This window comes from Dendrobates tinctorius, unplaced genomic scaffold, assembly GCF_039654945.1.
Source record: "Dendrobates tinctorius isolate UK_male_01 unplaced genomic scaffold, ASM3965494v1 ptg000120l, whole genome shotgun sequence".
Taxonomy (NCBI): domain Eukaryota; kingdom Metazoa; phylum Chordata; class Amphibia; order Anura; family Dendrobatidae; genus Dendrobates; species Dendrobates tinctorius.
In genome coordinates this window covers 25531847-25603935 of record NW_027361788.1, presented here as the reverse complement: position 1 = coordinate 25603935, position 72089 = coordinate 25531847, and the positions used below count along the sequence as shown (strand labels likewise).

Below are 72089 nucleotides of genomic sequence, written 5' to 3'. Positions count from 1 at the left end.
GGTCAGGTATATATTATTGTAGATATAGACTCTATGGCTCCTGTCAGGTGTATATTATTGTAGATATAGACTGTACGGGCTCCTGTCAGGTATATATTATTGTAGATATAGACTGTATGGCTCCTGTCAGGTATATATTATTGTAGATACAGACTGTACGGGCTCCTGTCAGGTATATATTATTGTAGATACAGACTGTACGTGCTCCGGTCAGGTATATATTATTGTAGATATAGACTGTATGGGCTCCTGTCAGGTATATATTATTGTAGATACAGACTGTATGGACTCCTGTCAGGTATATATTATTGTAGATATAGACTGTATGGCTCCTGTCAGGTATATATTATTGTAGATATAGACTGTACGGGCTCCTGTCAGGTATATATTATTCTAGATATAGACTGTATGGCTCCTGTCAGGTATATATTATTGTAGATATAGACAGTACTGGCTCTTGTCAGGTATATATTATTGTAGATATAGACTGTACGGGCTCCTGTCAGGTATATATTATTGTAGATATAGACTGTACGGGCTCCTGTCAGGTATATATTATTCTAGATATAGACTGTACGGGCTCCTGTCAGGTATATATTATTCTAGATATAGACTGTATGGCTCCTGTCAGGTATATATTATTGTAGATATAGACAGTACGGGCTCTTGTCAGGTATATATTATTGTAGATATAGACTGTACGGGCTCCTGTCAGGTATATATTATTGTAGATATGGACTGTACGGGCTCCTGTCAGGTATATATTATTGTAGATATAGACTGTACGGGCTCCCGTCAGGCATATATTATTGTAGATATAGACTGTGTGGGCTCCTGTCAGGAATATGTTATTGTAGATACAGACTGTATGGCTCCTGTCAGGTATATATTAGATACAGACTGTATGGGCTCCTGTCAGGTATATATTATTGTAGATATAGACTGTATGGGCTCCTGTCAGGTATATATTATTGTAGATATAGACTGTATGGGCTCCTGTCAGGTATATATTATTGTAGATATAGACTGTATGGGCTCCTGTCAGGTAAATATTATTGTAGATATAGACTGTACAGGCTCATGTCAGGTATATATTATTGTAGATACAGACAGTACGGGCTCCTGTCAGGTATATATTATTGTAGATATAGACTGTACGGGCTCCTGTCAGGTATATATTATTGTAGATATAGACTGTACGGGCTCCTGTCAGGTATATATTATTGTAGATACAGACAGTACGGGCTCCTGTCAGGTATATATTATTGTAGATATAGACTGTACGGGCTCCTGTCAGGTAAATATTGTAGATATAGACTGTACGGGCTCCTGTCAGGTAAATATTATTGTAGATATAGACTGTACGGGCCCCTGTCAGGTATATATTATTGTAGATACAGACTGTACGGGCTCCTGTCAGGTATATATTATTGTAGATATAGACTGTACGGGCTCCTGTCAGGTATATATTATTGTAGATATAGACTGTACGGGCTCCTGTCAGTTATATATTATTGTAGATATAGACTGTACGTGCTCCTGTCAGGTATATATTATTGTAGATAGACTGTACGTGCTCCTGTCAGGTATATATTATTGTAGATACAGACAGTACGGGCTCCTGTCAGGTATATATTATTGTAGATATAGACTGTACGTTCTCCTGTCAGGTATATATTATTGTAGATATAGACTGTATGGGCTCCTGTCAGGTATATATAATTGTAGATATAGACTGTACGGGCTCCTGTCAGGTATATATTATAGTAGATATAGATTGTACGGGCTCCTGTCAGGTATATATTATTGTAGATACAGACTGTGGGCTCCTGTCAGGTATATATTATTGTAGATACAGACTGTACGGGCTCCTGTCAGGTAAATATTATTCTAGATATAGACTGTATGGCTCCTGTCAGGTATATATTATTGTAGATATAGACAGTACGGGCTCCTCTCAGGTAAATATTATTGTAGATACAGAGAGTACAGGCTCCTGTCAGGTATATATTATTGTAGATATAGACTGTACGGGCTCCTGTCAGGTATATATTATTGTAGATATAGACTGTATGGCTCCTGTCAGGTATATATTATTGTAGATATAGACTGTATGGGCTCCGGTCAGGTATATATTATTCTAGATATAGACTGTATGGCTCCTGTCAGGTATATATTATTGTAGATATAGACAGTACGGGCTCTTGTCAGGTATATATTATTGTAGATATAGACTGTACGGGCTCCTGTCAGGTACATATTATTGTAGATATAGACTGTACGGGCTCCTGTCAGGTATATATTATTGTAGACACAGACAGTACGGGCTCCTGTCAGGTATATATTATTATAGATATAGACTGTATGGGCTCCTGTCAGGTAAATATTAATGTAGATATAGACTGTACGGGCTCCTGTCAGGTAAATATTATTGTAGATATAGACTGTACGGGCCCCTGTCAGGTATATGTTATTGTAGATACAGACTGTACGGGCTCCTGTCAGGTATATATTATTGTAGATATAGACTGTACGGGCTCCTGTCAGTTATATATTATTGTAGATATAGACTGTACGTGCTCCTGTCAGGTATATATTATTGTAGATAGACTGTACGGTCTCCTGTCAGGTATATATTATTGTAGATACAGACAGTACGGGCTCCTGTCAGGTATATATTATTGTAGATATAGACTGTACGTGCTCCTGTCAGGTATATATTATTGTAGATATAGACTGTATGGGCTCCTGTCAGGTATATATTATAGTGGATATAGACTGTACGGGCTCCTGTCAGGTATATATTATTGTAGATACAGACTGTACGGGCTCCTGTCAGGTATATATTATTGTAGATATAGACTGTACGGGCTCCTGTCAGGTAAATATTATTCTAGATATAGACTGTATGGCTCCTGTCAGGTATATATTATTGTAGATATAGACAGTACGGGCTCCTGTCAGGTAAATATTATTGTAGATACAGAGAGTACAGGCTCCTGTCAGGTATATATTATTGTAGATATAGACTGTACGGGCTCCTGTCAGGTATATATTATTGTAGATATAGACTGTATGGCTCCTGTCAGGTATATATTATTGTAGATATAGACTGTATGGGCTCCGGTCAGGTATATATTATTCTAGATATAGACTGTATGGCTCCTGTCAGGTATATATTATTGTAGATATAGACAGTACGGGCTCTTGTCAGGTATATATTATTGTAGATATAGACTGTACAGGCTCCTGTCAGGTATATATTATTGTAGATATAGACTGTACGGGCTCCTGTCAGGTACATATTATTGTAGATATAGACTGTACGGGCTCCTGTCAGGTATATATTATTGTAGACACAGACAGTACGGGCTCCTGTCAGGTATATATTATTATAGATATAGACTGTACGGGCTCCTGTCAGGTAAATATTAATGTAGATATAGACTGTACGGGCTCCTGTCAGGTATATATTATAGTAGATATAGACTGTACGGGCTCCTGTCAGGTATATATTATTGTAGATACAGACAGTACGGGCTCCTGTCAGGTATATATTATTGTAGATATAGACTGTATGGGCTCCTGTCAGGTATATATTATTGTAGATACAGACTGTGGGCTCCTGTCAGGTATATATTATTGTAGATACAGACTGTACGGGCTCCTGTCAGGTATATATTATTGTAGATATAGACTGTACGGGCTCCTGTCAGGTAAATATTATTCTAGATATAGACTGTATGGCTCCTGTCAGGTATATATTAATGTAGATATAGACAGTACGGGCTCCTGTCAGGTAAATATTATTGTAGATACAGAGAGTACAGACTCCTGTCAGGTATATATTATTGTAGATATAGACTGTACGGGCTCCTGTCTGGTATATATTATTGTAGATATAGACTGTATGGCTCCTGTCAGGTATATATTATTGTAGATATAGACTGTACGGGCTCCTGTCAGGTATATATTATTCTAGATATAGACTGTATGGCTCCTGTCAGGTATATATTATTGTAGATATAGACAGTACGGGCTCTTGTCAGGTATATATTATTGTAGATATAGACTGTACGGGCTCCTGTCAGGTATATATTATTGTAGATATAGACTGTACGGGCTCCTGTCAGGTATATATTATTGGAGATATAGACTGTACGGGCTCCTGTCAGTTATATATTATTCTAGCTATAGACTGTATGGCTCCTGTCAGGTATATATTATTGTAGATATAGACAGTACGGGCTCTTGTCAGGTATATATTATTGTAGATATGGACTGTACGGGCTCCTGTCAGGTATATATTATTGTAGATATAGACTGTACGGGCTCCCGTCAGGCATATATTATTGTAGATATAGACTGTGTGGACTCCTGTCAGGTATATGTTATTGTAGATACAGACTGTATGGCTCCTGTCAGGTATATATTAGATACAGACTGTACGGGCTCCTGTCAGGTATATATTATTGTAGATAAAGACTGTATGGGCTCCTGTCAGGTATATATTATTGTAGATATAGACTGTATGGGCTCCTGTCAGGTCTATATTATTGTAGATATAGACTGTACGGGCTCCTGTCAGGTAAATATTATTGTAGATATAGACTGTACGGGCTCATGTCAGGTATATTTTATTGTAGATACATACAGTACGGGCTCCTGTCAGGTATATATTATTGTAGATATAGACTGTATGGGCTCCTGTCAGGTATATATTATTGTAGATACAGACTGTGTGGGCTCCTGTCAGGTATATATTATTGTAGATACAGACTGTACGGGCTCCTGTCAGGTATATATTAATGTAGATATAGACTGTACGGGCTCCTGTCAGGTATATATTATTGTAGATACAGACAGTACAGGCTCCTGTCAGGTATATATTATTGTAGATATAGACTGTATGGGCTCCTGTCAGGTATATATTATTGTAGATATAGAGTGTACGGGCTCCTGTCAGGTATATATTATTGTAGATACAGACAGTACAGGCTCCTGTTAGGTATATATTATTGTAGATATAGACTGTACGGGCTCCTGTCAGGTATATATTATTGTAGATATAGACTGTACGGGCTCCTGTCAGTTATATATTATTGTAGATATAGACTGTACGGGCTCCTGTCAGGTATATATTATTGTAGATATAGACTGTACGGGCTCCTGTCAGGTATATATTATTGTAGATATAGACTGTACGGGCTCCTGTCAGGTATATATTATTGTAGATACAGACAGTACGGGCTCCTCTCAGGTATATATTATTGTAGATATAGACTGTACAGGCTCCTGTCAGGTAAATATTTTTGTAGATATAGACTGTAAGGGCTCCTGTCAGGTAAATATTATTGTAGATACAGACTGTACGGGCTCCTGTCAGGTATATATTATTGTAGATATAGACTGTACGGGCTCCTGTCAGGTATATATTATTGTAGATATAGACTGTACGGGCTCCTGTCAGTTATATATTATTGTAGATATAGACTGTACATGCTCCTGTCAGGTATATATTATTGTAGATAGACTGTACGGGCTCCTGTCAGGTATATATTATTGTAGATACAGACTGTACGGGCTCCTGTCAGGTATATATTATTGTAGATATAGACTGTACGGGCTCCTGTCAGGTATATATTATTGTAGATACAGACAGTACAGGCTCCTGTCAGGTATATATTATTGTAGATATAGACTGTACGGGCTCCTGTCAGGTATATATTATTGTATAGAAGGAAAGTTCTGCTCCAGCTGCTATTAAAATCTTCTTTGATGAAAAACCATTAAAACATACAATGGTGAAGACTCTCCATGTAACCACACCACAACAGAGATGACAGGCTACGCGTTTCGACCAGACGGTCTTTGTCAAAGCCAAATATTATTGTAGATATAGATTGTACGGGCTCCTGTCAGGTATATATTATTGTAGATACAGACAGTACGGGCTCCTGTCAGGTATATATTATTTTAGATATAGACTGTACGGGCTCCTGTCAGGTATATATTATTGTAGAAACAGACAGTACAGGCTCCTGTCAGGTATATATTATTGTAGATATAGACTGTACGGGCTCCTGTCAGGTATATATTATTGTAGATATAGACTGTACGGGCTCCTGTCAGGTATATATTATTGTAGATACAGACAGTACGGGCTCCTGTCAGGTATATACTATTGTAGATACAGACAGTACGGGCTCCTGTCAGGTATATATTATTGTAGATATAGACTGTACGGGCTCCTGTCAGGTAAATATTATTGTAGATATAGACTGTACGGGCTCCTGTCAGGTAAATATTATTGTAGATATAGACTGTACGGGCTCCTGTCAGGTATATATTATTGTAGATACAGACTGTACGGGCTCCTGTCAGGTATATATTATTGTAGATATAGACTGTACGGGCTCCTGTCAGTTATATATTATTGTAGATACAGACTGTACGGGCTCCTGTCAGGTATATATTATTGTAGATATAGACTGTACGGGCTCCTGTCAGGTATATATTATTGTAGAAACAGACAGTACAGGCTCCTGTCAGGTATATATTATTGTAGATATAGTCTGTACGGGCTCCTGTCAGGTATATATTATTGTAGATACAGACAGTACGGGCTCCTGTCAGGTATATACTATTGTAGATACAGACAGTACGGGCTCCTGTCAGGTATATATTATTGTAGATATAGACTGTACGGGCTCCTGTCAGGTAAATATTATTGTAGATATAGACTGTACGGGCTCCTGTCAGGTAAATATTATTGTAGATATAGACTGTACGGGCTCCTGTCAGGTATATATTATTGTAGATACAGACTGTACGGGCTCCTGTCAGGTATATATTATTGTAGATATAGACTGTACGGGCTCCTGTCAGGTATATATTATTGTAGATATAGACTGTACGGGCTCCTGTCAGTTATATATTATTGTAGATATAGACTGTACGTGCTCCTGTCAGGTATATATTATTGTAGATATAGACTGTACGTGCTCCGGTCAGGTATATATTATTGTAGATATAGACTCTATGGCTCCTGTCAGGTGTATATTATTGTAGATATAGACTGTACGGGCTCCTGTCAGGTATATATTATTGTAGATATAGACTGTATGGCTCCTGTCAGGTATATATTATTGTAGATACAGACTGTACGGGCTCCTGTCAGGTATATATTATTGTAGATACAGACTGTACGTGCTCCGGTCAGGTATATATTATTGTAGATATAGACTGTATGGGCTCCTGTCAGGTATATATTATTGTAGATACAGACTGTATGGACTCCTGTCAGGTATATATTATTGTGGATATAGACTGTATGGCTCCTGTCAGGTATATATTATTGTAGATATAGACTGTACGGGCTCCTGTCAGGTATATATTATTCTAGATATAGACTGTATGGCTCCTGTCAGGTATATATTATTGTAGATATAGACAGTACGGGCTCTTGTCAGGTATATATTATTGTAGATATAGACTGTACGGGCTCCTGTCAGGTATATATTATTGTAGATATAGACTGTACGGGCTCCTGTCAGGTATATATTATTGTAGATATAGACTGTACGGGCTCCTGTCAGGTATATATTATTCTAGATGTAGACTGTATGGCTCCTGTCAGGTATATATTATTGTAGATATAGACAGTACGGGCTCTTGTCAGGTATATATTATTGTAGATATAGACTGTACGGGCTCCTGTCAGGTATATATTATTGTAGATATGGACTGTACGGGCTCCTGTCAGGTATATATTATTGTAGATATAGACTGTACGGGCTCCCGTCAGGCATATATTATTGTAGATATAGACTGTGTGGGCTCCTGTCAGGTATATGTTATTGTAGATACAGACTGTATGGCTCCTGTCAGGTATATATTAGATACAGACTGTATGGGCTCCTGTCAGGTATATATTATTGTAGATATAGACTGTATGGGCTCCTGTCAGGTATATATTATTGTAGATATAGACTGTATGGGCTCCTGTCAGGTCTATATTATTGTAGATATAGACTGTATGGGCTCCTGTCAGGTAAATATTATTGTAGATATAGACTGTACAGGCTCATGTCAGGTATATATTATTGTAGATACAGACAGTACGGGCTCCTGTCAGGTATATATTATTGTAGATATAGACTGTATGGGCTCCTGTCAGGTATATATTATTGTAGATGTAGACTGTACGGGCTTCTGTCAGGTATATATTATTGTAGATACAGACAGTTCAGACTCCTGTCAGGTATATATTATTGTAGATATAGACTGTACGGGCTCCTGTCAGGTATATATTATTGTAGATATAGACTGTACGGGCTCCTGTCAGGTATATATTATTGTAGATACAGACAGTACGGGCTCCTGTCAGGTATATATTATTGTAGATATAGACTGTACGGGCTCCTGTCAGGTAAATATTATTGTAGATATAGACTGTACGGGCTCCTGTCAGGTAAATATTATTGTAGATATAGAATGTACGGGTCCCTGTCAGGTATATATTATTGTAGATACAGACTGTACGGGCTCCTGTCAGGTATATATTATTGTAGATATAGACTGTACGGGCTCCTGTCAGGTATATATTATTGTAGATATAGACTGTACGGGCTCCTGTCAGTTATATATTATTGTAGCTATAGACTGTACATGCTCCTGTCAGGTATATATTATTGTAGATAGACTGTACGGGCTCCTGTCAGGTATATATTATTGTAGATACAGACAGTACGGGCTCCTGTCAGGTATATATTATTGTAGATATAGACTGTACGTGCTCCTGTCAGGTATATATTATTGTAGATATAGACTGTATGGGCTCCTGTCAGGTATATATAATTGTAGATATAGACTGTACGGGCTCCTGTCAGGTATATATTATAGTAGATATAGACTGTACGGGCTCCTGTCAGGTATATATTATTGTAGATACAGACTGTACGGGCTCCTGTCAGGTATATATTATAGTAGATATAAACTGTACGGGCTCCTGTCAGGTATATATTATTGTAGATACAGACTGTGGGCTCCTGTCAGGTATATATTATTGTAGATACAGACTGTACGGGCTCCTGTCAGGTATATATTAATGTAGATATAGACTGTACGGGCTCCTGTCAGGTAAATATTATTCTAGATATAGACTGTATGGCTCCTGTCAGGTATATATTATTGTAGATACAGACTGTATGGCTCCTGTCAGGTATTTATTATTGTAGATATAGACTGTATGGGCTCCTGTCAGGTATGTATAATTGTAGATACAGACTGTACGGGCTCCTGTCAGGTATATATTATTGTAGATATAGACTGTATGGGCTCCTTTCAGGTGTATATTATTGTAGATATAGACTGTATGGGATCCTGTCAGGTATATATTATTGTAGATATAGACTGTATGGGCTCCTGTCAGGTATATATTATTGTAGAAACAGACTGTACGGGCTCCTGTCAGGTATATAATATTGTAGATATAGACTGTATGGGCTCCTGTCAGGTGTATATTATTGTAGATATAGACTGTATGGGCTCCTGTCAGGTATATATTATTGTAGATACAGACTGTACGGGCTCCTATCAGGTATATATTATTGTAGATATAGACTGTATGGCTCCTGTCAGGTATATATTATTGTAGATACAGACTGTATGGCTCCTGTCAGGTATTTATTATTGTAGATATAGACTGTATGGGCTCCTGTCAGGTATATATAATTGTAGATACAGACTGTACGGGCTCCTGTCAGGTATATATTATTGTAGGTATAGACTGTATGGTTCCTGTCAGGTATATATTATTGTAGATATAGACTGTATGGGCTCCCGTCAGGTATATATTACTGTAGATACAGACTATATGGCTTCTGTCAGGTATATATTATTGTAGATACAGACTGTATGGGCTCCTGTCAGGTATATATTATTGTAGATATAGACTGTATGGGCTCCTGTCAGGTATATATTATTGTAGATACAGACTGTATGGGCTCCCGTAAGGTATATATTATTGTAGATACAGACTGTATGGGCTCCTGTCAGGTATATATTATTGTAGATATAGACTGTACGGGCTCCTGTCAGGTATATATTATTGTAGATACAGACTGTACGAGCTCCTGTCAGGTATATATTATTGTAGATATAGACTGTACGGGCTCCTGTCAGGTATATATTATTGTAGATACAGACTGTATGGGCTCCTGTCAGGTATATATTATTGTAGATATAGACTGTAAGGGCTCCTGTCAGGTATATATTATTGTAGGTATAGACTGTATGGTTCCTGTCCGGTATATATTATTGTAGATATAGACTGTACCGGAGTCTACAGAGAGACTACAGACTGGCCCCATACCTGGAGAAACTCCCGCACCCCAAAGACCGCAAGATCCTGAGCCGGTATAGACTCAGTGCCCACTGTCTGGCCATCGAATCCGGCCGACACAGGCAGAGCTACAAGCCCAGGGAGGAAAGACTGTGCCAACACTGTGACCAGGAGGCCCTGGAGGATGAGACCCACTTCCTGCTACACTGCTCCAAGTACTCAGCAGTGAGGGACACTCACTTTAGGAGACTCTCACATCTCTTCCCGGATTTCACCACCATGAAGGAGGAAGAGAAAACATATATCCTGCTGGGGGAAGAAGAGAGAGCAGTGGAGATAGCAGCGCAATATGTGAGCGAATGCCATAGACTGCGAGAAAGAGAACTATGATATGCCATGGACTTCTATGGCACCCACCCTGGATATGCCCCAATCCACCTTCCTTATGCCATGGACTTCTATAGCCTCATCCTGGATCTGCCCCCATCCACCTTCCCTATGCCATGGACTTTTATAGCCCCATCCTGGATCTGCCCCATCCACCTTTCCTACAGCCCCTTCCCAACATCCCTACAGTCCCTATCCCAATTCCCTTCTGTACACCTGCTTTGGCAAAACTAATGTGTATTTAGTCCTGCCAATAAAGCTTCTTTGAATCTTGACTGTACGGGCTCCTGTCAGGTATATATTATTGTAGATACAGACTGTACGGGCTCCTGTCAGGTATATATTATTGTAGATATAGACTGTACGGGCTCCTGTCAGGTATATATTATTGTAGATATAGACTGTACGGCCTCCTGTCAGGTATATATTATTGTAGATATAGACTGTATGGTCTCCTGTCAGGTATATATTATTGTAGATACGGACTGTATGGGCTCCTGTCAGGTATATATTATTGTAGATATAGACTGTACGGCCTCCTGTCAGGTATATATTATTGTAGATATAGACTGTACGGGCTCCTGTCAGGTATATATTATTGTAGATATAGACTGTACGGCCTCCTGTCAGGTATATATTATTGTAGATACAGACTGTACGGCCTCCTGTCAGGTATATATTATTGTAGGTATAGACTGTACGGCCTCCTGTCAGGTATATATTATTGTAGATATAGACTGTACAGGCTCCTGTCAGGTATATATTATTGTAGATATAGACTGTATGGGCTTCTGTCAGGTATATATTATTGTAGATATGGAGTGTATGGCTCCTGTCAGGTATATATAACATAGTAACATAGTTATTAAGGTTGAAGGGAGACTTTAAGTCCATCTAGTTCAACCCATATCCTATCCTAACCTGCCCTAACATGTTGATCCAGAGAAAGGCAAAAAAAAAAAAACCCATGTGGCAAACAGTAAGCTTCACATTGGGGAAATAATTCCTTCCCGACTCCACATATGGCAATCAGACTAGCTCCCTGGATCAACGCAATATTAACCCCTTACCTACAATGGACGTAATATTCCGTCCATGTGACCCTGGACCTAATTACCATGGACGGAATATTACGTCCCAGCGATCAGCGGCGCCCACGTGGTGAGCGCCGCTGATCGCGGCCGGGTGTCAGCTGATTATCACAGCTGACACCCGGCACAATGTGTCAGGGGCGGTCACGGACCGCCCCCGACACGTTAACCCCTTGCACACCGCGATCAAAGGCGATCGCGGTGTACTGGGGGTTAAAGGGAAGCATCGGCAGGGAGGGGGCTCCCTCCTTGCTTCCCTGAGCCCCCCACAGCAGCGCAATGTGCAGCGCTGCTGCGGGGGTCTCTTTCCCTACAGCCCCCCGGATCCAAGATGGCGACGGGGGCCTTCGGGGGCCTGTAGGGAGCTGACTTCCTCACTGCAGTGCTGATCTGTCACAGTGATCTGTGATGTGACAGATCAGCGATCTGTCACAGGACAGTGATGTCCCACCTGGGACAAGGTAATAAAGTAAAAAAAAAAAAGTGTTAAAAATAATTTTAAAAAAATCGCTAATTAAATTAGTAGCAAAAAAAATAATAGTCCCCAATAAATCAATTTTTTAAAAATAAAAAAAAAGCAAAACAATAAAAGTACACATATTTGGTATCGCCGCGTCCGTAGCGACCCACCCTATAAAACTGTCCCATTAGTTAACCCCTTTAGCGAACCCCTTAAAAAATAAAAATAAAAAACGAAGCAAAAAATAATGATTTATTATCATACCACCGAACAAAAAGTGCAATAACGCGCGATCAAAAAGACGCATATAAATATCCCTGGTACCGCTGAAAACGTCATCTTGTCCCGCAAAAAACAAGCCGCCATACAGCGTCATCCGCAAAAAAATAAAAAAGTTATAGCTCGCAGAATAAAGCGATACAAAAATAATTATTTGTTATATAAAATTGTTTTCATTGCAAAAAACCGACAAAACATAAAAAAACGACCTAAATGAGGTATCGCTGTAACCGTACTGACCCAAAGAATAAAAACGCTTTATCAATTTTACCGCACGCGGAACGGTGTAAACGCACCCCCCAAAAGAAATTCATGAAAAGCTGGTTTTTGTTCATTCTGCGTCCCAAAAATCGGAATAAAAAGCGATCAAAAAATGTCACATGCCCGATAATGGTACCAATGAAAACGTCAACTCGTCCCGCAAAAAATAAGACCTCACATGACTCGGTGGGTCAAAATACGGAAAAATTATAGCTCTCAATATGTGGTGATGCAAAAACTATTTTTACAATAAAAAGCGTCTTTTAGCGTGTGACAGCCGCCAAACATAAAAACCGCATAAATAGTAAATCAAACCCCCCGTTATCACCCCCTTAGTTAGGGAAAAATAATAAAACTAAAAGAAAATGTATTTCCATTTTCCCATTAGGGTTAGGGCTCAGATTAGGGTTAGGTGTGTGTTGGGGTTAGGGTTGGAGTTATAATTGGGGGGTTTCCACTGTTTGGGCACATCAGGTGCTCTCCAAAGGCAACATGGCGTCTGATCTCAATTCCAGCCAATTCTGCGTTGAAAAAGTCAAATGGTGCTCCTTCCCTTCCAAGCTCTGCCATGCGCCCAAACAGTGTTTTACCCCCACATATGGGGTATCAGCCTACTCAGGACAAATTACAAAACAACTTTTGGGGTCCAATTTCTCCTGTTACCCTTAGGAAAATAAAAAATTGGGGGCAAAAATATCATTTTTGCGGAAAAAAATGTTTTTTTTATTTTCACGCCCAGGCGTTATAAACTTCTGTGAAGCACTTGGGGGTTCAAAGTGCTCACCACACATCTAGTTAAGTTCCGTGGGGGGTCTAGTTTCCAAAATGGGGTCACTTGTGGGGGGTTTCCACTGTTTAGGTACATCAGGGGCTCTCCAAAAGCAACATGACACCCGCAGACCATGCCATCAAAGTCTGCATTCCAAAACGTCACTACTTCCCTTCCAAGCCCCGACGTGTGCCCATACAGTAGTTTTCTCCCACATATGAGGTATCAGCGTACTCAAGACAAATTGGACAACAACTTTTGGGGTCCAATTTCTCCTGTTACCCTTGGGAAAATAAAAAAAATTGGAGACTAATTGATCATGTTTGTGGAAAAAATACGATTTTTTTATTTTCATGCCTGGGCATTATAAACTTCTGTGAAGCCCTTGGGGGTTCAAAGTGCTCACCACACATCTAGATAAGTTCCTCAGGGGGTCTAGTTTCCAAAATGGAGTCATTTGTGGGGGGTTTCCACTGTTTAGGTACATTAGGGGCTCTCCAAAGGCAACATGACACCCGCAGACCATGCCATCAAAGTCTGCATTCCAAAACGTCACTACTTCCCTTCCGAGCCCCGACGTGTCCCCATACAGTAGTTTTCTCCCACATATGGGGTGTCAGCGTACTCAGAACAAATTGGACAACAACTTTTGGGGTCCAATTTCTCCTGGTACCCTTGGGAAAATAAAAAAAATGGGGACTAAAAGATGATGTTTGTGGAAAAAATATGATTTTTTTATTTTCACGCCCGGGCGTTATAAACTTCTGTGAAGCACTGGGGGGTTGAAAGTGCTAACCACACATCTAGATAAGTTCCTTGGGGGGGTCTAGTTTCCAAAATGGTGTCATTTGTGGGGGGTTTCTACTGTTTTGGTACATCAGGGGCTTTCCAAACGCGACATGGTGTCCGATCTCAATTCCAGCCAAAAACGTAAAATAGTGGTGCTTCCCTTCCGAGCTCTGCCATGCGCCCAAATAGTGGTTTACCCCCACATGTGGGGTATCAGCACACTCAGGATAAATTGCACAATATCTTTTAGGGTCCTGTTTCTCTTGGAAAAATAAGAATTGAGGGTGAAAAGATCATTTTTGTGGAAAAAATATGATTTTTTAATTGTACGGCTGTATGTTATAAACTTCTGTGAAGCCTTTGGGGGTTCAAAGTTCTCACCACACATCTAGATAAGTTCCTTGGGGGGTCTAGATTCCAAAATGGTGTCATTTGTGGGGGGTTTCCACTGTTTTGGTACATCAGGGGTTTTCCAATCGCGACATGGTGTCCGATCTCAATTCTAGCCAAAAACGTCAAATGGCGCTGCTTCCCTTCCGAGCTCTGCTATGCGCCCAAATAGTCATTTACACCCACATATGCGGTATCGGCGTACTCAGGACAAATTGCACAATAACTTTTAGGGTCCTGTTACCCTTGGAAAAATAAAAATTGGGGGTGAAAAGATCATTTTTGTGGAAAAAATGATTTTTTAATTGTACCGCTGTACGTTATAAACTTCTGTGAAGCCCTTGTGGGTTCAAAGTTCTCACCACATATCTAGATAAGTTCCTTGGGGGGTCTAGTTTCCAAAATGGGGTCACTTGGGGGGGTTTCCACTGTTTAGGTACATCAGGGGCTCTCCAAACGCGACATGGCGTCCGATCTGAATTCCAGCCAATTTTGCATTGAAAAAGTCAAACGGCGCTCCTTCCCTACTGAGCTCTGTCATGCGCCGAAACAGTGGTTCCCCCCCACATATCAGGTATCAGCGTACTCAGGACAAACTGCACAATAACTTTTGCAGTCCAATTTCTCCTGTTACCCTTGGTAAAATAAAGAAAATTGAACCTGAAGTATTTTTTTTGTGAAAAAAGTTAAATGTTCATTTTTTTTTAAATATTCAAAAAATTCCTGTGACGCACCTAAAGGGTTAATAAACTTCTTGAATGTGGTTTTAAGCACCTTAAGGGGTGCAGTTTTTAGAATGGTGTCACTTTTGGGTATTTTCTATCATATAGACCCCTCAAAGTGGCTTCAAATGTGATGTGGTCCCTAAAAATAAAATGGTGTTGCAAAAATGAGAAATCGCTGGTTAATTTTTAACCCTTATAACTTCCTAATAAAAAAAAATTTTGGTTCCAAAATTGTGCTGATGTAAAGTAAACATGTGGGAAAGGTTATTTATTAAGTTTTTTGTGTGCCGTATCGCTGTGATTTAAGGGCATAAAAATTCAAAGTTGGAAAATTGCGAAATTTTCACAATTTTCGCCAAATTTCCGTTTTTTTCACAAATAAACGCAAGTTATTTGAATGCAATTTTACCACTAACATGAAGTACAATATGTCTTGAGAAAACAGTGTCAGAATCACCGGGATCTATGGAAGCGTTTCAGAGTTATGTCCTCATAAAGGGACAGTGGTCAGAATTGTAAAAATTGGCCCGGGAGTTAACGTGCAAACCACCCTTGGTAGTGAAGGGGTTAAGGAAACTAGTGTATATACCCTGTCCCATTTGCGTTTATTTCTGCCATGTACTCTGGTTCCTGATCCTTGTGGGTCGTTTTTTAACCTTATTGAAGAAATAAAGAAAAGCACCATTTTACTCCAATCCTGGTTTGCTGAGTTCTTGCTGGATTTCCTTTTTGTTTTCCTATTGAAGGATTTACTCCTAATCCAGTCCGTGCAGGAACTTGATTACCAGGTGGAAAGACCCATGAGTCTCATTGCTGCAGCTGGACACTGACATACATACCCTGTAATATTATACTTTTCAAGAAAGGCATCCAGTCCCTTCTTAAATTTTAGTAGGGAATCACTCATTACAGCATCAAATGGCAGAGAGTTCCATAGTCTCACTGCTCTTACAGTAAAGAATCCACGTCTGTGATTATGCTTAAACCTTCTTTCCTCCAGACGTAGAGGATGCCCCCTTGTCCCCGTCACAGGTCTAAGGCTATGTGGACACGCTGCGGTTTTTGCTGCGGTTCCGCTGCGGTTTTGGCCCTGCGGAACCGCAGCAGTTCCGCAGATATGGTACTTTACCATGTTAGCCTATAGGTTTTCAAAACCGCAGTGCTCACGCTGCGGTTTTTTCCGCAGCATGTCAATTATTTCTGCGGATTCTGCTGCGGTTTCACACCTTTAACATAGTAGAGGTGTGAAACCGCAGGGCAAAGCCGCAGGCCAAACCGCAGGTCACTTTACCTGTGGTTTTACCTGCGGTTCCGCGGGAAAAAACCCGCAGGTGAATCTGCAGTGTGTGCACATAGCCTTATAGTAAAAAGATCATTAGAAAGGTCTTTGTATTGTCCCCACATATATTTATACATTGTAATAAGATCACCCCTAAGCCTTCGATTCTCCAAACTAAATAACCCCAAGTGTAATAACCTGTCTTGGTATTGCAGACCCCCTAAATCCCTAATAACCTTGGTCGCTCTTCTCTGCACCCGCTCCAGTTCAGCTATGTCTTTCTTATACACCGGAGACCAGAACTGTACACAGTATTCTAAGTGTGGTCGCACTAGTGACTTATATAGAGGTAAAATTATGTTCTCCTCATGAGCATCTATGCCTCTTTTAATGCATCCAATTATTTTATTTGCCTCAGCAGGTGCCTGACACTGGCCACTAAATGTGAGTTTGTCATCCACCCATACACCCAGGTCTTTTTCAGTGACAGTTTTGCCCAGTGTTTTACAATTAAGCACATAATTATACATATTGTTCGTTCTACCCAAGTGCATGACCTTACATTTATCCCCATTAAAGCTCATTTGCCATTTATCAGCCCAAGCTTCTAGTTTACATAAATCCTCCTGTAATATACAATTGTCCTTCTCTGTATTGATTACCCTGTAGAGTTTAGCGTCATCTGCAAATATTGAAATTCTACTCAGTATGCCCTCTACATGGTCATTAATAAATATGTTAAAAAGAAGCGAGCCCAAAACTGACCCGTGGTACCCCACTGCTAACCGTGACCCAGTCCGAGTGTGCTCCATTAATAACCACCCTTTGTTTCCTATCCCTGAGCCAGTTCTTAACTCACTTACACATATTTTCCCCTATTCCCATTGTTCTCATTTTGTGTATCAACCTTTTGTGTGGCAACGTATCAAAAGCTTTTGAAAAGTCCATGTACACCACGTCCACTGCATTCCCTTGGTCCAGTCCGGAACTTACCTCTTCATAAAAGCTTATCAGATTAGTCTGACAGGAAGGTCCCTCGTAAACCCATGTTGATATTGGGTCATGAGGTTATTCTTTTTCAGATACTCCAATATAGTATCCCTTAGAAAACCGTCCAGGATTTTACCCACAGTTGAGGTTAAACTTACTGGCCTATAATTTCCATGTTCAGTTTTTGTCATCTTTTTGAATATTGGCACCACATTTGCCATACGCTAGTCCTGTGGTACAGACTCTGTTATTATGGAATCTTTAAAGACTAAAAATAATGGTCTATCTATGACGCCACCGTACTGCCTGCTGGGTTAAGCAGGTGACATTTAATGGAGAATTTTTGTTATCACTGATCATATTGTCCGTCGTGGGATTTTCTTGTGTAAATACTGTTGAAAAAAAGTCATTTAGCATATTGGCTTTTTCCTCATCCACTATTTCACCCAGACTATTTTTAAGGGGACCAACACTATCATTTTTTAGTTTCTTACTATTTATGTAGTTAAAGAATATTTTGGGATTATTTTTACTTTCTCTGGCAATGAGTCTCTCTGTCTCAATCTTTGCTGTCTTGATTTGCTTTTTACAGAATTTATTTAATTTTCTGTATTTATTTAATGCCTCATCACTACCTACTTGCTTTAATTGTCTAAATGCTTTATTTTTGTCACTTATTGCACCCCTTACAGCTCTATTTAGCCATAGTGGTTTCCTCCTATTTCTCACATGTTTATTCCCATACGGTATATATTGTGCACAGGTCCTATTCAGGATGCTAATAAACGTCTCCCATTTTCTTTGTGTATTTTTATGTCTCAGGATATCGCCCCAGTTAATTGCACCATGATCATCTCTCATCCGTTGGAAATTTGCCTTCCTGAAGTTTAGTGTCCTTGTAACCCCTCTACTACACATCTTATTAAAGGATACATGAAAACTTATTAATTTGTGATCACTATTACCCAAGTGACCCCCAACCCTTACATTTGATATGCGGTCTGGCCTGTTGGTTAATATTAGGTCTAGCAGTGCCCCCCCTCTTGTTGGGTCCTGAACCAGTTGTGAAAGGTCATTGTCTCTCATAGTTGTCAAAAACCTATTACCTTTGCTGGAACTGCAGGTTTCGGTTCCCCAATGTATTTCAGGGTAGTTGAAGTCCCCCATAATAATGACTTCTCCTTGAGTCGCAGCTTCATCTATTTGCTTTATGAGGATATTCTCTGTTGCTTTTGGAGACTTATAACAAACCCCATCAGTAATTTATTATTTTTCCCCCCTCCCCTTATCTCTACCCACAGGGACTCTACATTTTCATTAGATTCATATATATTATCACGAAGGATGGGTTTTAAGGATGATTTTACATATAAACACACGCCTCCCCCTCGCTTATTTGTGCGGTCATTTCTGAACAGACTATAGCCCTGTAAATTAACCGCCCAGTCACGGCTTTCGTCCAGCCATGTCTCAGATATCCCCACCATGTCATAATTATGTTCCAACAACATTAACTCCAATTCCTCCATCTTGTTGGCGAGGCTTCTGGCATTAGTATACATGCACTTTATGTATCTCTCTGTACCTCTATTCTTTCTTAAATTATTAACTGTTCTATCCCCACCCCCCCATGCCACCCCCAATTTCATTATTTGTGCCCAGGTCTCTATCTGCACTGTCTTCCCCTTCTATAAAAGGAATACCCTCCCCCCCGTCCCTAGTTTAAACACTCATCCAACGTTCTAGCCATTTTCTCCCCCAGCACAGCTGCACCCTCCCCTTTGAGGTGCAGCCCGTCCCTAGCGTAGAACCTGTAGCCAACTGAGAAGTCGGCCCAGTTCTGCAGGAACCCAAACCCCTCCTTCCTACACCAATTCCTGAGCCACTTATTAACCTCCCTAATCTCCCGTTGCCTCTCTGGCGTGGCACGTGGTACAGGAAGTATTTCCGAAAATACCACCTTGGAGGTCCTTGCTTTAAGCTTACAGCCTAATTCCCTGAAATCATCTTTAAGGACCTTCCACCTACCTCTGTCATTTGAGCCAATGTGCACCATGACCGCTGGATCCTCACCAGCCCCTCCCAGTAATCTGTCAACCCGATCAGCGGTGTCGGACTCGAGCGCCAGGTAGGCAGCACACCGTTCGACGATCCCCGTCTTTGTGACAGATTGCCCTATCTGTTCGCCTAATAATTGAGTCTCCCACTACCAGAACCTGTCTGGCCTGCCCTGCTCTCCTATTTCCCCCCTTACTGGAGCAGACACTCCTCTGGCTTTCAGAGGACATGCCTTGCTGCTGCAGTGCTACTCCTGCACTAACACTCCCCTCATCTGCCAACTTAGCAAACTTATTGGGGTGTGCCAGATCAGGACTAGCCTCCCTGGTGCTCTACCCCGCCTTCTGTCACCCAGCTAGCTGCTTCATTGTCCTGCAGCTCCAACCTAGCATCCCCCCTCATCTATCCCATTGAGCGTCTGCTCAGTGAGCAGAAGACTCCTTTCCATATTGTCTATGGATCTCAGTGTTGCCAGCTGCACATTTAGATCCAGTATCTGGGCTTCCAAATGCATAACGTGTTCACATCTCGCACAGCAGTATGCACCCTCGACCGGCTGTTCAAGGATTTCATACATGCGGCAAGACGTACACTGGATGGCATTGGCAATAGTGGAGCACATCCTAATGTGGATTGCACCAGACAGAAAAGATAAGGAAAAATAAATAAAGAGTATTAATAAAATATAACAGCAATTCAGTAATACCTCCCTTGGAAACTCCCTGAATCCAAAGTCACTGAATCTCAAGTCGCACACTTACCACAGTTCGCACTTACACTCAGGTCACACTCAGCTCGTTCACACTCGCTCAGGCAGAAGATTTAAAAGATTTTTTTTCCCTTTTACCAGTACACCACCCTGATGCTCAGTGCACTTCCAAAAGGAATACATCATTAGAACATCCATGAGTATTGTGCAAGCTGTATTTGATGCAAGACGTATCCCATTATCTGTAATAGGGGGTCTGTTTATTTTCCATTATGGTATCTGACAAATGCTGGACACCTTAATTGAAATCAAATGGCCCTCATTATAGTTATGCTATATTAGTTTCCATAACTATCCTAGGATTCTACATTTAAAATATAGGACATCAGGGATGAATATTGCTATTTTTTTCCTCTGTGTTGTGTAAATGGTCTATAAAAAATTGATTCTGTATCTAACTTTGAAAATGTACTCTCTATTAAGTCACAATCCTAAAAGTGCATCACTTTGTTTTACTGTTGCTGACATTTGTTTGTGACAAAGGTAATAATTCTAGTGAAGTGGTCGTCAGAGCTTGTTGCCTAATTCATAGGAGATGGAGGTGCATTAGGGGTCCTGTTTCCTTAGTCTGACCCATTCCTTTGCTTTGAAGTGTAAGGGGGGGCGCCACTGGCTTTATCCAGGCCCTGGCCACCGACCATCACCTTAAGAAAGATCCCAGGAAGGCCTTGCTCACCAAACGTATCCATAACATCCCCAAGTATTCTTACACCCTTATTTCTTACATATTCCCAGGGACTAACAAACTATAGCCTCAGCATGTGAAAAAGCAGGACTAGACTTCTCGCAAATTTCTTGGTATATGATTTATGAAAAATTATCAGCTATACTTGCTGGTCAGGTATATAAATTTGAGAAAATTTGGTTACCCTTGTCAGAATACAATAACCATACCCTCTTTGCTTCACCACCACTATGTCTAGAGGCCTCCAGCAATTCGGAATCCAGGAGATATACCTGGTCTCCGCTTGGGGCTTCTCCTACATCCCACACTCCTATCACCCCTTGACATTTCGACCTACTGTTCTCCTTGTTATGTTACCATTTAATTTTTTGTATTACTGCAACTTGTTGTATTTTGCTATGTATGTTCTTAGATCTTCAATAAGCACTTACAGTTTAAAAAAAAAAAATTGCAGGATGCAGCTCTGTAAGTGGCAATTCACTAGAGTCAGGGTCTCTAGACCTACACCATGCAGCTCTCCGAATACATAGCAAAACACATGGTGAAATATTATCTTTAAAGCTTGGCCAATTTTTGTTATTTCCTCCCCTTTTTCTGTCGACATAGCCGTATTAGGGCTCGTTTATTTTGCAGGATGAGGTGTAGTTTTAACCCCTTTCTGCCATCCGACGTACTATCCCGTCCATGGGACCTGGGCCCCTATGCCCATGGACGGGATAGTACGTCGGCGCGATCAGCGGCGCCCACGTGGTGAGCGCCGCTGATCGCGGCCGGGTGTCAGCTGATTATCACAGCTGACACCCGGCACAATGTGTCAGGGGCGGTCACGGACCGCCCCCGACACGTTAACCCCTTGCACACCGCGATCAAACATGATCGCGGTGTACCGGGGGTTAAAGGGAAGCATCGGCAGGGAGGGGGCTCCCTCCGTGCTTCCCTGAGCCCCCCACGGCAGCGCAATGTGCAGCGCTGCTGCGGGGGGCTCCTTTCCTCCAGGCCCCCGAATCCAAGATGGCAACGGGGGCCTTCGGGGGCCTGAGGAAGCTGGCTTCCTCAGTGCCTGCAAAGCACAGGCATGAGGAAGCCTTCTGCAGTGCCTGTGTCAGATCGCTGATCTGTCACAGTGATCTGTGATGTGACAGATCAGCGATCTGTCACAGGACAGTGATGTCCCACCTGGGACTATTTAATAAAGTAAAAAAAAAAAAAAAAAAAAAGTGTTAAAATAATTTAAAAAAAAAAAAAAAAAATCGCCAAATAAATTAGAAAAAAAAAAAAAAATATTCCCCCAATAAATCCATTTTTTGGAAATAATAAAAAAAAAAAACAATAAAAGTACACATATTAGGTATCGCCGCGTCCGTAATGACCCGCCCTATAAAACTGTCCCATTAGTTAACCCCTTTAGCGAACCCCTTAAAAAATAAAAATAAAAAACTAAGCAAAAAATAATGATTTATTATCATACCGCCAAACAAAAAGTGTAATAACGCGCCATCAAAAAGACGCATATAAATATCCATGGTACCGCTGAAAACGTCATCTTGTCCCGCAAAAAACGAGCTGCCACACAGCATCATCAGCGAAAAAATAAAAAAGTTATAGCTCGCAGAATAAAGCGATGCAAAAATAATTATTTTTTATATAAAATAGTTTTCATTGCATAAAACCGACAAAAACATAAAAAAAGACCTAAATGAGGTATCGCTGTAACCGTACTGACCCGAAGAATAAAACCGCTTTATCAATTTTACCGCACGCGGAACGGTGTAAACGCACCCTCCCAAAAGAAATTCATGAAACGCTGGTTTTTGTTCATTCTGCGTCCCAAAAATAGGAATAAAAAGCGATCAAAAAATTTCACGTGCCCGAAAATGGTACCAATAAAAACGTCAACTTGTCCCGCAAAAAATAAGACCTCACATGACTCGGTGGGTCAAAATACGGAAAAATTATAGCTCTCAATATGTGGTGATGCAAAAACTATTTTTACAATAAAAAGCGTCTTTTAGCGTGCGACAGCTGCCAAATATAAAAACCGCCATAAATAGTAAATCAAACCCCCCGATATCACCCCCTTAGTTAGGGAAAAATAATAAAATAAAAAAAAAAGTATTTATCTCCATTTTCCCATTAGGGTTAGGGCTAGGGTTAGGGCTAGGGTTAGGGCTGAGATTAGGGTTAGGGGTGTGTTGGGGTTAGGGTTGGAGTTATAATTGGGGGGTTTCCACTGTTTGGGCACATCAGGGGCTCTCCAAATGCAACATGGCGTCTGATCTCAATTCCAGCCAATTCTGAGTTGAAAAAGTCAAATGGTGCTCCTTCCCTTCCAAGCTCTGCCATGCGCCCAAACAGTGTTTTACCCCCACATGTAGGGTATCAGCCTACTCAGGACAAATTGCAAAACAATTTTTGGGGTCCAATTTCTCCTGTTACCCTTAGGAAAATAAAAAATTGGGGGCAAAAATATCATTTTTGTGGAAAAAAATGATTTTTTTATTTTCACGACCGAATGTTATAAACTTCTGTGAAGCACTTGGGGGTTCAAAGTGCTCACCACACATCTAGATAAGTTCCGTGGGGGGTCTAGTGTCCAAAATGGGGTCACTTGTGGGGAGTTTCAATAGTTTAGGTACATCAGGGGCTCTCCAAACGCACATGACACCCGCAGACCATTCCATCAAAGTCTGCATTCCAAAACGTCACTGCTTCCCTTCCGAGCCCCGACGTGTGTCCATACAGTAGTTTTCTCCCACATATGGGGTGTCAGCGTACTCAGGCCAAATTGGACAACAACTTTTGGGGGTCCAATTTCTCCTGTTACCCTTGGGAAAATGAAAAAATTGGGGACTAATTGATCATGTTTGTGGAAAAAATACGAATTTTTTATTTTCACGCCCGGGCATTATAAACTTCTGTGAAGCACTGGGGGGGTCAAATTGCTCACCACACATCTAGATAAGTTCCTTAGGGGGTCTAGTTTCCAAAATGGTGTCATTTGTGGGGGGTTTCCACTGTTTTGGTACATCAGGAGTTTTCCAAACGCGACATGGTGTCCGATCTCAATTCCAGCCAAAAACGTCAAATGCCGCTGCTTCCCTTCCGAGCTCTGCCATGCGCCCAAATAGTGGTTTACCCCCACATGTGGGGTATCAGCGTACTCAGGACAAATTGCACAATAACTTTTAGGGTCCTATTACCCTTGGAAAAATAAGAATTGAGGGTGAAAAGATCATTTTTGTGGAAAAAATATGATTTTTTAATTGTATGGCTTTATGTTATAAACTTCTGTGAAGCCCATGGGGGTTCAAAGTTCTCACCACACATCTAGATAAGTTCCTTAGGGGGTCTAGTTTCCAAAATGGTGTCATTTGTGGGGGGTTTCCACTGTTTTGGTACATCAGGGGTTTTCCAAACGCGACATGGTGTCCGATCTCAATTCCAGCCAAAAACGTCAAATGGCGCTGCTTCCCTTCCGAGCTCTGCCATGCGCCCAAGTATTGGTTTACCCCCACATGTGGGGTATCAGCGTACTCAGGACAAATTGCACAATAACTTTTAGGGTCCTGTTACCCTTGGGAAAATAAAAATTGGGGTGAAAAGATCATTTTTGTGGAAAAAATATGATTTTTTAATTGTACCGCTGTACGTTATAAACTTCTGTAAAGCCCTTGTGGGTTCAAAGTTCTCACCACATACCTAGATAAGTTCCTTGGGGGGTCTAGTTTCCAAAATGGGGTCACTTGTAGGGGGTTTCCACTGTTTAGGTACATCAGGGACTCTCCAAACGTGACATGGCGTCCAATCTGAATTCCAGCCAATTTTGCATTGAAAAAGTCAAACGGCGCTCCTTCCATTCTGAGCTCTGCCATGCACCGAAACAGTGGTTCCCCCCCACATATCAGGTATCTGCGTACTCAGGACAAATTGCACAATAACTTTTGCAGTCCAATTTCTCCTGTTACCCTTGGTAAAATAAAAAAAATTGAACCTGAAGTATTTTTTTTATGAAAAAAAGTTAGATGTTCATTTTTTTTTAAATATTCATAAAAATTCCTGTGACGCACCTAAAGGGTTAATAAACTTCTTGAATGTGGTTTTGAGCACTTTAAGGGGTGCAGTTTTTAGAATGGTGTCACTTTTGGGTATTTTCTATCATATAGACCCCTCAAAGTGGCTTCAAATGTGATGTGGTCCTACAAATAAAATGGTGTTGTAAAAATGAGAAATCGCTGGTCAACTTTTAACCCTTATAACTTCCTAACAAAAAAAAATTTTGGTTCCAAAATTGTGCTGATGTAAAGTAAACATGTGGGAAATGTTAGTTATCAAGTTTTTTGTGTGCCGTATCTCTGTGATTTAAGGGCATAAAAATTCTAAGTTGGAAAATTGCGAAATTTTCAAAATTTTCGCCAAATTTCCATTTTTCTCACAAATAAACGCAAGTTATTTGAATGAAATATTGCCACTAACATGAAGTACAATATGTCATGAGAAAACAATGTCAGAATCACCGGGATCCATGGAAGCGTTCCAGAGTTATGACCTCATAAAGGTACAGTGGTCAGAATTGTAAAAATTGGCCCGGTCATGAACGTGCAAACCACCCTTGGGGGTGAAGGGGTTAAAGTATGTCATTCATTTTACCATACAATGTACTGAAAAATGGGGAATAAAACAAATATGGTGAAATTGTGGCGAACAAAATATGGCGGTACAAATTTTGTATAGTTTTTATTTGGTTTGCTGCCATTTTTCTGACACCCATAACTTTTTATTTTTTATTTTTTCCATCAATGGAGCTGCTCGTGTTTTGTGTCTCAAGTTGCAGTTTTTATTGGTAGTATTTTGGTGCACATGCAACATATTAATGACTTTGTATTGCATTTTTTGGGGTAGGTGCAGTGTCCGAAAAATGGCGGCATTTCTTGGGTTTTTGTTTCTGTATTTTTTTTCCCCACAGCGTTTACCTTATGGATAGATGCTATGAAGAAAACTGAAGAAAAGCTGAATACTGTACTGAAGCTTTTTTTTTTATTAAAGGGAAACTACCACAATAATAACGCTGGATGAACGACAGGAAAACAGTTTGAAAAGTGAGACAGGGACTACAGAAAGAGACAGGACTAGTCCAACACTCCCCAGCCCTGCTCCAGTTGATTAGCAGGTCTCTCCCTATGTACATCTGTGCATTGACAGTTGTGGTTATGATTGCCATCAGCCCTGGTCATTTACCTTATCTATTTATATAATTGGCTTGTAATGTTTTAATTTCCTGTTCTGTCAAGATGTCACCGTATCCCAGAATTCCACACGGAGGAAGTTCACCGACTGCCAAAGTGATGGGTGTCTCAATATTGAAACTGCTGCTGGTACACTGTCGCACCACACACATTCACAGTCACCCACACTCATGCAGCCACGTGAGCGGTACCACCAGCGGAACACCGTTGCACTGCGCCTGCGCAAGTTCCACGCAGGCGCAGTGAATCATTCAGCTGATTCCGGCGGTAGATGAGCGACGTGTCTACAGGGAGAGGAAGCCGGTCACATAAAAGGAGTTTTCCCACGAATTAAAGTTCATTTTAAAAATTGTCTGTGTCTGATCGTGTACCGAGCATGCTACATCTCCTAGGCAGGGGAGGAAGCAAAAGACAATACTGACATTACAGCAGGGAATCACAGAGGATACATTTTGTGAGGTAAAATATTTCACTGACTGTATTGTTTAAAAACAGTCAGTGAAATATTTTACCTCACAAAATGTATCCTCTGCAATCTCCTGCTGTAAAGTCAGTATTGTCTTTTGCTTCCTCCCCGCCCAGGAGCTGTGGTATATTCTGTCAGACACAGGGGTGAGAGAGCTCAAATGGCACAGCACATGAGGGGAGAACACAGCACAGGAAGGAAAGAGACAGCAGACAAGGGGGATAGCATATGCGGAAGACAGGTCAAAGAAGAAAGCACAGACGGGAGAAGTCAGCACATGGGGAAAAAAACAGTGGATAGGAGGGTGAGCACATGGGGGGGGGGGGGGAAGAGATTCTCAACGCTGCAAAGCCTGCCTCCATCGTGACATTACCGCCCTCCCGATGCGATAGCATCGGGCCTCCATCTGGTTTCACAAATAAACGGGGAAACAAGAGGCCCCAAATGATCTTTGCCACCTCACCTCATCTCCTTGGTCATTGCAGATTGATCTAGTTGCTTAGCATCATTTCTCCAAGTCGGATCGCAAGTTTTTCTTCTTTCTGATACTATGTACTCTCCAGGCAAGTGACGCATACGCACCCAGCCATTCACATGAAGAAAGAAAACCTGATTGATCAGTCCAAAGCTGTCTTTCTCTATTGCTCCACGGTCCAGGTCTGACACTCATAGCATGCGCTTCCTAGTGTAGACAAGGGAGAACACTGGCACTTGACCGGTCTACACAGCAAGGCGCGATGTTCTGCATGGTCCAACACCTTTCTATCATAGCTGCGATGCTCTGCGTCATTTGACACCTTTCTATCATAGCTGCGATGCCGACACTTTTCTATCATAACTGCGATGCAGACACCTTTCTATCATAGCTGTGATGCTCTGCGTGATTTGACACCTTTCTATAATAGCTGCGATGCCGACACTTTTCTATCATAACTGCAATGCCGACACCTTTCTATCATAACTGCGATGTGCTGCTTCATTTGACACCTTTCTATCATAGCTGCGATGCTCTGCATGATTTGACACCTTTCTATCATAGCTGCGATGCCGACACCTTTCTATCATAGCTGCGATGCTCTGCATGATTTGACACCTTTCTATCATAGCTGCGATGCCGACACCTTTCTATCATAGCTGCGATGCTCTGCATGATTTGACACCTTTCTATCATAGCTGCGATGCCGACACCTTTCTATCATAGCTGTGATGCTCTGCGTGATTTGACACCTTTCTATAATAGCTGCGATGCCAACACTTTTCCATCATAACTGCAATGCCGACACCTTTCTATCATAACTGCGATGTGCTGCTTCATTTGACACCTTTCTATCATAGCTGCGATGCTCTGCATGATTTGACACCTTTCTATCATAGCTGCAATGCCGACACCTTTCTATCATAGCTGCGATGCTCTGCATGATTTGACACCTTTCTATCATAGCTGCGATGCCGACACCTTTCTATCATAGCTGCGATGCTCTGCTTCATTTGATACCTTTCTATCATAGGCAGCAGGAACTTTTGCAGCATTTTGTACTACATCGGGGATCGGCTCGGAATGAAACAGCTCTTTGCTCCATATTATAAAACAAACAGACATACACGTTGTTCCAGCCTGTCTTTATTTCCGGTCAGGATTACAACACGCAACTTTAGTGTCACAAACACAATATACAGCACAAAGGGGTACCAGGCATAGGCGATTTTGGGGTGGAGCAGATGTGCACATAAAGCGGGGCGGTAATAATGGGCAGGAGAAAAAGAGGGGGATGTTCAGTACCCGGAGTGCACGCTGCAGGGATTTATCCTCGGACCATCTTGGTTGCTTCGTTTTACTAATCCACACCGGAGCTGATATCAGTAGACATGGCCGCCATCACCGTCCCAACCTACCTATACTATGAAGGAGCGAACTGGTCTCTAAAGTGTTAAATTCTGCATCAATCCCATTATTGTGCAAGAAGGGCCTGCGACGCCGTTGCAATGTGCAAACATCACAGATTGCTAAAAGGAAATCTAGAACTAACCTGAAAGCAGAAAAACGGGTGCGTATAGCCGAGGGGCCCCTGCAAATCTCATTCCCTGCCAGGAGGGTCGATGGGTAGGTCAAAATTTCAATTACAATACTGCAGGGGAACAGTTAACAACATGATGCGGTGCAGCCCTGCCCGCCTGGCATGGAGAGAGATTGGCAGAAGTGTAACATAGCAATGCTCTGCACGGTTCTGGTAAAGGGGGGAAAAGGGGTTACACAGCAATGCTCTGCAGGAAGACAGTCTCTGGTAGAATGAGATGGGATTTTTCCTGTGTTTTGGTACAGATATAGATCATTAAATATATTTATATATTATATATTTTATAAACATCACGGACACGACATTCTCCCATTAATATTCACTCGGGCAGCCGGGCTGCATCACTGCACATCAGAATATCACAACCTGAAGCTTGAGCTCATTGATCGGCTACGGAGAAGCCTGCGGGATGGAAAGAAGGAAAAAGGAAAACCGGGGCGGGAGTAAAGCATAAAGAGGCAGAAAATAATAGGGGGAAGCGACAATAAAAGGATAAATGAAAGAAGAGAAGAGAATCATTAAAGGCATTCAGAGCTGTAAAGATCCCCCCACCAAGATTAGGAATAATCCAACATTAATCCGATATGATCGGAACCAGCAATCTAGAAAGCGGCTTATTTGATTTAAAAAATCATCAGATTCTACAAAAGAAGTTGTAATAGAAAATACAGTTTGCTCTTGTTCAGAAAGAGCACCACTCTTGTCTATAGGACATGACTGGTATTGCAACTTAGCCCCAATCACTTGTATTAGGCAAATATGCAATAGTAGGTGCAGGTAGGAACAAGAAAGGGTAGAGAGGGGGAGCAGACCCTTTTATTTTCTAATCTCATTCAACCCATTTATTTTTTTGCGTTGCCATAAGGGAGCAATTCTCCACTGACTCTACAAAGCTGTTACTATAGTACAGATGGGATTGCAACCTGTAGAATGCTAGCTGTTGCAAATCTACAACTCCCAGCATGTTCTCTGCTAGTTAACACCTGTCAGTGACTGAGAATTACAAATGACAAAAAGGAAAAATGGGACAATGCAAAACTGTGGGCACCCTTGGAGATTTTTGTGCTTAGATAACTTTGACCAAGGTTGCAGGCCTTAGTTTGTTAGAGTTATGGCTTGTTCACTATCATCGTTGGGAAAATTACATTACCTGGCCTTCCCTAGGATTTTAAAAATCCAGCCTCCTTTAACCTTGTGCCAAAAAACTGCAGCCTAGGTTTCTTCTAAGCAGCTATCTAGCACTCTGAAAATGAAAATGGTGGAGGCCTGCAAAGGCTATAAGTAAATAGCAAACCGGTTTTATGTTTCCCTTTCCTCAGTATTATACAGTGGGGCAAAAAAGTATTTAGTCAGTCAGCAATAGTGCAAGTTCCACCACTTAAAAAGATGAGAGGCGTCTGTAATTTACATCATAGGTAGACCTCAACTATGGGAGACAAACTGAGAAAAAAAAATCCAGAAAATCACATTGTCTGTTTTTTTTTCATTTTATTTGCATATTATGGTGGAAAATAAGTATTTGGTCAGAAACAAAATTTCATCTCAATACTTTGTGATATATCCTTTGTTGGCAATGACAGAGGTCAAACGTTTTCTGTAAGTCTTCACAAGGTTGCCACACACTGTTGTTGGTATGTTGGCCCATTCCTCCATGCAGATCTCCTCTAGAGCAGTGATGTTTTTGGCTTTTCGCTTGGCAACACGGACTTTCAACTCCCTCCAAAGGTTTTCTATAGGGTTGAGATCTGGAGACTGGCTAGGCCACTCCAGGACCTTGAAATGCTTCTTACGAAGCCACTCCTTCGTTGCCCTGGCGGTGTGCTTTGGATCATTGTCATGTTGAAAGACCCAGCCACGTTTCATCTTCAATGCCCTTGCTGATGGAAGGAGGTTTGCACTCAAAATCTCACGATACATGGCCCCATTCATTCTTTCATGTACCCGGATCAGTCGTCCTGGCCCCTTTGCAGAGAAACAGCCCCAAAGCATGATGTTTCCACCACCATGCTTTACAGTAGGTATGGTGTTTGATGGATGCAACTCAGTATTCTTTTTCCTCCAAACACGACAAGTTGTGTTTCTACCAAACAGTTCCAGTTTGGTTTCATCAGACCATAGGACATTCTCCCAAAACTCCTCTGGATCATCCAAATGCTCTCTAGCAAACTTCAGACGGGCCCGGACATGTACAGGCTTAAGCAGTGGGACACGTCTGGCACTGTAGGATTTGAGTCCATGGTGGCGTAGTGTGTTACTTATGGTAGGCCTCGTTACATTGGTTCCAGCTCTCTGCAGTTCATTCACTAGGTCCCCCCGCGTGGTTCTGGGATTTTTGCTCACCGTTCTTGTGATCATTCTGACCCCACGGGGTGGGATTTTGCGTGGAGCACCAGATCCAGGGAGTCAGTGGTCTTGTATGTCTTCCATTTTCTAATTATTGCTCCCACAGTTGATTTCTTCACTCCAAGCTGGTTGGCTATTGCAGATTCAGTCTTCCCAGCCTGGTGCAGGGCTACAATTTTGTTTCTGGTGTCCTTTGACAGCTCTTTGGTCTTCACCATAGTGGAGTTTGGAGTCAGACTGTGAGGGTGTGCACAGGTGTCTTTTTATACTGATAACAAGTTTAAACAGGTGCCATTACTACAGGTAATGAGTGGAGGAAAGAGGAGACTCTTAAAGAAGAAGTTACAGGTCTGTGAGAGCCAGAAATCTTGATTGCTTGTTTCTGACCAAATACTTATTTTCCACCATAATATGCAAATAAAATGAAAAAAAAACAGAATGTGATTTTCTGGATTTTTTTTTCTCAGTTTGTCTCCCATAGTTGAGGTCTACCTATGATGTAAATTACAGACGCCTCTCATCTTTTTAAGTGGTGGAACTTGCACTATTGCTGACTGACTAAATACTTTTTTGCCCCACTGTATGTAATTAAGAAATGGCAGCTAACAAGAAAAGTGAAGGTCAAGATAAGGTCTGGAAGACCAAGCAAAATTTCAGTGAGACCTGCTTGTAGGATTGCTAGAGGCAAATCAGAACCCTACCTTGACTGCAAAAGACCTTCAGAAACATTTAGCAGACTCTGGAGTTGTGGTACATTGTTCTACTGTTCAGAGACACATGCAAAAATATGGCCTTCACGGAAGAGTCATCGGAAGAAAACCTCTCCTGCGTCCTCACCATAAAATTCAGCGGCAAATGTATGCAAAAGAACATCTAAACAAGCCTGATGAATTTTGTAAACAAGTCCCGTGGACCAATGAGGTTAAAATAGAAGTCTTTGGCCACAATGATGAAAGGTATGTGTGGAGAAAAAAGGGAACAGAATTTCAGGAAAAGAACATCTCGCCAACCATTAAGCATGGGGTGGACCAATCATGCTTTGGGGTTCTGTTACAGCCAATGGCACTGGGAAAAATTAGCGGGTAGAGGGAAGAATGGATTCAATGAAATTTCAACAAATTCTTGGTGCAAACATAACACAATCTGTAAAAAAACTGAAGTAGAAAAGAGGATGGCTTCTACAAATGGATAATGATCCTAAACACACGTCAAAATCCACAATAGACGACCTCAAAAGGTGCAAGCTGAAAGTTTTACAATGGCCCTCACAGTCCCTGATCTAAACATCATTGATAATTTTTGGCTAGATCTCAAAATAGTAAATAGATTTTCCTAGGAAGAATGGATGAAAATCTCCCAGTCAAGAATTAAAAGACTCTTGTTTGGCTACAAAAAGGGTTTACAAGCTGTGATACTTGCAAAAGGGGATGTGTTATGAATGAGTCACCGTAGGAGGCAAAAACAGAAATACTAGCTAAGTCCAGAAAACCAGAGAAGTTGGCAGCTATGGGATTGCAGACCCCGGAACCTATCAAAAACAACTAGCAGTAGCCGTGGGGGGTTCCTACGGTGCCCTAGACCCCTCGATCACAGCCGGAGAACTACATAGCCTAAAGACAGAAAGGGAAATCTAAACTGCCCCAGAGCAGACCCCAAAGCAATAGGCAGCCCCCAACATATAATGACGGTGAAGCAAGATGAAAAAACACTCACACAGATAGAAAGATAGGCTGAGCAAATGATGGGGCCCAAGCTAACTAAATAGGACAGGATAGGCCTCTTTCACACATCCGGTTTTTGTAATCCGGCACGATGCGGCGAAATTTTTAATAACCGGATCCAGCACCGGATCCGGTTTTGTCCCATAAGCTTTCATGGTCGCCGCATAGTGCCGGATGGTTATGCATCATGTCCGGTTGTTGCCGGACACGGCATAAATTAGCCGTCCGGCATCTGCAAAAAACGTTCCCTGCAACGTTTTTTGTCAGCGCCGGACCGTCTTTTTCCACAGCGCATGCCCGGACTCTGTGAATGTTAACCCCACAAGTGCCCGGCGAGAGAGATCTCTCTCTGTCACATGGACACTTGTGAGAGATCTCTCTCGCCGGGCACTTGTGGGGTTAACACTCACAGTGTCTGGGTGAGAGAGATCTCTCTGTGGGGTTAACCCCACAAGTGCCCGGCAAGAGAGAGAGATTCTCTCACCTGGACACTAAGTGTTAACCCCCCATGTCTCTCTCTCTCCACCCCCCTCTCCTCTCCCCTCTCCTATCCTCTCCGCTCCTCCCCTCACCTCCCTTTCAGCAGCTGTCTCTCATCGGCTGCCTCTGTCCACCTCGTCATGCGGCTCCTTTAAATAGTGTCCGAGCCGTATCTCTCGCCGCATACACATCCGGTGTCACGGCTGCAGGCCGGATCCGGCGGCCCGGCTTTTCGCCGCACGCCGCCGGACCCCACACACCGGATGTGTGAAAGTAGCCATAGAAAAGCTGCTGTCTGTAATCCGCCAAAACCCTATCAAAACAAGAGCCAACAGCTGATAGGGAAAAAAGCCCTGAAGACGCTAGGCTTCAAAAAGACTATATCAGTACTCAGGTATTTTCTGAAGACAGAGCAAAAAGGAATTCAGCTCACCCCAGAAGGGAATGGCAGAAATCAAGAAAAACAAGGCAAAACAAAACCAAAACAAAAATGCAAAAAGCAGAGCAGAAAAACTTAGCTTTTGAGGAGCAGGAATCAGACTGGTCTCCTAGAATCCCTCAGAGAGATCACCAGCAAGGCAGAAGGGCGTCGGCTGCCTTATATCCAGTCAGTAATTCCCGTCACCCAGTCATCATCATCCTGCCCAGGTGCTTGGTAATCAGACTCACTACCTTCCTTCACCAGAAGAGGGAGTTCATCAGACCTCAATGGTGAAGGGGAAAATGAACTCACAACAGGGGTGCTACTGGGTACTAACCAAGCAGGGTGCTGAAATGTTTACATTGGCCCATTTTAATTTTTGTTTTGTTTGTTTTTTTTGCCTAAAATACAAAGCAAATGTGTCATCTTTAACTTTAACCCTTTTAGACATCATTTCCTCTTCAATTTTCTTAACTGTTCACATTAACAGTAATTTTTACCAGGGGTGCCCAAACTTTTACATGCCACTGTGTGTGTAATATTATATAGTTTTTTCTAATTTACTGATTTAACAAAATGCAAAGTGAATGAGCAAAAGAAAGCTAAATCCCATCAATCGCCTTTTGACTTTACCAATTCTTCTAGGTACTTGTAAACAGCTTTTGAAGGAACTCAGCAGGAGGTTGTTCCAAACATCTTGGAGAACTGACCACAGATCTTCTGTGGATGTCACTTGTGTAAATCCTTCTTTCTCTCCATGTGATACCAGACAGACTGGATGATGTGAGATCAGGGCTCTGTGAGGCCGGATCATCACTTCCAGGACTCCATGTTCTTATTTACGGTGAGGAAAGTTATTAATGACATTGGATGGATGTTTGCTGGTGCAGTGTAACTACCTTGTTTCTTATTGCTGTGCCCAGTCTTGTCATGGGGTGTGACCTTTACATGAACCTGTCTTCCAAAACCTCACCTTTTGGCTGTGTTCACACACAGTGTTTTTTTAGCGGTTTTTACCGCGGTTTTCACTATAAAACCGCTAAAAATAAGCTGCACAGTCATTTCTATGCATTTTGCACTTTTTGTGCACATTGATGCGTTTTTTACCGCGAAAAAAACGCATCGCGGTAAAAAACGCAGCATGCTCATTAATTTTGCGGATTTTTCCGCGGTTTTGGCTTCTTCCATGCGTTTAGAAACCGCTGTGGTAAAAAATGCATCAAAACCGCGCAAAAACCGCAGCGGAAAAATAGGTGCTGTTTCTGGGAAGGGATTCAGGTTTTTGTGCAGAAATTTTCTGCAACGTGTGCACTTAGCCTTATAGCTGAGATTGGCTGTTTTTCACCCAGTTTTAAGCCTTTTACACATCTGTTTCTGTTTCAGGGTTTCATCCTACATATGAAAATGATGATCATTATCACTCGACTAGTATAACTGACTACACAGACAAAATTCCAGACTTTGTGCAAGTGTACCTAGAAGAATTGATTAAGGCAAATGGCGGTCAATAAAATATTGAATGTGATTTCGATTTCTCCTGTGTTCGTTCACTTTGCACAATATATAAACACATAAATAGGAATTTAGATTGTGAGCCCCATCGGGGACAGTGATGATAATGTGTGCAAAATGTAAAGCGCTGCAGAATATGTTAGCGCTATATAAATAATGTTATTACTATAGATATATACATACACACACATTTATAGCACTGCGCCCGTTACCGCTACATTGATACGAGGAAGCAGGTTGGGAACGTGATGTAATGTAAGAGGGGGAGAGAAATCCCTTTTCCATAGTAATAAGTAATGATGTGGCAATTTAGGGAGAGCGGATGAAAGACTGTGGTGGAGACAACACGATACATGGAGGGGGATGGGTGCAGACTTGTGAAAGGCAATGTGACATTTGAGTGGGAGAGAAGGAGAGTGATGCAGAAGGAGAAAAGGAGGAGGGGGCATGAGAAGAGACAAATGGTGGGCTACAGAGATATTGGGTGGAGGGGAGACAAAGCTACCAGAAGGTGTGTACATGCAACAGAAACACAAGAGGATGATTCATGAAGCGAGACCAGGAGATGAGTCATAGAGACACTGATGGGGGGAGTGGTTGTGAGAAGGACCACAAAGATGACAGGAGGAGAGAGAGGCAAGAGATTCATGCCTTGCAAAATGGGGTGGGGATGGAGGGGTGGAGGATGACAGGTGCATCGTCCCCTTAGAGATGTTGGAAGAAATGGACTAGGAAAAAAAAGTGTGGGGGCAAGAATAAATTAACGGACATGCTAGATTTCAACATGCCCAATCCTTTTGTTCTCAAGGTCAGAGGTGATTGGCAGCAGCCTGTTCCCCCATCGCTGAACCGAGCGTGCACGTGTATGGGAGCGTGCGGAATAGCCGCCAGGCGAGTTTGTGCTGCAGCAATTTTCTTGTGCAATCGTACCCTTAGTGTGGCTTTTTATTTATTTTTTCAATAAATGTTTGCAACATGAACCCCCTTAGTCGGCCATCGGATTATAGGAAACATTCTGTAGACGATTTATTAACAGCAAAACTGGAAAGTCTCAACCATATGGTCCACTAGGTACTCAGACGTTATAAAGTGGGGGGGGTCCGATGCAGAGAGGAGAGCCGCTTCAATATATGGCTATACCCTGCTCATATATGTAATGTGTATTAATCACTCGATGGGGGTCAGGAATCTCCATATCGCGCACATAAGGAGGTTCTGCAGCAGTTGTAGTGTGTTTTATAGGCAAAAAAGGAGATTTTTGTGTACTCACCGTAAAATCTCTTTCTCTTAGCCACTAATTGGGGGACACAGAGCCATGGGTGTTATGCTGCTGTCCACTAGGAGGCGACACTATGCATAATCTGAAAAAGATTAACTATGGCTCCTCCTCTGCAGCATACACCCCTGGACGGCGTCAGCCTTCTCCAGTTTTGTGCAAAAGCATTAGGAGGAATGTAACAGAAACAACATAACCATGCCTGTAAGAAGGCTACTATGTACGAACTCAAAGAACAATATGAGAACTGAACCGTAACAACGGCCCGTAAGGGCAACAGGGTGGGAGCTGTGTCCCCCAATTAGAGGCTAAGAGAAAGAGATTTTACGGTGAGCACACAAAAATCTCCTTTACTCTGTCGCCTCATTGGGGGACACAGAACCATGGGACGTCCCAAAGCAGTCCCTGGGTGGGAAGCAATGGACGAATATTGTGCTAGCAGGACCCTAAACTTTGGGCACTGCCGCCTGCAGAACCGCTCGCATCCGCTGAGGACTGGGTATGAACACTGTAGTGTTTCATAAACGTGTGTAGGCTAGTCCAAGTGGCCGCCTTACACACTTGCTGTGCCGAAGCCTGGTGCCGAAAGGCCCAGGAGGCCCCTACTGACCGCATAGAGTGTGCCGTGATACCGGCCGGAAGAGGAGAATTGTTACGTCGGTAAGCTTCTTGTATGGTGGACTTGATCCACCTGGCAAGTGTAGCTTTGGAGGCCGGCAGACCTTTGTGAACGCCCTCCGGAAGAAGGAAAAGGGAATCAGACTTCCGTAAGGGTGCAGTGCTAGACACGTATCTACGCAGTGCCCAGACGAGGTCAAGCGTATGCAGAGCCTTCTCCACTCTATGAACCGGTACCGGGCAAAGGGAGGGCAGAGAAATTTCCTCATTGAGGTGGAAGTTGGACACAACCTGCGGAAGGAAAGATGGTACTGTACGGAGAACCACCTTGTCCTGGTGGAAGGCTAGGAAAGGCCGTCTGCAGGAGAGTGCTGACAATTCAGACACCCTGCGCAGCGAGGTGATTGCCACCAGAAAAACCACCTTCTGTGACAGAATGCGGAGTGGGACTTCCATAAGGGGTTCGAAAGGTGGTGCCTGCAATGCTGTCAGGACTAGGCTGAGGTCCCACGTTTCCAGTGGACGTCTGTAGGGGGGAACCAATCGGGAGACCCCCTGGAGAAAAGTCCTAACTTGCGGCTTGTTAGCAATGCGCCTCTGGAAATGCACAGAGCGCTGACACCTGGCTCTGAAGCGAGCCCAGGGAAAGCCTGGCGTCCAGGCCCGATTGAAGAAAAGCAAGAACTTTTGGGAGGGAATAAGGGAGTGGGATCTGGCTGCGGGATTCGCACCAGGTAAAGAAAGCTCTCCAGGTACGATAATAGATCTTGGCGGAGGCTGGCTTCCGTGCCCTGATCATGGTTCTAATGACATCTGGTGAGAGCCTTGCTTGGGTTAGAACCCAGGTCTCAAGGGCCACGCCGTCAAATTGAGGGCCCCTGAGTTCTGGTGGAAGAACGGGCCTTGTGACAGAAGATCGGGACGGTCGGGGAGACGTCAGGGAACGTCTGCTGTAAGTTGTAAGACGTCTGCTTACCATGTACGTCTGGGCCAGTCTGGCGCGATCAGGATGGTTGGAACCCCCTCTTGTTTGATCTTCCTCACGACTCTGGATATCAGGGGAAGAGGTGGAAAAATGTACAGAAGTTGGAACTGGGTCCAGTTCTGGACCAGGGCATCTGCTCCGAGCGACCGCGGGTCGCGTGTCCTGGCCATGAAATTGGGGACCTTTGCATTGAGATGGGATGCCATTAGGTCCACGTCTGGGATCCCCTTGCGATGGCAGATCTGGTGAAAAATTTTGGGGTGGAGAGACCACTCCCCCGAGTCCATTCCTTGCCTGCTGATGAAGTCGGCTTCCCAATTGTCTACACCCGGGATGTGGACTGCAGAGTACCGACCTCGTGTCTTCCGCCCATTGGAGGATATGTGCCACTTCTCTCATCGCCTGGGTACTGCGGGTCCCGCCTTGGTGATTCACATATGCCACCGCCGTGGCATTGTCCGACTGTACTCTGATATGAGAGGCTGCCAGTAATTGACGAAAAGCTTTCAATGCCAGGAAGATGGCCCGAATTTCCAGGATGATGATGGGCATGTTCGCTTTCACTGGTGACCACTTGCCCTGTGCTCTGTGATGTAGGTGCACCCAGTGGCGGATTATAATGAGGTCAATTTGGGCAGTTGCCCCGGGCCCAGTGGGGTTAAGGGGCCCACAGCCCAGGCCAGTAAATTGCCCCATTATAATCCGCCACCGCGCAGGGCCGGATTATAGGCAGGGCAGGCGGGGCTTCAGCCCCGGGGCCCCCACCACAAGAGCTTCTAAGGGGGCCCCCACCACATTCCTGCTGGCTGCTGCAATGGCACTCCATCTTCTCCCCACCTAAAAGTGAGTGACCGTGGGGGGCGGCATTATGTGCTCTGCTACCAGCAGCATCTACAAGTAGCGTGAACGCTGATGCTGCTGGTAGCGTGCAAAGGCTTGTGATGAGATCACAGGAGGTAAGGTGTCAGGGCCCCCGATCATGTGACCCCTGTCTCCTCCCCTCCTGTGACCTCATCACAGGTCCTGTGCGCACAGCACTGAGAGCAGCCATGTATGTGGAGTGCGGCTCTGCGGGAGGAGGTCGGTGCTGGAGGCTCCATTATTCTCTATGTGGAGTGCGGCTCTGCGGGTGGAGGTCGGTGCTGGAGGCCCCATTATTCTCTATGTGGAGTGCGGCTCTGCGGGTGGAGGTAGGTGCTGGAGGCTCCATTATTCTCTATGTGGAGAGCGGCTCTGCGGGTGGAGGTCGGTGCTGGAGGCTCCATTATTCTCTATGTGGAGTGCGGCTCTGCGGGTGGAGGTCGGTGCTGGAGGCTCCATTATTCTCTATGTGGAGTGCGGCTCTGCGGGTGGAGGTCGGTGCTGGAGGCTCCATTATTCTCTATGTGGAGTGTGGCTCTGCGGGTGGAGGTCGGTGCTGGAGGCTCCATTATTCTCTATGTGGAGTGGGGCTCTGCAGGTGGAGGTCGGTGCTGGAGGCTCCATTATTCTCTATGTGGAGTGGGGCTCTGCAGGTGGAGGTCGGTGCTGGAGGCTCCATTATTCTCTATGTGGAGTGCGGCTCTGCGGGTGGAGGTCGGTGCTGGAGGCCCCATTATTCTCTATGTAGAGTGTGGCTCTGCGGGTGGAGGTCGGTGCTGGAGGCCCCATTATTCTCTATGTAGAGTGTGGCTCTACGATTCGTGACCCCCGTCACGTGACGAGGGGGGCCCACAGAGTCTGAACTGCCCCGGGCCCTGGCTACCCTTAATCCACCCCTGGGTGCACCGCACCCCAACCTGTCAGGCTCGCGTCTATGGTCAGGACCTTCCATTGACCTGGGAGAAAGGACTTTCCCACTGCAAGTGAGGTTAGCTTGAGCCACCAGAGTAGGGACCTCCTGGTTCCCGATGTGAGTCGGAACTCCCTGTCGAGGGAGAAAGGATTCCTGTCCCATGACTTGAGGATGGCAAGTTGAGGAGGCCTGAGGTGAAACTGGGCAAATGGTACCGCCTCCATTGCTGCTGCCATCCTGCCGAGTACTCTCATGGCAAACCGGAGAGATCGGAGAGGATTGCGGAGGGGTATGCGAACTCCTAGACGGAGAGCCAGTGCCTTGTCCCTGGGAAGGAGCACCAGACCCCTGGAGGTGTCGAATAGCATCCCCAGGAAGGTCGGGGACTGACTCGGGGTAGTCGATGACTTTTGTAAGTTGACTAACCAGCCCAGTCGACTCAGAGTGTCGATTGTGCTAGAGACGCTGACCTCGCAGTCCTTGAAGGTGGAAGCCTTGATGAGGTCGTCCAGGTATGGAACGACTACAATGCCTCTGGAGTGTAGAACGTACATGGTGGCTGCCATGATCTTGGTAAACGTTCTGGGAGCCGCGGCGAGTCCGAACGGGAGAGCCACGAACTGGTAGTGGTCCTGGTTGATCGCGAACCTGAGAAATCTTTGATGGACGGGAGCAATTGGTATACGCAGGTATGCATCTTGTATGTCTATGGAGGCGAGATATTCTCTCTGCTCCATGGACGCAATGATGGACCGAAGGGACTCCATGCGAAAATGACGAACCCGTACATATTTGTTGAGTTGCTTTAGGTCTAGTATGGGCCGGACGCTGCCTCCTTTCTTGGGGACTACGAATAGATTGGAGTAGAACCCTCGGAAGCGTTCGGTCGCGGGAATCGGTACTACAACTCCTGCTTGAAGGAGAGAGGAGACCGCTTGGTGGAAGGCACGAGCCTTGTCTGGCGGTTTTGGTGGAACAGAGAGGAAGAACCGGTTCGGTGGACTGGAAGTGAACTCTATCTTGTATCCGGAAGACACTATTTCCCTGACCCACCTGTCTTCTGTAATAGGCAGCCAGACTTGCTGAAAGAGTAGAAGTCGTCTGCCTACTGGTGGGGTGTCTTCCGGAGTTTGTGAGTCATGATGAGCCGAAATTCTGAGGTTTTCCTCCTTTGGGCTTCGCCTGGCCTGCTTTCGACTGCCAGGTCCTGTCCGGCCTCTGCGCCGCCCGTGGGTTGTCCCTGCGTGGACAGCGGTTACGATTTTGTGCTGGGGCGCGAGACGGACCAGCCCAAAGAATTCCGAAAGGATCAGAATAGAGTTTGGTTACACCGTTTAAACGTGCGTTTAGGTTTTAGTTGAGGGAGAAAGGTACTCTTACCCCCAGTGGCGTTGGATATCATTGTGTCCAACTGTGTTCACCGAAAAGCCGTCCACTGAAGTATGGGAGATGCGTGAGGGACTTCTTTGAGGCCGCATCCGCTTTCCATTCCTGTAGCCAGAGGATACGCCGAATTGTGATGGCGTTTGCTGCTATCCCCGCTACACCCCTTGCTGAGTCAAGGGCTGCATGAAGCATGTAATCTGCTACTACTGCTATTTGAACCGCTTGGTCCGACAGCTCAGGCTTTGAAGTTTGGAGGCCATCTTGCAATGTTTTGGCCCAAGCCAGAATGGCCTTGGCTGCCCAAACTGAAGCGAACGCGGGGGCCAGGGAGGCCCCTGCCGCTTCGAACACTGAACGAGCCATGCGTTCTACCTGCCGGTCTGCTGCGTCCCTGAGGGTTGAGCTATCTGGCAGTGAGAGGAGGGTCTGTGCTGCTAGTCTAGAGACTGGGGGGTCCACTTCGGGTGGATCTGTCCACTGCTTGGTGTCCTTCTGTGGGAAGGGGTACCTAGCCTCCATATATTTGCGATTGGTGAATTTCTTCTGAGGCTGCGAAAACTGCTTAGTAAGGATCGTCTGAAATTCCGGGTGGTTAGTGAAAACCTTAGGTGGTTTCAGAACACCTTCAAAGCAAATCTTGTGTTCTGGGACTTCCGGGGTTGGATCGGAAATGTCCAGCACCCGATGGATGGAAGAGATTATGTCCTCAACTAGTGCTGTGTTGCTAGGGGGACAAGGGACCAGAGACCTCTCTGTCTTCCGAATACTGTGTATCGCTGAGGCGTTCCCTGGTGGGTGAGCTGGGGCGGAGGTCTTCCTGCGGAGATCTGCGTTGTCTGTCTCTGGTAGGAGACGGTCTAGGCGACCTGGAACTACGGTGTCTCTCCCTGGAGGGGGATGACTGTGTGCTATGGGATGACGCATAGGAACGCGACGTGTGGGTCCGCTTACGTCTGGGAGAGCCAGAACCGGCCTGTCCCTGGGTGGAGCTGTCCCTTTGCTGGGTAACGCTCATAGTCGAGACATGACCCTGCAGAGCCTGGAGTAATGTGGAGGTCAGGTTATCTATGGACTGTGTCATAGACTGCGACATCTGGGTAGCCCATTCCGGCGTGGTAGCGGCCGCTGAAGCAATGATAGAGGCTTCCTGGGGCTCTGACCCAGTATTTTGGATACAATCCTTGCAGTGCGGGTACGTGCTGCCACTGGGGAGAGTGGCTTTGCAGGCTGTGCAAAAAGCATAAAAACAGTCCTGCCTGGTTCTTTTCCTTGAGCCCGGCATAGTCCACAGAGGCTGGCTAGCAGAGGACCATACAGGGGAGGCTACGCAGAGGAAACTATAGGAAAGCCTTCTAGGTAATATGGATTCACAGCCGAGTAGAGAGAACCCGGCTGTGATCTTACCCCACCAGTGTGCCCCTAGGTCCAGCGCCGACAATTCACAGTCCTTTGCCCCCCAGAGACTGCTGGTGTTGCTGCTGCTGTATCAGACGGCGTCTGCTGCAGCGAAGATGGCCGCCGAGGAGATGAGGAGGAAGAAGAAGGGGGCGGAGAGCTGAAAAGAGCGCGCATCGATCCGCCCCTTCTATGACACTGTGGAGTGTCATATTTGTCATCCGGGGGGCGGAGAGGAGGCGGCGACCTCAGCTAGGCCGAAGCCGCGGCCTAAATTAGACCTCTATGCCCAGAAAGGGCTCCAGGCCGGCGCGGTAGTCCGGGGGGCGGATTATTTTAACCGGACCCCCCCGGATCGAAAGGCAGGCTAGCGGTGGGGCCACAACCTGAAGCGGGGACCTGTTAGGGGTCCCCCTGCGGCGCTGTAGACAGATGCTGCCGCAGATACAGGGGCGCAGAGAGCCCTGTGTCTGCATGTGCTATGCCTGCCCGCACTCCCCCTGGCCCCCACAGGAGCCCGCAGCTGGGTGGGGTCCCTGGATGCTGTGCAGGTTGCCATAGAACAGACCTTACCTGCGGCGTCTCAACCTAATACCCCCAGAGGGGAATTAGGGAGGGTGCTGCTGTCACTGTCAGGGGGCTTCTTCCTCGCCTCGACCTCAACCCAATACCAAAAGGAATTGGGGTAGGTGGGGGGTCTCAACTTCGAACCAGCACCCGCAGGACTGGGGAAGGAGTGACATGAGGAACCGCCATCTCAGCTTGAACTGGGCACCCCATAATAGGGGGCAGAGGAAGGAGCCATGCCGGGAGTCTCACTGAGGAGACCCACTTTTCTTCATCTGTCATCCGGAAGAAAAAAAACGAAAAAAACGGAAAAAAGAAAAATTCTTTAGGTGTGCCTCCTTGCGACACTAAGCAAAAACTGGAGAAGGCTGACGTCGTCCAGGGGTGTATGCTGCAGAGGAGGGGCCACAGTTAATTGTTTCAGATTATGCATAGTGTCGTCTCCTAGTGGACAGCAGCATAACACCCATGGTTCTGTGTCCCCCAATGAGGCGACAGAGTAATATACTTCCCAACATTTGCGGCCTTTTATCTCTCTACTCTAAATATATACTGTTTGTTAGGATTACATTTATACAGTGGTTTTACTATACATTTATGTATTTGTTTTTGATCTTGCATTATTTTTATATTACTAGAGCCATGGAATTACTTTCCCCCTGACGTCAATAACACATTATACACTTGTTCTTTCTTACGTATTGGATTTGTTGTCTTTGGCAGAGGTTTCCCATTATGACCCTAGGATGGGTGATGGATGCAGTTTTTCTTACCACCGAGACACTCACCAGCTCACATCTGGTTGGAGAAAGAGGTCGGCACACCTTGCTGGCTATAGCCCCCTTGGCTGTACCCCTGTTGGTTATATTCAGGCTGCTGGCCGTAATAGTCGGGTTGATATCCTCCTTGTTGTCCATAAGAGTCCTGCTGAGCGTAGCCCTGACCCTGCGCGTAGGTGTCTGGCGCCGGCTGTTTCTCCTGGGCGGGCGGTGGTTGCTTCATGAATGGAGCGGTCCATCCCGTCTCTTTGAATACGAACCAGAGGTTTCCAAGCCAGATTAGGCAGTTCAGAAATCCAAAGGCCTGGAAAAGAGGCAATAAAATAAAAAAAATACCTGGGCACCATCATAAAACAACCTCATATATTCTATAGTATTCATCTATCATTTAAGGGGTTGGTTTAAAAAAACAAAACAAAAAAAAAAAAACACCTCTCTACTTTACTCACTCTAACCAGGTCCAGCACTGAGTCTGCGCCGCTAATCCCGGTGTCAATTGTTGTCAGACATCATGTTGACAGCGCTTAGCAGCTCTGCTCAAGTTGACGACGCAAGCGGCTCAGCTCACCGATTGGCTGCAGTGCTGTCGGCGCTACAGACAATAACAGGACATTGATAGCAGTGGTGGAGACTCCGCGCTGGACCCAAGGAGAGGGAGTAAAGAACAGCTTTTTTTTATTTTTCTTAAGCAAGCTACAGCCAAGCCACAGGGGAAACTGGAAAATCCCTTTAATGCTTTTTTTGTTTTGTTATAAATACAAAATTCATTAATTTTTACATTTGAGAATACAAAAAATTCTAGCAGAAATTTGGAGAATCTGGGATCATCAGCTCCGCAAAATAAAACATTAATGGGAAATTTATCAAGATTGTCATTTTCTAGGCCAGTCTTGATCCAAAGCCCACTGGTGTAAAATAAAGAGAATCTGTCAGCAGGTTTTTCCTATGTAATCTGACAGCAGAACAATGTAGGAGCAGAGACCTTGATTCCAGCGATGTGTCACTTACTGGGTTTATCAGTTGTGATGCAATCCCAGTTTTCTCTCCTGAAGATCTAGCAGAGCTCGGAATGCTGAGCTGTGCACATTGTATATGGACAGAAAGCTGCCAATCAGTGGTGGGGGCGGGGTTGGACCAGGAGGCACGAGACACCAAGTCCTGTACTGATAATCTCTTGCTGATAAAACAATGATTTTATTGAAGTGGTAAAAACACAGTGTAGTAAGTGACATATCGCTGAAATCAGGTTTTCTGCCCCTACATCATGCTTCTCTCAGATGACATAGCAAAACCTTGACGACTTATCTTAGAGATAATCAAAATCAGATTGGTGGGGGTTCCGACACCTGACACCCCCACAGATCTGCTACAGATATAAACAGTGTGAGAAGCTGGGGCGAAACAGCACAGTTCCATTTACTTTGTAGAGGCTGTTTTTGGGTACCGCAGTTCATTTCCCATTCACTTCAACAGGAGCTGAGCTGCAGCACCCGGGCACAGCCACTACACACCAAGGGAGCTCATTAATACAAAGAGTAAGTAATGGACGCCTCTTAAGCTCGGAACATCTTTGGGCTGTCCATGTGACGCGGCCCGAAATTCACATAATCAGCTGACAAAGGTTTCATTTTCTGCCAATTTCAGGTGTAAATCTATTCTATTATTTCTAAACACTGTTTTTCGGTGATTACTTTGTATCTCCTTTCATACTGCACCCACACACACAAATGATACACCATTTGAAAGGTAAACTTGCCCCATTCAGCAAGAAAATAGCCAAACAAAGCACACATCCACGATTTGATCACAAAATACAGTTTAAACATTAATTTTCATAAACCTGCAGTAAAGAAAAATGGCCTGCAGGTGGCACCACACTACCCCAAAGCACACTACCACAAAGCTGCTTACAGACATTACAAACAAATCCAAACATTTGCCTCGGGGGGCTTTCCAGCTTGCCGAACTGCTTGCCCAGCCTATTTCAGCCAAATTGGAGGATTGCACACTTCACTGAAGGTGAGGCATATATGCAAACACATTTGTATGCATGCACTGCTTTTTCGCTGATTACTTCGTCCCACACACACAAATGGTGAGTCACATATGCAAACACATTTGTAAACATGCACTGCTTTTTCGCTCATTACTTTGCCCCACACACACGATACTCCATTTGAAAGGTAAACTTGCTCCCTTCAGCAAGAAAAGAGCCAAACAAATCACACATTCACGATTTTATCACTAAATACAGTTTAAACATTCATTTTCATAAACCTGCAGAAAAACACAATGACCTGCAGGTGGCACCTCAATCGGAAGACATTTTTTGGCATCTACTTATCAAACAAATTTATTGTATTACCAATCTACATATATAAATACCTGTATGTGTTCATCAGCTCATGAAACACATTTACATTTGACCAGCTTGCTTTTTCTGAAATTGCCTGCACCTCCAACGACCAATGTGTGAAAATTTCACACGGGCCAAGCTAGTTATGGCAAATTTACATATCAGCAAACAAGGATAAAACCACAAAAAGTCACTAAATTGCTAACACTAAACTTTTGACACAAAAAAAATCTGGTGTTAAATCTTTCAGGAATTCCCTCCCCCCGATCTGTCGGCATTATAGTAATGGGCATTATATGGTTATATACTTTTCTATGAGCCTATAATCCTTCATAATAGGATTATCACCATATGTGTATTTGCCAAAAAGAAAAGCAATATTTACCCATCCTTGCATTGTTATATGCAGGGAACAGAAATGCTGGAGGCAATGACCACCAAACCAATGAAGACCCTGGGCCCCCCATGCAAAATCTGTAAGAGAACACTGGGGCACTCTTATGGGGCAGGGAAGGCATTTAGTCCCATTTGGTCATGAAAAAAGGCAAATGTGAATGTGCCCTAAACAGGCTATAGTTGTAAAAGAAATAGCTATGCAATTACTAGAACAGCCACTAGAGGGCGCCCCCATTACCAGTGATGTGTCAGGCGTTAGTCTGGATATAGCTTATACTCACCACAGAGGTATTGAGCCCGGACATAACAGGATCCCTCACTTCTTGACATTTGTTTTCTGGAATCTCGCATGCAGGGATCTGATCTTTGATCAACTCTGGGTCAGTCGCCAGCTTTATATCAGCCAAGCCCTTGGCCCATGCACTTGAACTTACCAGCCACAGAAAGGCAAAGACGGCCGTCACTATACAGTCCTGGAAACAAAGGGTAGAAAGTGAAATAGGGGCGTAAAACCCGAGAAGTGCAATAATAAACCACTGCCCTAAAAAAAAAAAAAAAAAAAAAAAGATGTGGGCACTGCAGTAAGCCCAGGTATCCCCCCTGGAAGTGCCATAGTGGTTCACCGTGGAGGCCAGTCATTTCCATCTGAATATATACAGATCAGCTGAACCTTTCAGACCTGACACAAACTATTTGACAAATTACTTTTACTCAGGAGGAGAAATTGGGACCATACACATGGCAATATTGTGCCACACAGACAAATGCTGTATTAAGGAGGACCAGTCACTAGGTCAAAAACGGACTGTTTTTGCCAGAAATGAATTCCCGCTGCTCCCCCGAGTATTACATTTTTTGTTTTGTTAAAATCCACCAAATGGTTCTCGAGATATGAGCCTTTTTATTTAGTGATCATTTTTATGGTCTTTACTAAGAGGGCGTGGCAGACTGGGTAAAAGCAGAGCAGCCTAAAGACACGCCCCAGAGGAGTCTCTGAGCCACACCCTAGAAGATCGCACTAAATTAAAAAAATCCATATCTCTGGAACTGTATGGTGGATTTAAAATAAAAAAGAAAGAATATTTAAGGGATCAACGGGAATAGAATAAAAGCAAAAACTGGACGTTTTAAGCCGGTGACAGGTCCTACAATGCAACATATGGCCAGATTACTACTAGATGTAAGAGGCTGCCCCTCTGTCCCACAAGTGTTTGTACAGTTCCCTTTACAGGTAATAGTGGCTGACTTACGATCATGGGGCCCTTGTTGTTCTCACGGTATTTGTTCTGTAGGAATATGTAAGTGACCAGAGCTCCAAGAGAGTAAAGGAAAGCGAACACTGCGATGGTGACAAAAAACTCAGCAGAGGAGGAATAATCCCCGACCAGGAACACCTTGGTTGTAGCAGTGCCCCGGCATGTTGGAGCTTCAAAGTATTCCTGGTGCAGCCTATAGGAGAGAAAGCGGGTGATGTGGAGCAGATCGGGGGGCACACAAAGGCCCAATAAAAAAGGTACTTTTAATAGACAAACAGTATTACCAAGGGTTTATTCACATGGTGCCATAATATCGAGCTAACCAACACAATTTTTGGAAAGTTTTAAGCCCTATAAATGCAGTGTATTTTTGTGCAAAAATATCTGGTGCAATTGTTGTATTTTTTCTCTATAAGCTTTTATGGGGGGGGTGAAAAAAAAAACAAAAACGTAGTTGTGTTTTTAAGCAAAGAATTAGGCCGTGTGCACACGATGCAGATATCCAGCGGATCCGCAGCGGATTTTACCGCGCAAACGTTGCATATCCGCATTGTGATGTACAGTATAATGTAAATAAATGAAAAAAAAAACGCTGTGCAGACGCTATGGATTTTTCCGCGCGGTTTTCCTGCGGTACAAAATCCGCAGCATGTTACTTGTTTGGGCGGTTTTCCATCTCTCCTGTCTCCAAATCTGCAGGGGGAAAACCGCAGTGGAAAACCGCACAAAAACCGCATTAAAAATGGAAGAAATCCGCAGGAAAAATGCAGGTCACTTGACCTGCGCATTTCTTCAATTCTGCGCGGAAAAATCCGCAGGGCAAAAAAGTATGTGTGCACTCAGCCTTAAAGCTTTTCTGTACTTTAAAAAAAAAAAAAAAATTAAAAAACGCTGGTTCAAATCTGCTTAAATAAAGTATCAGATAAATAGAAAAAAAAGGCATAAAAAAGCAAAAAAAAAAAACGAAAAATTTTATTTTTGTGCATAAAAAAATGCACAAACTAAGTGTGAACAAGCCCTCATAAAAATCAAGAATTAAACTCTAAAAGTTTAAACCATAGTGCACCTTCATTTCTTTGAAGCGGATCCCGATGGAAAATGGTCAAAACTGGGCACTGTCCAATCAAATGGCTGCAAGAAATTTTTCAGAAAAAAAAAATTATGGGAATTTTTTTTAAAGAAAAAAAAAATCCTCAAATTAAAAAAAAACCCAAAAAAAAAACGGAGCGTTTCCTGAAGCGGTTTCCGTTTGAAAATGTGTGTGATATATGAACTATGGGGCTGAGATTTAATAGTATAGGCATTGCTTTGCAGACCAAGCAGTGCACAGCGCCACACCTGCACTTTGGTTGTGTCTGGTATTGCAGCACAGCTGTGGCGAAGTGAATAGAGACCAAGCTGCACTACCAGATGTAACCTGTGCACATGTGTGGCGCCATTTTTCAAATCTTACCCTTGTCACAAAAAGGACTGCAAGTACTACATAAAGAAATGGCTATTTACGCAGTTGTCTCTAATTTTTGCTGTGAGTGAGCTTACATCGCAGAACTACATCACACTCACTTAAAGGGATATTCAAAGTCCACTTTTATATTCCGCTTGCTCTCGGTCTTGTTGACGCAGTCGATGCTCAGTGTGAATTGTCCGGAGTAACTTCCACACGTCGCGAAGGCAAAGATTGAAAATAGCTGTAACAGAAAGGCGGAGACGGTCAGGCCTGGAGCCGCAGCAACAAGGACAATTGTGCAATGAGGATAAAGAAGGAGTTAAAGGGGTTATACAAAATCTGAAGAAAAAAATGGCCGCTTCTAAAACTAGTGCCCCATCTGTTCATAGGTCATGTGTGGAATGGCATTGGACATCCATTGAAGCGACTAGTTGGCGCTGTTCCAAGAAAAAAATACTTTTTTTAAAAAAAAAATCTTGGACACACCTCAAAAGTGACTATTCTTCAGCTAAGACCCCTCAGTAGAAAGAAGGGTTTCACTCAGAATGGGCCAATTTGCTGCACCCTCAATTTTAGCCAGTCCCTAAATATTATTCATCAGTGGTCTAACACCGTTCGACTAGATCCAAACATGAAGGCTCAAAAAATGAAGGTTACTGAGGGGTCCGACCAGAAGGCCAACGATCAGGTGGTAGAGGAAGTTGCTCCATATGGGTGAGCCGCTGTATCGGGAACATATTCATCCCGGCCGCACAGTCCCTGCAGGGGCTATCAGACCACAATCATAGTGGCACAAGACGCCATTATGAAATTGCTATTTATGAAGTTCTCCAATAGAATATTCCACATGGCTCTGCAGCAGTGGGATCTGAATTAGGAGCGGATCTGAAAACGCCTAAACTTGTGTGCCCTCTGCTTGTCCTCTGCAGCTAGGTCACTAGATAGAGCTCATATAGAACCAGCAAATAATGTGCGGAAGGGTAAAGAGCGGCAAACGCAAAATCTGATGGAAATCCACCCCAACCTCAAACAAGATCATTAGGTAACAGAGAGGTTAAGACATTCTATGGCAAAACCTACAGCATGGGGGAATGATGGGTGGCACAGTATGGTGGGCAGCATGGTGTCTCAGTGGGTGGCAGTAAGGTGTATCAATGGCTGTTACATTTTGGCGGGCAGCATGGTGTCTCAGTGGATGGCATAGTTTGGAGGGCAGCATAATTTCACAGTGGGTGGCGTGGTTTGGTGTGCAGCATGGTATATCAGTGAGTAGCAGTTTGATGGCCAGCATGGTGTCTCAGTGCGTGGCATAGTTTGGTGGGCAATATAGTGTCTCAGTGGGTGGCATAGTGTCTCAATGGCTGGCATAGTTTGGTGGACGGCATGGTGTCTCAGTGAGTGGCATAGTTTGGTGGACAGCATGGTGTCTCAGTGGGTGGCATAGTTTGGTGGGCAGCATGGTGTCTCAGTGAGTGGCATAGTTTGGTGGACAGCATGGTGTCTCAGTGGGTGGCATAGTTTGGTGGACAGCATGGTGTCTCAGTGGGTGGCACAGTTTGGTGGACAGCATGGTGTATCAGTGAGTCGCATAGTTTGGTGGACAGCATGTTGTCTCAGTGGGTGGCATAGTTTGGTGGGCAGCATGGTGTCTCTGAGTGGCATAGTTTGGTGGACAGCATGGTGTATCAGTGAGTGGCATAGTTTGGTGGACAGCATGTTGTCTCAGTGGGTGGCATAGTTTGGTGGACAGCCTCATGTCTCAGTGGGTGGCACAGTTTGGTGGACAGCATGGTGTCTCAGTGGTGCATTGTTTGGTGAGCAATATAGTGTCTCAGTGGGCGAGATAGTTTGGTGAGCAGCATAAATTTGTAGGAAGCACAGTGTCTCACTGGGTGGCATGGTTTGGTGGGCAGCATGATGCCTCAGTGGGTGGCATGGTTTGGTGGGCAGCATGATGTCTGAGTGGGTGGCATAGTTTGGTGGGCAGCATTGTCTCTGGGTGGCATGGTTTGGTGGGCAGCATGGTGTATCAGTGAGTGGCATAGTTTGGTGGGCAGCATGGTGTCTCAGTGGGTGGCATAGTTTGGTGGGCAGCATGGTGTCTCAGTGGGTGGCACAGTTTGGTGGACAGCATGGTGTATCAGTGAGTGGCATAGTTTGGTGGACAGCATGGTGTCTCAGTGGGTGGCATAGTTTGGTGGACAGCCTCATGTCTCAGTGGGTGGCACAGTTTGGTGGGCAGCGTGGTTTCTCAGTGGGTGGCACAGTTTGGTGTGCAGCATGGTGTCTCAGTGGTGCATTGCTTTGTGAGCAATATAGTGTCTCAGTGGGCGAGATAGTTTGGTGAGCAGCATAAATTTGTGGGAAGCACAGTGTCTCACTGGGTGGCATGGTTTGGTGGGCCGCATGATGTCTCAGTGGGTGGCATGGTGTCTGAGTGGGTGGCATAGTTTGGTGGGCAGCATTTTGTCTCACTGGGTGGCATGGTTTGGTGGGCAGCATGATGACCCAGTGGGTGGCATGGTTTGGTGGGCAGCATGGTGTCTCAGTGGGTGGCATGGTTTGGTGGGTAGCATGGTGTCTCAGTGGTGCATTGTTTGGTGGGCAATATAGTATCTCAGTGGGTGGCACAGTTTTGTGGGTAGCATGGTGTCTCAGTGGGTGGCACATTTTGGTGAGCAATATAGTGTCTCAGTGGACGGCACAGTTTTGTGGGCAGCTTGGTTTGCAGTGGGTGGCATAAATTTGTGGGCAGCATGGTTTCTCAGTGAGTGGCATGGTTTGATGGGCAGCACAGTGTCTCAGTGGGTGGCACGGTTTGGTGGGCAGCATGAGGTCTCAGTGGGTGGCATGGTTTGGTGGGCAGCATGTTGCATCTGGGTGGCATAATAGTAAGAACCATGGCGTGTCAGAGGGTGGCATAGTTTGGTGGGCAGCATAGTGTCTCAGTGTGTGGTATAGTTTGGTGGGCAGCAAGGTTTGGTGGGCCGCAAGGTGTCTCAGAGGGTGCACAGTGTAATGAGAAATATAGTTTCTCAGTGGGTGACATAAATTGGTGGGCAGCAGTGAGTCTCAGTGGGTATCAGTTCAATGGACCGCACGGTGTATCAGAGGGTGGCCTAGTTTGGTGGGAAGCATGGTGTCTGTGGGTAGAAGTTCAATGGACCGCATGGTGTATCAGTCGGTGGCATAGTTTACTAGGCAACATGGTGCCTCAGGGGATGGCAGTCTTGTGATTATCATGGTGTATCAGAGGGTGGCATAAATTGGTGGGCACCATGGTGTGTTAGTGAGTGGCACAGTTTGGTGGGCAGCTTTATGTCTCAGTGGGTGGCACAGTTTGATGGGCAGCATGGTGTGTCTCAGTGGGTGGCACAGTTTGATGGGCAGCATGGTGTTTCAGTGGGTGGCACAGTTTGATGGGCAGCATGGTGTTTCAGTGGGTGGCACAGTTTGATGGGCAGCATGGTGTCTCAGTGGGTGGCACAGTTTGATGGGCAGCATGGTGTTTCAGTGGGTGGCACAGTTTGATGGGCAGCATGGTGTCTCAGTGGGTGGCACAGTTTGATGGGCAGCATGGTGTCTCAGTGGGTGGCACAGTTTGATGGGCAGCATGGTGTCTCAGTGGGTGGCATAGTTTGGTGGGCAGCCTCATATCTCAGTGGGTGGCACAGTTTGGTGGGCAGCATGGTGTCTCAGTGGGTGGCAGTTTGATGGGCAGCATGGTGTCTCAGTGGGTGGCATAGTTTTGGTGGGCAGCATGGTGTCAGTGGGTGGCATAGTTTGGTGGGCAGCCTCATATCTCAGTGGGTGGCACAGTTTGGTTTCTCAGTGGGTGGCACAGTTTGGTGGGCAGCATGGTGTCTCAGTGGGTGGCAGTTTGATGGGCAGCATGGTGTCTCAGTGGGTGGCATAGTTTTGGTGGGCAGCATGGTGTCTCAGTGGGTGGCATAGTTTGGTGGGCAGCCTCATATCTCAGTGGGTGGCACAGTTTGGTTTCTCAGTGGGTGGCACAGTTTGGTGGGCAGCATGGTGTCTCAGTGGTGTATTGTTTGGTGAGCAATATAGTGTCTCAGTGCGTGAGATAGTTTAGTGAGCAGCATAAATTTGTGGGAAGCACAGTGTCTCACTGAGTGGCATGGTGTCTCAGTGAGTGTCACAGTTTGATGGGCAGCATGGTGTCTCAGTGGGTGGCACATTTTGGTGGGCAACATAGTGTCTCAGTGGGTAGCATAGTTTGGTGAGCAATATAGTGTCTCAGTGGCACAGTTTTGTGGGCAGCATGTTTGCAGTTGGTGGCATAAATTTGTGGGCAGCATGGTTTCTCAGCGAGTGGCATGGTTTGGTGGGCAGCATGTTGCATCTGGGTGGCACAGTTTGGTGAGAACCATGGTGTGTCAGAGGGTGGCATAATTTGGTGGCAGCATAGTGTATCAGTGGGCAGCATAATTTGGTGGGCAGCATTATATCTCATATCTCAGAGGGTGGCATAGTTTGGTGTGCACCATGTTGTCTCATTGGGAAGCAGTTCGATGGTCAGCATGATGTCTCAGTACGTGGCATAGTTTGGTAGGCAGCATGGTGTCTCAGTGGGTGGCATAGTTTTGTGGGCAGCATGGTGTCTCAGTGGGTGGCATAGTTTGGTGGGCAGCAAGGTTTGGTTGGCCGCATGGTGTCTCAGTGGGTAGCAGTATGATAGGCAGCATGGTGTCTCAGTACGTGGCATAGTTTGGTAGGCAGCATGGTGTCTCAGTGGTGGCATAGTTTTGTGGGCAGCATGGTGTCTCAGTGGGTGGCAAAGTTTGGTGGGCAGCAAGGTTTGGTGGGTCGCATGGTGTCTCAGTGGATAGCAGTATGATGGGCAGCATGGTGTCTTAATGGGTGTCACAATTTGGTGGGCAGCAAGGTGTCTCAGTGGGTGGCACAGTTTCATAGGCAGCATGGTGTCTCAGTGGGTAGCAGTGCGATGGACAGCATGGTGTGTCAGTGGGTGGCACAGTTTGGTGTGCAGTATGGTGTCTCAATGGGTAGCAGTTCGATGGACCGCATGGTGTATCAGGGGGTGGCGTAGTTTGGTGGGAAGCATGGTGTCTCAGTGGGTGGCACAGTTTCATAGGCAGCATCATGCCTCAGAGGGTGGCCTAGTTTGGATTTGCAGTATGGTCTTTCAGTGAATATCAGTTCGATGGGCACCATGGTGTATCAGTCGGTGGATAATAAATTGGTGGGCAGCATAGTGTTCCAGTGGATGGCAAAGTTTGGTGGACAGCATGGTGTCTCAGTGGGTAGCAGTTTGATGAACAGCATGGTGTATCAGTGGGTGGCACAGTTTGGTAAGCACCATGGTGTGTCAGTGAGTGGCACGGTTTGGTGGGCAGCATGGTGTCTCAGTGGTGCACTGCTTGGTGAGCTGAATGGTGTCTTACTGGGTGGCACAGTTTGGTGGGCAGGATGGTGTGTCAGTGGATGGCATGGTTTGGGTAGGCAGCATGGTGTGTCAGTGGGTGACAGTTTGGTGGGCAGCATGGTTTGTTAGTGTGTGGCATAGTTTGGGCAGCACCTTGTCTCAATGGATGGCATAGTTTAGTTGGCAGCATGGTGTGTCAGTAGGTGGCACAATTTGGTAGACAGCCTCATGTCTCACTGGGTGGCATAGTTCAGTGGGCAGCATCATGTCTCAGAAGGTGGAACAGTTTGGTGGACAGCATGGTGTGTCAGTGGGTGGCACAGTTTGATGGGCAGCATGATGTCTCATTGGGTGGCATAGTTTGATAGGCAGCATGGTGTCTCAGTGGGTAGCACAGTTTGATGGGCAGCATCATGTCTCAGAAGGTGGAACAGTTTGACGGGAGCATGGTGTCTCAGTGGATGGCATAGTTTGGTCGGTAGCATGGTGTGTTAGTGGTGCATTGTTTGGTGGGCAGCATGGTGTCTTAGTGGGTGGGAAGCATGATGTCTTCATAGGTGGCATAGCTTGGTGGGCAGCATGGTGTATCAGTGGGTGGCATAAAATGTCAGTGGGCACTACATGAATGCTGGATAATAAAATTCAGAAATTATAACTAATAGAGAAACATATGAGGCTTTGTATGTAGATTTGTTATCAGGGAGAAAATATGTCTTGTTCTTCTCCTGCCAAACATTAAGATGATAGGAAGTGGGTGGCACATACGATTTCTTGAGGAGCTCTCACAGTTGGCAGGTGATGCCAACAATCCCATCTTGTGCCGGTTTCTCTGCCGCAATCTGCTGCCAAGAAACATCCTAGTACCCAAATGTGTGATCGGCATATGTGGGGTTAAAACTCCGATAATGCACTTGTGGCCCTTCACCCTGTACTACAGAAGAGCACGCAGGAGGGGGCAGGTGGCGGTGTACAGCGGGCAGACGGGGCTGGATTTATGCTGCCGATAATCCTCAGAAGGATTGTGACCTCCCGCATCTCCGCAGAGACTGATGAGTATTTATAGAGCATCGGCCATAGCAAAAAGAAAAGAGGATTACAGTGTAACCTGGGGTGTGAGAATGCACAAGTGCCAATGCTGTCGGCCAGAGCAGAGGCAAGACACAAAGGGGCATGACACGGACGGGAGGACAAGACATGGACGGATGGGGGGGCGGCCATGACATAGACGGGGGGAATTTGGCGGCCAAGACATGGACTGGGGGGGGCGAGACATGCATGGACGGGGGGGGCAAGACCCTAACAGAGAGAATACAGAACAGTGTGGGCACAGGTGAAGGAGAACGGCGCTGAAGCGGCATCTGCACCACTGCCAGCCTCACTGTGCCACGCAGCCCATGTGGTGTGAAATTTAGGGGGCAAGTGCACCACAGGCCTGTCAGTGGGGTCTTTTTTCATGAACTTAAAAAGTGCAGTAAAGTTCTCTGATTCCATGTCAAATGCCAGATTATGGTATATTCTGGATTACTGGGAAAGATTAAAAGGGGGTTGTCTCATTCACTACATTTATCACCTCCAAAAAGTGAGAAATGTATATGATCACTGGAGGTCCGACTGTTGGGAACTCTACAGATCGTGAGATCGGGGGTCCCCTTTGTAAGTGGGCATGCTCAACAGCTGCTCCATTGAAGTGAACGGAACGGTGATGACGCATGTTCCATTCACACAGAAGCCTTTGGGGACTTGCTCATATCCCCAGGGATCACACATTTATCACCTATCCTGCGAATGGAAACTGTATCGCCTTTCTGCCAGGTGTGAACAATCTCTGGATTACCAGTTGCCAGATTAAAGGACATTTACAGACTCAGTGATAATTTATGCGCAGGAAAGGGGTGGTCCGGCCTCGCAGTTACCCAGCGGGACTATTGGGACACATTCCCCAAGAGGGACACATTCCAGTCCTGAATATTTATAAACCGTTCCGGGGAATAAGTTCTCTGTCTTTCTCATTATTTATTTATGACCCAGATGAACAAGGTTTTCTCACCGCCTGTCACGCAAAGGCATCTACATGGGTATCCTGGACACCACACACCCCGTATAGCTGTATGGAAGATGATGGCGGTATAAAGAAAAAAAAAAAAAACTTGCAACGCAAGGACAAGATACAAGGTCATAAACACACAAAAAAGACAAAGAATATAGAGAATTACTCACCCATTCCAGAACTTTAATGAATCCCAAAGGCTCCTTCACTACACGAAACTGCCCCCCTGCCACCAGCTGTGGGTACATAACAGGTACATTAGTGTGCCGCTATCCAAGGTGCTGAAGGGCCACTTCCCCAGCTGCATTCCCTGCACCTCGCGCACCGTCTCTGCACATATGAGAATGTATACCGCCACTCACTCACAGCACAGATCATGATCGCGGCTCCTTCTAGCTGCCATTTTTTTTTTAAGAGGTTGCAAAGAACATAATAGATTAGGGCAAGATCTATGGCGCCAAATAATGTGATTTTAGCTAAAGAGCAGGAACCTTTACCAGACTTCTATACGGAAACCAAAAGGACTACAACTCTCACTGGACACCAAATACACTCAGCCGCATCTAATTTTGTGGGGTTGTCTAGCAATTGCGGACATTTCTATTTTGATTTTCTTTACTTAAAAAGGATGTACTGTGAGCTAAAAAAATTATTTTTGCAATTGGGTGTCATTAATAATGTTGCCTTTGTGCTGCACTACGTATGGCTGGATGTAGAATGAGTCAACGGAGGGTCTGTCAGTGAGCTGGTTCTGAGAGTCTCTAGCTCTTTTAACTCTCCTTTTTGGAGCTCCTCTCAATTGATTTAGGACCACACAGACCACATCAAAGTTACATGTCCTGGGAAACAAAAAAAACCTGTAAAAACTGCAATTGCATTTTTTGTTCACTTTTAGTAAACACTAAATCACTGCACCCCAATAACACCCGCAGCCCCCCACCCTTACAAGACCGGCAATTTGGAGCCGTTCTGACCCAATGTGGAGGCGGCATCACTACAGAAAGGGTGGGAGACGCCACTGAAGATCTTACAGCTGCGGCTCTCCAGCTGTCGCTAAACTACAACCCCCAGCATTCCGTAGATCAGTTGTTTCCAGCTCTCTAGCTTTTGTAAAACTACAATTCCCAGAATGCCATAGCAGCTGCAATTTTGCACCAGCTGGAGAGCCATCACTTGGACACAACTTGTTACTCCTGTTTCACACTTCCGTTTTTGTGTCCGCAAAACGGATCCGTTTCCGTTTTTTTGACGGAAACTGATGCAAACGGATCCGTTTTTAAAAAACGGATCCGTTTTTTTGACGGATCCGCGGTAACCACTAATGGAAGTCTATGGGACAAAAAAACGGATCCTGCAAAAAAATGGCGGATCCGTTTTTTTACGGAAACCAACGGATTTTGACGGATTTGAAAAAACGGAAGTGTGAAACAGGCCTTATCTAAAGCACTTTCTTATGTCAGGGCATGATGAGAGTTGTAGTTGGTGGAAGTGCCACAGCTTGGTGTTAACTGATCTATAGCAACATCTACTGCTATGGACATGCTGGGAGTTGTAGTTCTGCACTAGCTAGAGAGCCCCATGGCTTAGATACAACTGATCTATAGAATCTCCTGCTGTTGGGGCATGCTGGGAGTTGTAGTTCTGCACTAGCTAAAGAGCCTTGGCTTATATACAACTGATCTATAGCATTTTTCAGCTGTTGCTGCTTGCTGGGAGTTGTAGTTCTGCACTAACTAGAGAGCCATGGCTTAGATACAACTGATCTATAGCATTTTCTGCTGTTGGGGCATGCTGGGAGTTGTAGTTCTGCACTAGCTAAAGAGCCTTGGCTTATATACAACTGATCTATAGCATTTTTCAGCTGTTGCTGCATGCTGGGAGTTGTAGTCCTGCACTAGCTAGAGAGCCTTGGCTTAGATACAACTGATCTATAGAAATTTCCGCTGTGGTGGAATGCTGGGAGTCATAGTTCTGCACTAACTGGAGAGACAGCAGTTAGCTACAACTGATATATAGAATTTTTCTGCAGTTGCTGCATGCTGGAAGTTGTAGTTCTGCACTAACTAGAGAGCCATGGCTTAGATACAACTGATTTATTGCATTTTCTGCTGTTGGGGCATGCTGAGAGTTGTAGTTCTGCACTAACTGGAGAGACAGCACTTAGCTACACCTGATCTATAGCATTTTATGGTGTCTGGGCATGCAGGGAGTTGCAGTTCTGCATTAATTGGAGAGCCACCACTTAGATACAACTGATCTGTAGAATCGTCTGCTTGTCTGAGAGTTGTAGTTCTACAATATTTGGAGACTTCTGACCTTTAGCATTTCCAATCTGGGTTGGGCCAGATTCCAAGACCACCACATAATTTAGACATTCTGCTTCCGCTCCAGCAAACATCACCCGCCCTCCCTCTGTATCCCGAACACTCGGCCCTACAGAACAAGCATTTCTCACCTACTGTGTCCCCCCATTTCCTTGTAGATTGTAAGCTTGCGAGCAGGGACCTCACTCCTAATGTCACTGTTTGAATTGTCTTAACTTGTATTGAATTTATTGTCTGTACATGTCCCCGCTTAATTGTAAAGTGCTGCGGAATATGTTGGCGCTATATAAATAAAAATTATTATTATTATTATAAGGAGCCCCCTGACTGACCCACATAAAAGAGAACCCTAACCGGAGCACAACTCCCATATGGAAGTCATCCATGTGACCTCTCTGAAGACCCCGGGGTGGTCCCATCAGGCACACACCCTACAAATAGCCCACTCACAACCTTATAATGGCGCCAGCAGAAAACTAGCATTAATAAACCCGATTTCTATTGATCACCAGAGAAGTCGTGCCCCTGCGAGGACGGAGACCAGAACCCCACATTCAGGGGGGTCATTTTTACCTAAATTTGCACATTTGATAACGATATAAATCTCCTTATTTGGTTACCTTTTTATTTGCATTACTTCTTTTTCTTTTATTTCTTGAGTCTTTTTGGTTCTTAGATCCGACTTATCCCTCGCACCCCGAAATATTAGCCGGCCCTAAATCCCCCCATCAGGTCGTTAACCTTCAATACTTCGTCCTTGGGGTCTAATAGGCGAGAGTGGCGTGTAATCTCCGGTGTCCGCCATGATGACCCGCACACGTCCTGTCACCCTGGCCCCCGCATCACCAATAAACACGTACTGGGAACCACGGTCGCTGACTCGTAGCCCATCCCCCATATTATTATCCCACAGCCATTCTCCGCACTGGATACGGCGTATACCTCTGTGCACACGTATGTGCATGCAGTGTAAGGGCACCCATGGGGGCACAGGCAGCCCACCCACACCTATAGGGGCATTCACACCTAGATGCGATCCGGCTCCTCACCTCTCTCCTCCCTACCATTTTCCTTCTCCCCACACCCTCCCTTTCCTCCATGATCTCAATGACATCCCCACTCCTTTCTCCATGCACACCATCCATGCATCTAGCAGCATCTCTCCGCTTGTGAAGCAGCTGCGCCCCCCATTGCATCCCCCCAAACCCAGCTCTCACCTGGTTGACCACGTCCATGTCTGCAGGATGCTGGTGAATCGCGGCAGCGCGGAGGGGGGAGTGCGCTATATCGCTAAGAGCCTGACAGCAGCGGCGGCTAGGGAGAGCGCGCTGCACGGAACAGCTGTCAGAAGGGCGGCCAATAGAAAGCGAGGCTGTGATGACGCGATGACGTCAGCAGTCTCCATCTTCATTGAGGGCAGCCTTAGAAGGCAATTGGCCTCTGCCCACAAGTCTGTCATTATTGGGCCGCGTGGCCCCTGTGTGTAGTCGGGACGTGTCCTGTCTGTCCTCACTGCCCTGTTATATCACTGCACGTTTTATACCAGCAGAACACAAGCCATTGTATGGTGGGCACAGTGTGGTGTATGGAGGCTGTATTTCTGGCTGGATAAGAGATGCATAGAAATAGAGACGAGAGCTACAATAGAAGATCCACAGAAAGAGATTACCTAGATATTAGACACGTTAGATTAATATGAGGATATATTAGGTAGATATGGAAAGATGATAGAGGGTAGATATTAGAGCGATGTTAAATATGAGATATATATTAGATATTTTAGAGATAAGTATATAGATGTGAGCTACAGAGATATACATACAGTAGGTAGCTATTACTCAGATATGAGGGACAGAATAGATGGCTATGAGAATGATCACTATAACATGGACTGATCATAGAACGATAGATACAAAGATCAGATAGACAGAAGTGATAGAGATACTGGATACCGGCTGATGGAGGGTTTATTTTGTTTTGGGAATAAAGGAAGGAAATGGAAGGAAATGGACGGAAGTGAAGGAAAGGGAAGGAAGGAAATGGAGGGAAAGAAAGGGAAGGAAGGAAATGGACGGAAAGAAAGGGAAGGAAGGAAATGGACGGAAAGAAAGGGAAGGAAGGAAATGGACGGAAGTGAAGGAAATGGAAGGGAAGGGAGAAAGGAAATGGAAGGGAGGAAGGGAAGGAAATGGATGGAAAGAAAGGGAAGGAAGTGAAGGAAATGGAAGGGAAGGAAGAAAGGAAATGGAAGGGAGGAAGGGAAGGGAAGGAAGTGAAGGAAATGGAAGGGAAGGAAGAAAGGAAATGGAAGGGAGGAAGGGAAGGAAATGGATGGAAATAGGAAGGAAATGGAAGGGGAAAGAAGGAAGTAAATGACAGCACCAGTTACATATATATGTGAGCAAATGTGGGTGCAAAGCTTCCCAGCCAGAGGCCTAACCTGAATTAAAAAAACAAAAATTGGAAGCAGCCCTCCACAAATAGTGAAAATTATAGGATTTTAATGGCCCATCTGGCTACATTTCGGTTCATAGTGTGAACCTTTCTAAAGCTTGAGAAAGGTTCACACTATGAACGAAAATGTTATAATTTAGGCTATTTTTGGAGGCCTGCTGCCATTTTTTTGTTTCTAGTAGATAGCTAGATAGATAATGGATAGATAGAATAGATAGGTAATAAATAGATAACATATAGATAAATATACAGATAAGTAATAAATGATATAGATATATAATAGATTATAATAGGTAGGTAGATAGGATACGGGATAGATATAGAGCTAGATAGATATGGGATAGATAGATGTTAGATGATAGATGATATAGATGTTAGATAATAGACGATAGATAATATATAGATAGCTAAATTATAGACAGATCATTGATATGAGGGATAACTATGGATAAATAAGACAGGCTTTGCTATATAGATATAAGCGACAAATATCAGACAGTTTTGATAGGAGACAGCTGTAGATAGATATAACAGATATGAGGGTGCAGTATATGGATACAGTAGATCTGAGCTGTATAATTACACAGACTATCTGGATAAACTATATAGATCACACATAGATGTGAGAGGCGCCATCACTCAGTATGAGGACAGTCACTAGTTATCAGGTACAGCCGGGTATTATGTGTCAGTCCGGGTCTTTACTGTCACATTGTCCCGGTATCTGTCAGCCGATGACATGGAGGACATCGGCAACGCCATGCTGAGCCGCTCCTTCATCCTCGTCTCACTGCTGCTCTTCCGTTCCTTCCTGCTATGAGACGCTTTATACCCAGAGTTAAGATGGCGCCCGCTAGTCATCCCCCTGTAACTATAGCAACAGAGTAACGAGGTGGAACCCGACTGCTGCAGTTCCCGTAACCACGGTAGTACGATAACTGGCCCTTGTTCTGGTACACCCAGAACTGAGGAGCTTAATGGAATGATTAAGCTCATTATTTACACACGTGTAAGGGTAACTAACGGCAACAGAAAATGCATCATCCTAAAATGGGTTCCGGCCTCTAAAATGGTTCCTGGTGACGTCACTGGAGCTGGTGGCAGCCATCTTGGATAGGGGCAGATGCTGTGACGCCTTTTTTCGTTTGTGTTCATGGAGGGTCAGAGTTTATTATTTTCATAGGTTTTCTCAGGGATGGGAGTGAGAAAGTCATTGATTTTCATTACATTTCAGTTGTTTTGCTGAAATTTTGAAGTAAAAATTGGGAGTTGATAGCATGCAGCCTTACGAAAATGTAAAATTGGTGACACAAACTCATATACAGGCAACATATACATCGCCTTATCAGTCTATGTGAGAACAAGTGGGAAATTAGGATAAACCAGTAATGTCCACTCAGCTAATTGCTCTGACGCTCACTCAGTACTGTGATATTTTGTCTCCTACGGACCAGCGTTTAGGCGATGTTCACAAAGACGTTTTTTGAGGCAACTAATTTTCAAGGAGAATATGCTTCAGGAAAAGCAACTTCTTAGAAGAGTTTTTCTTTTTGTGATGAGTTTTTTCCTCCGAGGTTTTTTTTTGCTGCCTTTTGAATGGGCAGTGCCTTGTACGGAGCCGATTCCAATAGGATCTGCTTCAAACAAGTGACGTGCACTTTGTTTTTTCCCCATCATGCTTCTTTCTTAAAAAACGTCTTCAGGGAAAAACCCTCATATGAACAATAAAGTGGGTTTCCCTTTCCCATAGAAATGAATTCAGGGTGTGTGCACACGTAAGCGTTTTTTCACTTTTTAAAGTGTTTTTACAGGCAAAAACACTTTAAAAGCGCTGAGAAGAAGCATCCCATTCATTTTAATGAATTCTGCACTTTTTGTGCATATTGATCCGTTTTTTTCCGCGGAAAAAAACGCATCGCGGTAAAAAACGCAGCATGCTCATTAATTTCGCAGAAAAATCCGCATTTCTAACTATTTTCTATGAGACTGGGGACGCTCCGGAAAAAAACGCATACAAACCGCACGGAAAACGCAAAGAAAAAAATGCGCGTTTTCTAGGAAGGAGTCCGGTTTTCAGTCAGGAATTTTCTCCATAAGTGGGTACATAGCCTAAGGGTATGTGCACACATTACGGAATTCCCGCGATAACTTCCGCAGGAATTCCGGATTCCATTCCGCGGGAAAATCGCATTTTAAATTCCCTCGATTTTCCCGCGGAAAAACTAGTGATTTGCAAGCGTAATTAGCTTGCAGAATGGTAGCGTTTTCCAAGCGATGTATAGCATCGCTTAGAGAACTGATTGACAGGTTGGTCACACTTGTCAAACATAGTGTTTGACGAGTGTGACCAACTTTTTACTATTGAGGCTGCCTATGCGGCATCAGTAGTTAAAAGATCTAATGTTAAAAATGATAAAAAAAATAAAAAATCGGGTTATATTCACCTTCCGACATCCCGCGCAGCCTTCCCGGGCCTCAGTGATGCTCCTTTTCCCAGTAATGCCTTGCGAGACCTTTGACATCGAGTTCTCGCGAGGAATAGGGACCGCTACAGTAATCGCGAGACCGCAACGTCATCAAAGGTCTCGCAAGGCATTACTGGGAACGGGAAAGCTGCGCGGGACGCCAAAAGGTGAATATAACCCGATTTTTTTTATTTTTTTTTTACAGGGATATGGTACCCACAGCCCGGAGGACAGTCTCCTCTCCTCCAGACCGTGGATACCATCCGCAAATGTTCTGCTTACTTATCGCCTGGTGGGCACAGCCACATGTGGAAAGTAAGCAGAACAATGCATTCCCATGTGGGCGGAATCGGCGCGATTCCGCAAAATTAATGAGCATGCTGCGTATTTTTCCGTGATGCGATTCCGCCACGGGAAAATCCGCAGCATTAGCACAGCATTGCGGAATCCCATAGGAATACATGGGATGCTGTTTTTACGCATTTTCGCGGTAAAAACCGCCGCGAAAAAAACACGACGTGTAAACACAGCCTAAAAGAGTTTTCCACGCATTTTTAAAGCGGTTTCTGAGAAGCATTTTGTAAAGCATTCACTCCCCAAATTATCTGAAAAAGAAAACAAAACACGAAAACTCTGTGTGAACAGAGCCTAAGGCCACATGCAGACATTGAGTATTTGGTGAGTTTTTCACCCCAGTATTTGTAAGCCAAAACCAGGAGTGGGTGATAAATGCAGAAGTGTATTATGCTTTTCCTCTGACCATTCCACTCCTGGTTTTGGCTTACAAATACTGAGGTAAAAAAAAATCACTAAATACTCAATGTGTGCACATGGCCTAAGGGTACAGTGCCTTGCAAAAGTATTCGGCCCCCTGGAACTTTTCAACCTTTTCCCACATATCATGCTTCAAACATAAAGATACCAAATGTAAATTTTTGGTGAAGAATCAACAACAAGTGGGACACAATTGTGAAGTTGAACGAAATTTATTGGTTATTTTAAATGTTTGTGGAAATTCAAAAACTGAAAAGTGGGGCATGCAATATTATTCGGCCCCTTTAACTTAATACTTTGTTGCGCCACCTTTTGCTGCCATTACAGCTGCAAGTCACTTGGGGTATGTCTCTATCAGTTTTGTACAATGAGAGACTGAAATTCTTGCCCATTCTTCCTTGGCAAACAGCTCGAGCTCAGTGAGGTTTGATGGAGATCGTTTGTGAACAGCAGTTTTCAACTCTTTCCACAGATTCTCGATTGGATTCAGGTCTGGACTTTGACTTGGCCATTCTAAGGCTGGAGTCACACTAACCTGCGCAAAATACGGTCCGTAGTTTACATGCGTAATACGGATGAATGACCCCTAAACAGTGCTCCGTAGGTCATCCGTAAGCAAGGTGAGGTCGCGTATTTTGCGCATGTGTGCATCCGTATGTAATCCGTGTGGCATCCGTATGCAATCCGTATGGCGAGATTTTCTCGCAGCCTTGCAAAATGGACATTTAACGGTTTTGAGGCCTGCAAACAATTTAAATCATTAGCCTGCACCCTATTTAGACACTCAGAAACAGGTGGCTGCCTACATTCTGTCCATTTGTCACCTTGCTTTCACAAGGTGTGTTGGTGTTCTTTGTGCAGCATGGCAGAGGGTCTGAGATTCAACACAACTGAGCAGGTTCTCTTTACCTGGCTTTTGTCACGGCGCTTTGGGCAACCATATCCTGTGATAGTGGATCCGCGGAGGAGGAGACGCATGTGGGTCCATCCACTTTTGAGGCAACGACTCATCAGAGGTCATTTTCACCGCCTCTATTCTTCTCTGCGGGAGCATCCGGAGAAATTTTACCAATACTGTCGCATGAGCATTGCCACATTTGATCGACTCTTGGAGACAGTGCGCCCTGGGATAACCTTTCAAGACACAAGGATGCACAAAGCTATATCTGCAGAGGAGCGACTTCTACTCACAATACGGTATGTACTACACAACCATATTCTCTCTATTCCTAATGTGTGTGCTAAATTATGTTTTTTGGCCTTCTTGGACAAAGTTGAATGCCATCATCTTACTCCAAATATGAAGCACCTGACACAGCAGAATGTTACATCTAATATGTCCAGCATATCACTTAGTTATTGTGCCACCAAATATGTGTGTGTTCTTCTCTATCATTTCCTAACAAGTTTGGTCGGCATGTAAATGATTTTTTTTTACTTTAGCCATTCTAAACTTTACTATTTCTGTTGTTCTACAGCTTCCTGTCCACTGGCCTGACTTATGCCGCCCTCCACCATGAGTTTCTCATAGGAAAATCCACCATTTCAGGCATAGTGAGGTCTTCATGTGCACAAATCTGGACAAGACTCCATCAAGTGGTCATGCCCGAGCCCAGGATGGAAGACTGGTTAAGGATATCAAGGGACTTTGAGGAGGACTGCCAGTTTCCAAATTGTATTGGGGCCCTGGATGGCAAACATATCAGGGTGCGTAAGCCGCCGAACTCTGGCTCCCAATTCTTCAATTATAAACAATACTTTTCTGTTGTATTGTTGGCTCAGGTAGACCCTCAATACAAGTTTATAATTGTTGACATTGGGGCCTATGGAAGGACGGGAGACTCTAGAGTCTTCAATACTTCCATAATGGCTCGGCGGCTACGCACCAACCAGTTGGATCTACCACCACCACGCCAGCTACCAGGCTCCCCCGAACAATCAGTCCCTTATGTCCTTGTGGCAGATGAGGCCTTTCAGTTATCGCGCAATGTCATGAGGCCATATCCCCGGCGCAACCTTGACCACAGGCGCAGAATTTTTAACTTGCGCCTATCACGTGCTAGGCGACTGGTGGAGTGTTCCTTTGGGATTCTTTGTGCCAAATGGCGAGTACTCCAGTCTGCCATTCAGTTGAGTGAGCAAAATGTGAATGAAGTTGTGAAAGCCTGTGTTGTTCTGCATAACTTCACCAGGATACATGATTGTTCCTCCTCTGATGGTGTTGTGCGTAGGCCAGACAATGTGCGCAGGGTGAGACCACCTATCAACCCTCAACGTAGACCGCTCTCTGGCCTCAAAGTGCGTGATATATTCACGAATTACTTTATCTCACCTGAGGGGGCAACTTCTTGGCAAGAGCATGCTGTGTCTATGTTATAATTTGTTGCTTTAAGTGTGTCTAAATATATATTACTCAAGCCTTTATGATTCTATGAGTGTTTCAGTGCATTGGTTGGTGTCTGTTAGTATGTTGTGAGGGATTGTGAAAAATCACACAGAGACGTTAAGTAGAGTAGACAAATATTTAGTTTTGTCCTTTTTTTTTTTTTTTTTTTTTCGCTTAAAGGCAAACATAATTTTGCCATAACACAAATTTGGCAATGGCCAAAATGACCCTTTGTGCCTTCTTTAACTTGTTGTAAAATGAACATAACAGAACAAAACAGCCACAAACATTAGGCCAAAAAAACATTGCTGCATCACTAGATTAACCTAGATTTGCCAACAAAAGGTGAGCTCCATCACCAAAATAAAGGCAACGAGATAACACTCACATTTCCACATAATGTTAGCCAATCATAGAAAGAATCCACCATGACAGGCAAGGCTACCTCACAGCTTTCACACAGATATTACCTGTCTGTACACCAGACTATATTTAAGCATGCTATACCGGAAAGGATGAAAATACAAAACTCACTTGTTAAGACATAGAGAAAGCGGGTTATTCTGAATGCTTGTTGCCTAGAAATTTTGTACTAGAGATTGCTAACTAAAAAGGTGACTACTTAACTAAGGCGAGCACGCCTTTCCTATGCGTTAGCAAGTGAGTAGTGTATTTTCATCCTTTCAGTTTACAGCATAGCGCATTTAAAGATTCTCTTTTCTACACACATGTAATATCTGTCTGAAAGGCGTGAGGTAGCGTTGCCTGTCATGATGGATTGTTTCATATGTTTGGAAAACATTATTTAAAAATGTGAATGTTACATTATGTTCTAAATGTTGGTGAAGGAGAACACCTGTTTTTACATTTAGATTAGGAGCACCAGTTACATCTGACTGGACATCTCCAACCATCAGAATCATAAATCCTCATATGTTGGGGAAGGGGAACGTGGATCAACAGCCTGTGGGTGCTGCTGGACATTGTGGCCAACATCGCCCTGTGTGGGGCCATACTGGTGCCCATGATGCTGGAATTGTCCAGCCTCCTGGGACTGTTGGGGATACTGGCCAGAGTACTGATGATGGTGAGGGGCTTCTTGTTGGCTCTGGTAGGCCCGTGGCTCATACCCACCAAGATAGCCAGATCGTCCCCAACCAGGTTGGGACCAGCCTCCAACACTGTGTGGGTACAAGTGGCCATATTGGTGGGGTTGGCTTGAGGAAGACATTTGGTGCTGCGGTATAGACGGTTGGGTAGGGGGAGGAAGGGGTTGAGGTGTTGGCCCACGTATTAGGGGCTGTTCAGACCCTGCTTGAGCAAGCATCTGTGTAGATGGTCTCATGCGCATTAAATTTCGTGGTGAGAGCTGCCACCTCTCCAGAAATTCAAAAACCTCATATGGGGTATTGGGGGGGTGCTTGCATCAAGCAGGATCTGAATACATCCCCTAATACGGAGCCTGACCTCACGGGTAAGGGCACGGAGATAAAGGGTGAGGCTACGTGCATAGGTCTCCTCACCATCATCTGTTGTTACTCTGGACAAATAATTTAGGACCCCTGTGTCCACATTGGTCCTACTCTCTTGAAGAGTGACCTGGCGCCTTCTTCTTGCTCGCCGTGATACTACAGCAGCCTGTGGGGAGGACCTGATCTGGGCAGTTGGGCTGCTGCTCAAGTTGCCCGGCTCTTCCAGGATGGGTGAGGTGGCAGCAGCAGACCGTCCTGGTGGTGTGGTGTGTAGGGCGGCCATTGTGTGGTCTTGTGATGCCTCATCTTCAGCCATCCTTCTTGTAGGGGGAGAAGATGGGCCAGCCACCTCATCCCCTACAGGATCTATAATGGGTTCTGCCTCTGAGGCCGTTCCTCGATCCGTAAGGTTGGATTGAGTTCTGTTATGAAATAGAACAGAGGCAAAAATACATCAATATTTTTGTCCCTGTAAAGTATTTGTGTAATGTATTTGTGTAATATGGTGTGAGCTATGTACTTACGGTCTCAGATCCAGAATTGGGGCGAGGAAGTTCAGCCGGTCATAGTAGATATATTTTCTCTTGACATGCCCAGCATCCCCACTCCTACACCGCTGCTGGCGTTCCCGGCGGAACTGGTCCCTGATGCTTCGCCAGCGTTTCATCACATCTTCCACTGCAATGTGACAGGAAAGATTGTCAAAATCACATATTTGAGAGGTAACATTTTCTAACAGCAGTCTAGGCATGGGACCTTCTGGGGTGTGCTTTCTACCCAGGGCCGGACTGGGACTAAAATTCAGCTCTGGCATTTGAAGTTACACAGGCCCACTAGTCACATGGTGACTATATAATATCTTTGTACACTTGTAGTTTACAAGAAGTGAGAGGAGATTAACACGACTATATAACATGTAGTCAGAGCTGTGCCCAGTATTTCAGCTCAGTCCTATTTATTGCTTTTAGGTACAGTACTCCTCCCAAATCTCTGTCCCCTTTTGTATGCATGATTACAGAATTCCTGGCAGAACTGCTCTCTATTGGGCAACCAGACCCCCTGGTCATAGCCGCCCCTATCATACCTCCCAACTTTTGAAGAAGGGAAAGATGGACAAAGACTGCGGCGCGCTGCGCGCGCCGCTGCAAATTTTGGCCACACCCAGCCACACCCATTTCACAACTAGTCACACCCATGTCCACACCTAATCGCACCCATTTAGCACTGCTGATCACACTGACTGGTACTGAGGGCACAGTGGCTGGCATTATGGGCACACTGACTGGCACTAAGGAAGAGAGAAAACAGAGAGAGAGAAAAAAGAAAACAGAGAGCGAGAAAGAAAGGGGAAAGAAAGAACAGTGAGAGACAAAGAAAGAACAGTGAGAGACAGAGAAAGAACAGAGAGAGAAAGAAAGAGGGGAAAGAAAGAACAGAGAGAGACAGAGAAAGAACAGAGAGAGAAAGAAAGAAGTAAAGAAAAGAAAGAAAGAACAGAGGAAAGAAAAAGAAAGAGGGGAAGAAAGAACAGAGAGAAAAAAGAAAGATTAGAGAGAGAAAGAAAGAACAGAGAGAGAAAGAAAGAACAGAGAGAGAAAGAAAATGAAGGAAAGACAGAACAGAGAAAGAAAGAAAAAGAGAGAAAGAAATAAAGAAAGATTCTACAAAGATACTATAGCAGCCCGGCTCCCATTGTAGTGCCCACCTGAGCCTCCCGGTGCAGGACCTATCATGATCCGCTCACATGGCCGGCATCCCCGATTCCAAGGCGATCCTGCTGTCTGCGCTGTCGGAGGAGGACACGGTGATGGATCTGAAGCATTCCTGGTTCCGTCACAATCTCCTCAAGAAATTATCTCATTTCCGGTCAGCTTCCAGCACATCACTTCAGGTGGAATGTCATGTATGTGTTTTAAAATGCTCCTCGGGGCTCCGCCGTGTACTCCTGTGTCCGTGGGAAAAGCCCGCTTTGTATGCTTTGTACACACTTGGCTCCGCTCCGTACATCCCGTACACATATGGCTCCACTCCATACACACACGGCTCCACTCCGTCCACCTCGTACACGCGTGGCTCCTCTCCGTACACCTCGTACACGCGCGGCTCCTCTCCGTACACCTCGTACACGCGCGGCTCCGCTCTGTCCACCTCGTACACGCGTGGCTCCGCTCCGTACACGCGCGGCTCCTCTCCGTACACCTCGTACACGCGCGGCTCCGCTCCGTACACCTCGTACACGCGCGGCTCCGCTCCGTACACCTCGTACACGCGCGGCTCCGCTCCGTCCACCTCGTACACGCGCGGCTCCGCTCCGTACACCTCGTACACGCGCGGCTCCTCTCCGTACACCTCGTACACGCGCGGCTCCGCTCCGTCCACCTCGTACACACGCGGCTCCACTTCGTCCACCTCGTACACGCGTGGCTCCTCTCCGTACACCTCGTACACACACGGCTCCTCTCCGTACACCTCGTACACGCGCGGCTCCACCTCGTACACACACACGGCTCCGCTCCGTACACCTCGTACACACGGCTCCTCTCCGTACACCTCGTACACGCGCGGCTCCTCTCCGTACACCTCGTACACGCGCGGCTCCTCTCCGTACACCTCGTACACGCGCGGCTCCTCTCCGTACACCTCGTACACGCGCGGCTCCTCTCCGTACACCTCGTATACGCGCGGCTCCGCTCCGTACACCTCGTACACACTGCTCCGCTCTGTACACCTCGTACACCCACGGCTCCGCTCCGTACACCTCGTACACACACAGCTCCGCTCCGTACACCTCGTACAAACACGGCTCCGCTCCGTACACCTCGTACACACACGGCTCCGCTCCGTACACCTCGTACACACACGGCTCTGCTCCGTACACCTCGTACACACACAGCTCTGCTACATCCACACTGTAAATCCTGACCCTACACATACCTCAACCAGCACCATGACAACAGCAAAGCAGAGTCTTGCAGACGGTAGAGGCA

General features: G+C 44.9%; 1 protein-coding gene across 1 annotated transcript; it reads right to left on the bottom strand.

Moving 5' to 3' along the window:
* Positions 1 to 28591: 28591 nt before the first annotated feature.
* On the bottom strand, positions 28592 to 62076 carry SYP (synaptophysin). Its single transcript, XM_073590969.1, has 7 exons — positions 60769 to 62076; positions 57398 to 57463; positions 49890 to 50014; positions 48321 to 48519; positions 47352 to 47543; positions 44328 to 44622; positions 28592 to 29463 (listed from the first exon to the last, which is right to left on the bottom strand). The coding sequence occupies exons 1-6, from the start codon at positions 60784 to 60786 to the stop codon at positions 44332 to 44334; spliced, it is 891 nt and encodes a 296-aa protein (XP_073447070.1). The 5' UTR covers positions 60787 to 62076; the 3' UTR covers positions 28592 to 29463; positions 44328 to 44331.
* Positions 62077 to 72089: the final 10013 nt, after the last annotated feature.

Coding starts and splice junctions, on each gene's coding strand:
- SYP (XM_073590969.1), bottom strand. Junction 50,015..57,397: donor TCATTAAAGTTCTGGAATGG/GTGAGTAATTCT, acceptor TTTCTGTTACAG/CTATTTTCAATCTTTGCCTT. Junction 48,520..49,889: donor GACTTTGAATATCCCTTTAA/GTGAGTGTGATG, acceptor TCTCTCCTATAG/GCTGCACCAGGAATACTTTG.